At 41.6% G+C, this 72,089-nt stretch overlaps 1 protein-coding gene across 2 annotated transcripts; it reads right to left on the bottom strand.

The window, feature by feature from the left end:
• Nucleotides 1–24,543: 24,543 nt before the first annotated feature.
• Nucleotides 24,544–61,391, bottom strand: SNAP25 (synaptosomal-associated protein, 25kDa). Of its 2 annotated transcripts, none has more exons than XM_006894247.1 (7): nucleotides 61,264–61,391; nucleotides 58,856–58,897; nucleotides 46,406–46,454; nucleotides 36,655–36,772; nucleotides 32,911–33,036; nucleotides 29,650–29,794; nucleotides 24,544–24,612 (listed from the first exon to the last, which is right to left on the bottom strand). In XM_006894247.1, the coding sequence occupies exons 1-7, from the start codon at nucleotides 61,333–61,335 to the stop codon at nucleotides 24,544–24,546; spliced, it is 621 nt and encodes a 206-aa protein (XP_006894309.1). In that variant the 5' UTR covers nucleotides 61,336–61,391. The 2 variants fall into 2 exon arrangements, with proteins under 2 accessions (XP_006894309.1, XP_006894310.1); XM_006894248.1 differs by lacking the exon at nucleotides 36,655–36,772 and adding an exon at nucleotides 36,964–37,081 and having other exon boundaries at nucleotides 61,264–61,335.
• Between the last annotated feature and the right edge of the window lie 10,698 nt (nucleotides 61,392–72,089).

Genomic DNA, 72,089 nt, shown 5'->3' with positions numbered 1-72,089 from the left:
TCAAATATGTCAGAGATGATGTGATGGCACCAGATGTAGGACAAGGTTCAGATCTGTTAGTAGGGTTTCTATGAGTTGTCCTCAATTTGATGGCAGCTAACAAAAACACCCATATAGTTATAAAAGGAGGCCTGCTGGACAGTGGTTACACACGTGGCTACTAACTCACAAGTAGGTTGTTCAAACCCACCAGCCAGTCTCTGACAGAAAGACGTGGTATGACTGGGGCAATCGGAATGGGTGTGTCAGAGGCAATGTGATTGGCACAGGATAGAGCAGGGTTTAGGGCTGTTGTACATAGGGTCGCTATGAGCTGCAAGTGACTCGAGGGCACATAACAACAACAACAAGATTTATGTGATTTGAAACCCTAAGTGATAGTGTATTCTGTTCTACAAGGTCACCACCGTGAACTGGAATCAACTCAAGAGAAGAGATTTTAAACTCACACTTACTTATGTTTTCTACTATTTTTTTTTTATGATTTAAAAGCCACTGCTATGTTGAAATTAAAAAACCTAGGGTTTAGGGGAATTTTTAAGAATGTATTATAACATAATGGACTGTTATCTATTGCATTTTAACAAATTCGAATTAAGTGACTGATGCTAACAAGCATTTCTCACCAGCTTTCTGAGGATCAAGATCTGGGAGAATGTAGCTGGGTGATTCTGACTCAGGGTCTCTGATGAGGTTGCAGCTAAGTCTTGGTCAGGGCTGGTCTTCTGATGGGCCTGGAGGACCTGGTCTTCAGAAGGAGCAGGCATATGCTGGTCGACTCCTCTAAGAGCAGGTGAGTCAAAAGAAAGGCAAGGAAAGTCATACTTCCTTTTGCTATGTGGCCTCAGGAGTCACACATTGTCACTTCTGCCTTATTCTACTAACTAGAAATGAGTCTCTAAGCCTACGCTTACAGAGAAGAGAATTAGATTTCACCTTCCAAAGGGACTGTCAAAGAATTTGAGGACGTATCTTAAACTGCTGGAGTGTTTTTCCTTTAAAAAGTTCCAAGAAAAAGAAGTCACTGCATTGCTACTGTGTGGATAAAAATACCACTTAACATGTGAATTTTCTTCTGGGAGATTGAAAGAAACACAGATGCCTGACCTGATAGTCATTGGAATAGTGAAAAATAATGGTACACATTAATAATGAAAAAAGAATGGGAGTGAAGGGAGACTATTTTCTTTCAGGTGTGAATTATTGTTGCTATTGAGTACCATCGAATAGAAATTGACCCATAGCTGACCCTCTAGTGGGTTTCAGAGACAGTAAACTGCATGGAAGTTGACTGGCCATCTTTCTCCTGTGGAGCAACTGGTGATTTTGAACTGCATACCTTTGCGTAAGAGTGCAATTCTTTGCCACCAAAGCCACAAGAGCTCCCTGCATGTGGACAGTGCAGAGAATATGGGAAAAGCAGGGATCAGATTGGGTTAAATTTGGTACTTTCTGATTCATCTCTACAATGTTCAATTGTTATTTTCCTGTATTCTTCAACAATTGAACATCAAATACTATGACGAAGAAGACAAAACATCTGCCTCCAATGAGCTCTTTGGTAGACACCCTCATTGTTGACACTCCCTTTATTCACATATGTCACTTTGTAGGTCTCTCCCACCATGGGCAGGACAGAACTTTCTACTTCTGCACTCAGATTCATTTAACTTAAATTAAGGCTTTTATTTACTTGTGCAATTGTGATGCCACCTTTCGCACCTCCATCATTGCCCACGGAAGGAGGTGCTGGAGCTAGCTGGTCTCATAAGAAACTCAGCTTTGCTGCCTCTAGCCAGAATTCCAGTTGACCCAGAGCTGCATGAGTGAGCCCATCAGAGACCAGAAGAACCCTTCAGTTGAGCTTAGCTCAGATCTTCTGAACCTGCAAAAGTGTGAGACATTACTATTGATGTGTGCCACTGAATTTGCGTGACTGTTATCGCAGCAGTAGAGATAATACAAGTTTACGGTACCATGAAAGAGACACAGATGAAGGGAGTGGCAAAGATAGCCATTGCAGAAGCTTCAGTAATGAGTTCGGTCATGGTAAAGATTGTGAGGATGACACAGGATAGGGCAAAGTTTTGATCTGTGGTTCATAGGGTTGAATTATAATCAATTCAACAGCTCCTAACAACAACAGTAAGTTCCCCCAGATATTTCTGGAGAGGGAGCAAAGGAAAGAGATATTAGGGAGAATTGGTGACTGATGCAATGAGGAGTTGGTACTTGGTTTTGACCCTAAAACAGAATAAACTGAAGGGGAGTGGTGGTGAATGTTCAATTTGAAATCCTTTCAGGTGGATGTTGGAGTTTAGTGGGTGACAAGGAAGAAAATGTCCAGAATTTTAGAAGAGGATGGATGTTATAGCAGGAAGCATCAGGATTATTTGGGGGGAAAAATAAAGGAAGAAAAAACCCTAGCTAATCTGATGTGGACAGTATTGGGTTTATAAAGAATGAGAAACAGTTCCAATGTGCACCTTTGGGAAATGTCAACACCTAAAAGATAAATAGAGAAAGAGAAATCCAATTGAGAAAGAGCAGTAAGAGAATAAGAGAAGACCTTGGGGAAATTTTTGCCACAAAAATAGGGAAGATGTTTTGAAATTGGAGGTTAATGTATCACATATCCCAGAGAGCCTAGAACTGCTGAGGGTTGCATTTTCTTTCTTTCTTTTTTAATATACCCAAGAGCTATGATGAATTTCACAACGGCTCGAGCAAGGGTTGAATTACAGGTCAAGAAGATAAACAATAAGGATGAGGGAACAGAGATGAACAACGGTTCATTTTGAAATTGAACAATGGCTGACACCACGTTTAGGAAGTACAATCAGTCATATAATTTTTACTTTATCTCTGACTTCATCCATGACTCCAAGCTCACTTCATCTGCCAGTATCTTGCCTCAAATGTGTGCATCAGCTTTTCATTTCCCAGGTTTTCTATAGACACCTGTGATAGTATACACAGTCCTTATGCAGATGAGCTTTACAATTTGGGGGAATTAACACTTCTAAGAGCAACCCTCTGCCCATGAAGGATGAGAACTGTTGGATACGAATCCTCCAGGTGGACAATTCTGGGAGACAACCTGTAAATTCTCAGAGAGTCTAAAATTTAATTTTATGTTGTCTTGCAGTGATAATTTTTCTTTTCTTGATACTTCATTTCTTCTCCCTACAATTATATATATTCCAGATAAACTATTTAATCCCAAATCCATTCTGAGTTGGGAGATAACTAAGTTAAGAGAAAGTATTTTAGACTTTAGATATTGAAGATAGTTGTATAAATACCAAGGGGTACTCAACCACTGCATCCCCACCCCCAACTGTAACGCTGCCTGCTTAGGTGGCATGTTTTGTATCCTATCCCTTTTCAGCCAGTGATAATTGGACCAAGTGATCACGGAACTAGTTCAGCCAATCCGGAGGCTGTTCAGCAAGCTATATTGATGTCTGTTCTGAGAATGAGAGAGGAACCAACTGATTGTATTTTGGGGAACTTGACTAGGAAGTATCTATAGAATGAGGCTGTAGATAAGGAGAGCAGAAGCTGAGAAGTTGGGATGGATTGAGGAGTGGAGAAAATATAGGTTGGTCTCATGCGTGGTCTCATGCGAGCAAAAGCTGTGAGAAAGCAAAGCAGTGAAAGAGCAGGCAGAAAGGAAGGCTAGAAAGAGCAAGGGATGTTCCGGAGTGAATTTTTGGAATTCATTTAGAAGTGAAACTACTTTTGGTAGGATTGTCATTTTCACGATATTGAGTCTTTCTATGCATGAACAGGACACATTTTTCCATTTCTTTAGGTCTTTTACTGTGTCTTGCGGAAATGCTCTGTAGTTTTCTTTGTATAGGTCTTAAATCCTGCCACTCTACTAAATTGGCCAGCTAACTCTAACAGTTTTTTGTTGTTGTTGTTGAGTTTTTGGGGGTTTCTATGTATACTATCAGGTCATCTGCATATAGCAACAGTTTAACCATCTTTTTGATGATCTGGATGCCTTTTATTTCCTTCTCTTGTACTATTGCCCTAGCAAGCACTTCCAATACAAGACTGAGTAGAAGTGGAGACAGTGTCTAGTCCCTGTCTGCAAGGAAAATGGCTTTAGTCTTTCTCCATTGAGAATGATGTTGGCTCTTGGCTTTACATACATAATTTTCATGATGCTGAGGAAATTCCCTTCTATTCCAATTTTTCTGAGTGTCTTAATAAAAAAATTAAATTAAAAAATTTTAAATTTAAAAAAAGAAATTAAATTAGTGTGCGACCTTTAGGTGAAAGGACAAGAAAAATCGTCTGTCTTCCCTGATTCTCTCATTCCACTTCCAGTCACATAACACTTTACCACAAACCCCCTTTGCCTGGGGTCTGGTAAAGGGGAAGAGCAGTGAAAATGACAGATACTTTAGTGACTGTGAAGATGTCTAACTGAGCAGCAGTTCTTTCTGGTCTATAGAAGGACGCTGTAAGTTGAAGGTGACTTGCTATCAACTAACAAACTTTTAGATGGTATCTTCAAGCCACAACACTCTACACAGAGTTGGAATGATTAGAGGAGGCACCGGTGAAGATGAGTGTGCTGACAGCTGTGGTTCATCTCTCCAAACCCCCACTCTATACCTTCCCATTCCCCCTTTCTATTCCCCCTTCCCTGGGTTTCCAAAGACTGGTTTGTAAGGTTTAACACGGAATCTCTTTTCCTGGCCTCTGCTTATGTTTACCAAGTGGAGTCATCAATAAGGCAAGAGATCAGATGGTGGGAGAACAGAGAGACGTGTTATTTCTTTGCAGCTTCTTTTTCTGCCACATCACTACAGGTAGACTCCATTTTCCCACCGAAGACCACACAGTACTCCTGCCTCTGACCAGCCTCTCCAGATGCAGAGAACTGAGTCTCTTTTTTTGTTCATTCCTTTGTAAGTGGCCCTCATTTTGAAATTCTCCATTCCCAGTCTCCTTCCTAACTTGACAGATGCAGCAAAGTAATGCAACAAAGGAGAAAAGGGTTAGTTTTAAAATCGGGGGAGAAGGAATGGAAGTAGTGTATGCCTGATAACTGCAGCCTGCCTCACTGCACCACTCTCGGAGACATCATCCACACTGAGATGGGCTTGTGCAATGTTTAGCCTGCTGCTAACTTCAATTTTGACTTAAAAATCTACGAAGTCGTGCTGAGAGAGAGGGAAGGGAAGGGGGAGCGGAAGTTAACTCGAGGGACAGTCTTTGCAGTGGGTAAGGAAAAAAGAAAAGTTTCTTGTGCTTGGATCTTTTGTGGAGCTGAAGTGAGGTCAGCTTCAGCTGGGGATCATATGCTTCGTTGTCATTTTTATTACATGTTTCAAAATTTGTTGTTAAATTATAGCTTACGTTAGAATAGAAAATTGCACTCATATCACATCGTACATTTCAATGAATTCTCACAGAATGAACGCAATATGTAACCAGCACCCCAATCGAGAAACAGGTCATTACCAGCACCCCAGGCTCTTCTCTTATTTGTTTTAGTAACCACCCTCCCTCCTCCATTCCAAGGATAACTGCTCTTCTGACTTTTATCACTGTAGGTTCACTTATTCTGGTTTTGAATATTGTATACAGGGAATAACACAGTGTGTTCCCTTTTGATACGACATCTTTTATTCAACATCGCACTGCTTAAGATTTAGGCATGGGGCTTCAGTAAATAGTCATTATTGTAAGGATCCTGTGTATGAACGCCATAATTATTTCTTCTTTCTGTTATTGATGCGATTTGAGAACTTTCCAGCTTGGGGCTTTTTGTGTATACTCTTTGTGATGTGTTCAAATCTTCTTACCATTGTACATGGATCTGGTGGCCTAGTGGCAAGAAACTGCACTGCAATCTTAAAGGCGCACAGTTTGAGGTCACCAGCTCCACCATGGGAGAAGAATGGGCAGTCTCCTCCCGTGTGATTAACTGCCTCTGAAAACCCAGGTCAGCTTTGGGTAGGTTCTGACTCTATGGTAAACAACAACATGCTTTTTACACTTTAGGATGTAAAAGCTAATACTCAGAAACACCTACATAATTGCAGGAAGACGAGACCCAGGAGACACAAGAAATATCATCCAAACACCTTAATTCAGAGGGAAGGCTTTTTATTTGATAAGCCAGTGAAGCAAACAGCCAGGACAGCTGCCCCAAATTGCTGAAGCTCCCAGAGCTACTGTGGATATGCTTTTTAAGAGGAAATAAATAAGGGCTTTCTTATTGGTAGGTTTAAACAAGTGGTGAGATCTTACAAGGTGGAAGGTAGTGTCAGCTTTTTAAGGTTCTTAGGAGAAGGGGGGTATTCAGGCATGCCCCCACACTCCATATATACGGAGACTGTCTGCATACAATTTGATAAGAAACTTACAGTTCCTCCTCCCCCTTACAGATAAAAGCATTATTTGCTGGACTTAAAGTCCCTTCTCCTCCTCCCTTAGGAATTCTCCATGGGAGGGGGAGGGAGCGTCCTCCTCAGGTGGGTTGTTATTGTTTCTTATAGGGAAAAACCCCTCAGTAATGACTGGGAAGGCCCACACTCACTACAAAGTCCAGGAGCAGCGGTTTCCCAGTGTATCACAAGCATGTTTTATTTAAATGTGCACTTTGGTAGAAGCATATTGGGTACGTTCTGTGAAAGCTTATTTCAGCTGAGGCTTAATTGGTGTCAACACCTAACAACATCCATTCTGTGGTGGCCCGTTGGGGGTAGTCACAGCAGTTTCAAGGGCCGGGGGCCACTTCTCATTATTTCAGCACTCCCTGTTTTACCTCCTTGGATGGGTCATAAAACTGTGCTTATGGGTGAACATGAATTAGATTATTTACTATTTCCTAGAACATACTATTTCAAGGACATATTGGGATAGCGTCAAAAGGTCAGCAAAATAAAATTGCTTTAGTTTCAACCTTTGAGTACCTCCAGTTACTAAAAATCCAGAAAATGCAGGAGCAAAAGGGTGGGGGGGGGGGCGGGGTAAAATGTGTGTGGCCCAAGGTGTCTCAGGGGACCCTATACCATGCAGGATTTATTCAGGCATGCTGTAGAAAAGGCAAAAGATAGAAAGATAAAGGGGGGAATCAGACAGCCAGCAAGCCAGCTAAACTCAAACTCTCTTCCAGATTACATTTGCAGAAAGACTTTACACAAATTACACTATTGAAGTTCCAGTTATATTAGGGTGATAAACAGAAAGGGGGAGTCCATACCTTTGGTTTCCTGGTTTCTTAGGTAAGAGACCTTTTGTTATGTGTGACAGCCTCATGTCTTCATTTTAGTGATAGATAGTAGAATATTCATATAACACAGAAAGGAGTCCTGTACGATGTGTGTTACAAAAGCGGACAGAGGAAGCCATCCAGTCCAGGTGGATAGAGCGTAGAAATGTAAATGAGGCCAACCACAAGCTGTGTTATGAGGGGGCCACCTTGCTTTCAAGATGTTAATAATCAAGGAGCCGCAAGGTGGGTGAAATTCAAGGACTGAATTGCCTATTGGCCATAGGACTTCAGAACCAGTTCAAGAGTCAACAGCTATCATCGGCCAGCACGCATGGTCGTTTCACCTTTAGACACCTTTGAGTTAACTGTGCTTCCTAGAGTCCCTGTGGATAACAGAGCTGAAACTTGCCCTGTACTGCATCGCCTTCAGGATCTCTGATATACCTGAGCCCTCTATGACCATCATTGTGTCAATCTGTACTATCAGTGTAAGAAAAAAAAAGAATCTAATCTTTAAAAGTTACAAGATAGAGTTAAGGCTGAACGAAACAAGAATCCCTTTCTAAAACCTACTGAGATAAACACCTTTGTCCTTGTACTCTTCTTATGAACCAGCCACAGCCAGTTCCTGGCACACTATTTCACCCTCTGAAACGAAGATGTTATATATTTATTCCAAATTTCCTTAAGCCTTAGTCCCCTCCTTTCAAGCTCCCTCCTTGCAAGCCCCCTCCTTCCAAGCATGGACAGGTCAGATTAGCAAACTAGGTAGAAAGAAGACTGTGAGGTTGAAACCCTTGCCAACAAACAGCCTCAACCTTGGGGTTAAGGCTAAAAACTAGAGCAGACTGTGTGCTGGAGTGATTGTTGGTTGGTCGTGGGTCTGCTCGAGCAACTTCCTGCAGAAATCAAATGCCTTGCTGAGATCGGTTGTTGTGCTGTGTCTTTGCTGAAACAGGACACGTCTCTGACATCAGTAGTCTTCCTCTCTCTTTTCCAAGTTACTTATCATGTGATGTAAAAAAATACAGGTTTTTTGAACTTAAAAATGGAAACAATAAAACACAATGTAAGGAAATGATCTTTAGAAGCACAATGTGGATGAAAAAATTATTTAAAATGGTAGCATATGTCTATAATATTCCTTAATCACTAAGTCTGGTACCTAGGCTGTAGGAGGTTGCACTGCTGACCCAAAGGCCATGCCTCTCTGGCAGTTTAAATCTGCTGGTGGTTCTGTGGGAGACAGAAGGGCAGCCTCCTCTGACGTGAATTCCAGTTTGGAAATCCAGTGGAGCATCAATTGTGACTTGGATCTGATTCAATGGTAATGAAAATGAGGAAGGCAAATTCACAGGTATTTTTACTTTGCAAATAATAGAAATGTGTGAAATTCACGGCTGTTTAATTCCAACTCATGGTGATCCCATCAAACAGAGTATAACTGTTCAATTGGGTTTCTGCGGGTGTAAATATCAACGGGTCAGGCTGCCTCCTTTTCCTCCTCAGAGTGGATTCAAACCTCTGACCTCATGGTTAGCAGCCCAACACTTAACTTACTGTGCCATCAGGACTCCTCAAAGTGTGTCAAATAAGCTGTAAATAACTTGCCTAAATTGGTCTGTGTACCTGCATTCTGTGAATGTTAACGATAATCAGATCTCTATAAATTAACGAAACTTAAGTATGTTGTTAAACAATGCTCATAAATTTTCATTAACTCAGCCTTGAAGTGTGTCATAAACAAGAACATAAATATGCCATGCACTAATTGGCAATAATTTACATCTCTAAATTGGCAAAACATAAATATGCCATGCTATAATGTCCTCAATTGGCAATAAAATATACCAATTACAGTTGCATATGACAGCGCACATGGTATACAAACTCATGGATTTCTGCTTATTTTCAGAGAAGAAAACAGAAGCAAGACATCTTCCTGACTTATGACTGGCAAGCATTCAACCTCACACCTTAGCTGCAGGGAATTTCCTCTAAATTCTCAGGGTGGTTATTTCTCTTCCTGAAGACCACTCATGAATGGTAAAACCTTGAGGTCTGAACATCTGAACTCTTAACATTTATCAAAAGAACAAACAAGTATGTCTCGGATATGCAAAAATACAACCTTGGAAGTAAGGATGGTGAAACTTTGTCTCACATACTGTGGGCATGCTGTCAGGAGGAGTCTGTCTTTGAAGAAGAATGTCACATTTGGAAAGGTCAGCGAAGAGAGGAAGACCCTCAACAAAGTGGATTGCTGCAGTGTGTGTAGCAATGAACTCAAGTATATCCCAGATGATGGAGATGGGCACAGGATAGGGAAGAGTTCAGATCTGTTGCTCTTTGGTTCATTATAAGTCATAGCAGACTGGATAGCAACTAATAATGTGAAATGAAAAATTTGTTATCTTATGTGCAAGAATAAGGTAAATGAGTTTATGCATAACGATCTTGATCACTTATTTTTAAGATAAAATTCTCTAAGATGTTGTTATGTGCTGTCTACTCATCTGAGACTTTCAGTGACCCTGTGTACAACAGTTCTGAAGCCTGCTCTATCCTGAGCCAGTCTCACTGACTCCAACACAGCTCCCTCCACTGCCCCGGTTACTCTGTGAATCCATCTCATCTGGGGTCTTCCTCTCCTGTGCTGTCCCTCCACCCTTCTAAGCATAATGTTCCTCTCTAGGGACTTGTCCCTCCTGGCCATGTGCCCAAAGTATGTGAGATGGAGCTTCAAAAGGCTTGCCTCCAAGGAGAAACTTGGTTTCACTTTAAGACAGACCTATTTGTTTTCTTGCAAGTCCATGGTATGTTCAAGACTCTTCTCCAACACCACAACTCAAAGGCATTGATTCTTCTTCTGCCACCCCTAGTAATTGTCCAGGTTGCTAATACATAGCAAATAATCGCAAAAACTCTGGCCTAGATCAGGTGCACCTTAGTCTTTAGAGAGGGATATCATCCCTGGGAGGGTTGAGGAACAGTTCAGGAGAGGAAGACCCAGGATGAGATGGAGTGAAACAATAATTGGGGTAATTGAAAGTAAGTGTATCAGAGACAGTGTGATTGCCTCAGTATAGAGCACAGTTCCAAGCTATTGTTCATAATGTCGCTGTGAGTTGTAGTTGACTCGACAGCACATAACAACAACTAGTATGAATAGTAGGACAATGAATGAGGAGGATAGAAGAAAAATTGATGCCTTTGAACTGTGGTAGAGGAGTTGATAACTGGTCTAGTCGAGTCTATGAACTACCTAAAGAACAAACAGATATGTCTTAGAAAAGGTGCCGCCAGTGTGCTCCTTGGAAGCAAGGATGGTGAAGCTTCATCTCACATACGTTGGGCAGGTTTCTAGGAAAGGCTATTCCTTGGAGAAAGACATCGTGCGTGCAAAGGTAGAGGGACAGTAGACGAGAGGACCCTCAACAAGGTGGATTGACACAGTGACTGCGGCAATGGGCTGCAGTGTATCAGCGATTGTGAGGTTGGCACAGGATTGGGTAGGGTTCAGTTCTGCTGGTCTGTTATTGATAAGGTCTCTATGAGTCATATTTTAACTTGATAGAAACTAACACAACTACTGTGAAAGTTTTATTTGAACCATAGGCGATGCTACCAAGACGAAGGTGGGAGACTTTTAATCTGAGGCCCTCGGGCCTGTCTTTCATTGTTTTTGTTCAGACATTCCTCTAGGTCTTACAGGTCTTGTGTACAAGTTGCTGTACCGTGGTCATTTGTGGTTGCTGTGAGGCTGAACACTGTGACAGTAATGTGTCAAATATGTTAATGATTGGTTACCAAATGCGGACAGAGAGTCGGTGGAGCTCCCCGATTAAAACAAGCTTGGAAGGAGGAGTGGCATCCACTTCCGTAATAGCTTGCCTCCGGAAACCCTATGAACCTGAAGAGAGGATGAGAGACACCCAAGCGTTGAGGACTCTCCTTCATAGCATCTCTATGAGTCACCTGCGACTCGACGGCACTTAACAGCAACAACTACTACTATCGTTGCTCTTGTTTTGTTGTTATTGTACTCTCAAGTTGAAACTGACTCACACCTGACCTCTAGTGGGTTTTCAGAGGCAGTAAATCACATAGAAGGAGATTGCCCTTGTCTCTTCTGTGGAACATCTGGTTGGTTCCAACTGGGAGCCTTCGGCTTAGCTGTACAATTCTTTACCACTAAGCTCCTAGTCAAGGCATTTGTGTGACTTTCCAGAATTTCCAAGCACCCTGAGCATAAAAGGGGACCAGCTAGAGGATTGCATTAATAAGATCATGTGGCTTATAGCCCAGGGCCAAGGGGTAGAAACTTGAAGATGGAATAGGAGTTTGAGTAGTACTGAGAAAATTTAGAAAAGAGGTCAAGACATTTCGATAAATTAGAAGATTAACTGCAGCAATATAAGAACATGAGAGAAAGGTGATGCAAAATATTTTGGTTTGAATGGAACATACAGAGTTTTTGTGAGCTAGATCAAGGTTTGGATGAGCTGAGAATCATAATAGGAACAGCTATGTGGTATAGAAGGTGGTAGTTGAGGTCACCTTGACAATGACCTAATAGAATAAATATGGGTAGTGAGGAGACAAGGAACACAGGCAGGATAATTTAAGAAATTGGTGGGGTGATTAGCCTGAAAGTCACAGTGGAAAATTCTAGTGTCAGGGCTCCAGATTTTGGTGTTGGGCTTTTGTTGTTGTTTGTTTGTTAGCATTTTCCTAGTGTTACTGGTTGCCTCATGGGCCTGTCTATTATTTGGCTGAAACTTGACCCTTGGAGGTGAGTTTTGTTCCAGATTTGAAGGGTGACTAAGGGCTGTAGTCTTGCAGGTTCTACCAGTCTCTTCAGATCAGTCAACATTATATTTTTAATATTCTTGAGGGTTTTGGTCCACAGTCCCTCCTACTCTAACCAGACTCATTCTCTTGGAAGTCCGTGGGATATTCAATACTTTTCTCCAACAGCACAAAGACATTGATTCTTTTTCTGTCATCCTTAGTCATTGTCCAAACTTACAAATGCTTAACAGTTAATTGAAAAGACCATGATTTGGATCAGGACTATATTAGTCTCTAAGTTGACATTGCTCTTCAGTGCTTATGAGAGGTCCCTGATAGCATCTTTTCCCAATGTGTTATAGTTTTTTTTTAAATTTTTTAATTCTATTCTCTTTTGTGTGTGTACCATCAAATCAGATCTGACTGGTACAGGAGGAGATTGGCCCTCCTTCTCCAGCAAAGCATCTGGTGGATTTGAACCGCGTATCTCTGGGCTTGCAGTACAGCTTCTTGCCACAAGGCTACCAGAGCTCCCTGTGTTATACTTTTTAATTTCTTGACTGCTGACACCAAGGGTGTTGGTTGGGAACCCAAGGAAGTGCTTTGGGTGGGGACATTTCCTATGTGATCACTTCCCCTAGATGCCCTGATATCATCAGATGCTCCTTAAACACATCTTTCAATTCTTTGGTCTCTGTCTAGCATTTCAGTCATGACCAGCAGCTTCAAGAAGGTACAGGCTGCCAATGTTCACCTGAGTCTCTCTCATCACTTCCAGCCCTTGAGCCTCTGATGCTCTAGTCAAGGCATCCTTGTGAACTTGGCATTCACGTAGGCAAGTCAGAAGTATGGTGGAATTAACGTGCTGATAGTCTCTGACCAAAGAGATGTGGGAGCCAATAAGTAAATGCTTTTCGATTTCTTGTCTTGATTGAGAAAGTAGTTCTGATAGCCGTGTCAGGACCCTCTCAGCCATCTTGAATGAACAACCACCCGAATGCCTGTTGCTGTCATCAGATGCTGTCCAGTTAAGTATAACTCACAGCCACCTGTGAACAGATCTGAACCCTGTTCTGTGCCAACCTCATTATCTCTGACACACTTGATCCCATTGTTACAGCCACTGTGTCAATCCATTTTATCGAGGATCTTCCCCTTTTTCATTGTAGCATGATAACCCTCTCCCAGGAGTAATAGCACTGATGAACTCCACAGTGTATTCTGGCCTTGGTTCTCCTTCCTGCGTGGGTTCACTCTTCCACCCTTCACTCCTGCTCCCTGGAACAGATAAACTACTTAGACTTCTGCTTTAGCACAAGATTTGTTACCTGGGGAACCAGCATTGCCTATTTTAGCCCCGTGAGGGGTGGACAAAACACTTTCCAGAGTTTTGTCTTGGCTTAAAAAGATTGCTGTAGAGGAAAATGATGTTGCAATAATTGGTGGCCTGGTGGTAAGGAGCTGCACTGCCATCCCAAAACCATATGGTTCAAATCTACTACCTTCTCTGATTGAGAAAGATGGGCAATCTCCTCCCACGTGATTTACTGCAAACCCAATGGAGGGTCAACTATGAGTCAGTGATATTTAACAACAACAATCTAGACTGAAGAATTGCTAATCATCCTCAGAGCTGGCCAGGTTCTTTGAATGTTAAGGCACACGAATGACGGAGGTCAAATGGCAAAGTTCCAATGGCAGAGTGTTGGTTGAACTGTGGCCATGGTCAAACCAAAAGACCTTGAAAAGAAAGTGGATCTCAGTAGATATGCATGGCAGCTCTAGTCCCTCAGAAAATCTATTTGACCTACTTTGGAGTCTTGCCTTTAATAACAAATGAGAGGATGGGTTTAGGCCTCTGGGGCTTTCTCTCTGTGCAGCCTCTGAATACTTAAAAACCACGCACCATTAGCACTTGCCTCATCGTTCCCAAACTGGCGGTCGTCACAGCTCCTTTGGAGCAGTCAGCCAGTGCCTGTAAAGACAGCAGCCCCCTCCCACACCCCGACTCCTCCAGACACCCAGGACACAGCTTGTGTGTACTTAAGCTGTCTCTGACGCACATAATTTCTTCCTCAGCCCTGAGTAAGAAGTCTTTTTTATTCTTTTCTTTTCGTGTTTTCCAAGTTAGGCGAACACTGTATTTTTGTACAGAAATAATTGTAAAGGAAGATAAAATAAAGTCCTTCACAACAACAGCAGCACCAAAAATCCATCTAAATTCCCCAAGCAGGGCAATAACTAAAAGACAGGAGGGGAAAGGCACAGGAAATTCCCAGATTAAGAGTATTTATTGAGTGCTGGTGAGGATTTGGTTCTATCTTGCATGTTTTAAAATGTTATCCCTGGTGATCTGGGGGGCTAGGGGTTACTGATGGTGCGTGGAACCCGACCGCTTTACAGAGGAGGGATTATTTTCATTATTTCAGGATTAAGGTCAGTCTTACCAACAGGCTGCCTCATCTTGTCAGCAGCCCCCAGCCCTTCGATCTTTCTGCTCCGGGTTCTCAGATCTTCTCTTGGGTCGCTGGTCCCCTGAGCTCTACAATTTTTCCACCAGATTTTGCTAATAAAGGACCCCCACCACCAGATTTTGCTAATAAAGGACCCCCCCACCACCACCCAACCAGTTGCCACCGAGCCGATTGTTGCTTTTGACACCTTCCCAACTGCACAGCACAACTGAACTCCATCCAAGTTTTCCATGGTCGGCCCTCTGGGTGAGTGAAGCTGGACCACTCACCTTTCTGTTGGTAGCTCTGCAGTTCCTATATGTGGCTCATGGTGATGCCTGAACATTCCTAACAGAAAGATTCCTAGCATGTGCCCACTCTAACCGTACTCAGAGGGTCCACTCCGGCCTTTGTTTCCAATAATATTTTAAGGACACAAAGAGAATTGCATCTGCCTTGACATTGCAGTAAACTGATTGTAAAGATAAATTTATTCCCATTGAGACAATCCCCCTCAAAGAGACCTTATAACAGTGAGTAGAACTGTCCCATAGGCTTTCTGGGACTACAATCTTTACAAAATCAGACTGTCATCTCTTTCTTCCAAACAGCAGCTAGTGGGTCCAAACTACTGAACTTTTGGAGCAGCCACGCCCACTTAACCATCGAGCCATGGTCACCTACCTGTCTCCGTGTCTACAGTTTTCACAGTATGACTTTGGCATATTTTATCAACAAGAGACCAAGTCTATCTTCTTTTCTCTTAATTCTGTATTGGTCCGGTGATTTGCTTCGCCCAATAGAACATGACAGAAGTGACAACCTTAGGCCTCAAGTGGCCTTGTGCGCATCTACTCTCTTTCTTGGTCTCCTAACTGACAGGAGATAGACCTCTGGTTGACCGAGAGATCACATGCAGGAAGGTGCTGAGCTCAGTCAACACTGTACAATGCTCAGAATCTGTGCTTCCTGGCTGATCCACAGCTGACCATGGATACACAAGAGCCCCGCTCAAACGAGAATTTGCAGTCAAGCCTGCAAATGCCAGCCTACAGATTTATGAGAGAAATTATTATCCTTTGCTTATAAGTCCCTATGTTTTGGGGACAGTTTACTGTGTAGGAATAGCTTACTCTTACAGAAGTTTATAAGCCTCTATCATATTCCTGGAATCCTTTTGCCTGTTTCCCCTTACTATCAGTAATAACATTGACATAGTAATAATAGAGAGCGCTAGTCTGTTGGATATATATATATATATAAACTGTTGTGTGTATATTTGATTCTTACAGCAACTTGAATGATTCCCATTTTAAACATGAATAGCAGAGAAAGAGGTTGTTGCTGTTGTTGTTGTTGTTATGTGCCATCAAGTCACCTGCGACTCATAGAGACCCTATGCACAACAGCCCTAAACCCTGCTCTATCCTGTGCCTATCTTATTGTCTCTGACACACCCATTACCTTGGTCACTGAATCAATCCATCTCATCGAGGATCTTCTTCTCTTGCGCTGTCTTGCCTCCCTTCCAGGCATGATATCTCTCCAAGGACTGATCCCGCCTTGCAACATGTCCAAAGTATGTCAGACAAAGCGTCAGAATCCTTGTCTTCAAGGAGCAGCCTGCCTTCACCCTCTCCATGACTAATTTGTTTGTTCTCCTATCAGTCAACAATATATTCAATTCTCTTCTCCAGCACCAAAGGTCAAAAGCATAGTTTTGCCTTCTACCATTCCTGGTCATTGTTCAGCTTTCTGATGCATAGTAAGTAATTGCAAAGACTATGATCTGGATCAGGTGCACCTTACTAATGCCCTTTTATTTAGACGCTTTAGTTATGGAACTCTGGTGGACGAGTGGGTAGGGAGTTATGTTGCCAAGCTAAAGGCACATGGTTCAAAGCCACCAGCTTCTCTGTAAGAGAAAGATGAATAATATCTTTCTGTGCAATTTACAGCCTCCAAAAACCCACACGAGGGTCAGCTATGAATCAATTCCAACTCCATAGCAATGAAAATTCGTTGAGTGTGTTAAAGATCAGATCATCAGAGCTTTGCTGGTTGAAATCTCAGTGCTATAACTAGAAAGATGGAGTTACTTGGACAGTTATTTATAGATGTAATGCATGTATGAAACATCTTGGATAGGAAACTGAATTTACTTAAAACCTAAGATGAAGTCCAGTGGATTCACCTTACGTGCTCTCCTCCAGTGACTGAACACTCTATAAGTGGTAAGGGAAGTCTGCTTCTATTCCTCGTGATGTTGATGGTGCTTCTCCTTACGTTAACCATCATCCACCATTGATCTGGGTCACTGCCTCATTGCCATTGAGTCAGTCCTGACTCACTGCTCGGTTTGCAAGGCTGTAAATTGCACAGAAGGAGACTCCCATGGAGTAACTGGTGGATTCAAAGCACTGGAGATACACGGGATTGGGGCTAGCAGCACAACTCTCTTTGAACTGTGTCAGCAGAGCGCCTCGTCATCCAGTAGCACGTAAAATGTACAAGGTGTTTTTCTGAGCGGTCTCCCAGTTGACCTTTCCAAGCATCCTCGTACACACTCACTTTGCCGATAGGAAGACTAGGATTCAGGGAAGTTTTCTCAATCACGGTTGAATTCGTTTTCTATGTCACCTCCATGATACCCCACGTTTATAACATTGTGTGAGGCAAGGCATTGCCTATTACTATACACTTATATACCTGAAAGCCTCATCTGGAGAAGGTGTGACGCTGCACGAGCAGCAAAGATCCAGTTTCACGAATGAAGTACATTTGGGTTTGACTGTAGTTGCCATTGCTTTGAATGTACCTTTTCATTCACCACTTAAAAATGACACTTGAAATGCAGGCAGCAGGAATGAAAAGAATGCCTTGGGAAAAGAGTGAGTCCAAAGTATTCTGGGGAGTATGTGGAAGCCAACTTATTCCCTTCCAGCACTGCTTAGGGGAAGCTATTCAAGAGATGACATGCATTTCATGAGAAGGGATTGTCGATCCTTGAAGCAGATCCAGAGATAAGAGTGTTGCGATTAAAGAGGTGACTCCAGGGAGCACAGGCAGGGATTCAGGTGGGAGAGTAGGAGAGAGGGCAAGCAGCCAATGTGGTATTTACCAGGCTGCTTTTCACATAAGAAACTGGAGTTTGATTCTGTCGGGGAACACTAGGTGGCAATGTGGACGACCTCCCTCTCCCCCACTGGCAAGAGGAACCCTGGCTTGGGGACAAGGAAGCTGTGTACTCAGCCATCCATTCCCATCCATATTTAATTTAGGTCTGCCTCTAGGGGCATGGACACCTCACTTCTAGCTTTCTTTGCTCTGTGGTTGAGAATTGCACATTTCTTCAGCACAAATGACCTTTTGGGAAGTCAGTGTTTGGGAGGATGTGGGCAGGGTACCACCAGCTTCTGCTGGAAGATTGACGAGCTGAATTGTATGCATTCCTTGGGGAAAGAGATTTGTGAACGCAGAGCAGCAAACCTTTCCCTGGACTGAATCACCTGAAGCTACAATATAGGAAGCATCGGAAGAATTCAAGAGTCGTGTCTAGTGGCAGGTGGTGGATATCATTTGGTGGCACTGTGCATGGGGCAGATACATTCCACCAGTTAGACACCCAGGTGTTTTGGTATCTTGGGTAAGAAAAAGCTACCAGGGTTGCTAGAACTTCTTGAGTGGTACGGGGGTTTGCATGTGGCTGTTAACCTGAAGGTTTGGCAGTGCCACAGAGAAAGGCCTGGTGAACAGCTTCTGAAAATATTAACCCTGAGGAAACCCTCTGACACAATTGTACTACATGATATATGGAATCAGCATGAGTCAGAAATCCCTCAGTAATGACAGATTTTACTAGAGGCCAATTGGCAGCATCAGTATGGATGGTGATGAGATTAAGCTAGTTAGCAGTTTTAGTTTACTTGGCTCCACGGTCAACACTCTTGGTAACAGCAGCCAAGAAATCAGGATACGAATTGCACTGGGAAAGTCAGCTGTGAGGGACTTCTCAAGAGTACTGAAGAGCTACAACGTCAGGCTGGAGACTAAGGTGCCCCGATCCAGGCAATAAATCACATGAGAAGACTGCTCATCTTTCTTGAACTCTGTACCTTTGGGTTGGCAGCACCGTTCCTGACTTGTTAATGGTTTAATTTTCCTTTGTTCCATGTTTTCTAAAGCTTCTTACATCCTAAGAGTCTGAACTGAGTTTTCTAAACCTGGATGGAGAACATTGGGTACACAATTAACCAGTTGAGAGGTTAGTTGTTGCTGTCATTGTTATTGTTGTGGTTGTTGCGTGCCATCAAGTTGCCTGTGACTCATAGTGACCCTATGTGCCCTATGTACACTCTGAACCTTGCTCTGTCCTGAGCCAGCCTCATTATCTCCAACACACTGAATCCCATTTCCCCAGTCACTGAGTCAATCCATCTCCTCCGGGGTCTTCCTCTCCTGCCCTGTCCCTCCACCTTCCCAAGCATGTAAGTTATAAAGACTACTTGAAGTATGTTGTTGTTGTTGTTATGTGCCTTCGAGTCGCTTGCGACTCATAGCGACGCTGTGTACAACAAACAGCCCTAAACCCTGCCCTATCCTGTGCCAATCTCATTGCCTCTGACATACCCATCCCGATTACCCCAGTCACTGAATCAATTGATTGATTGACTTGAAGTATACATTCCTAAATATTTCACCTCCTTTCCTGAGGAAATCTGACCTGGCACTTATTCTTGGCTCACTCTTACTTTTACTCTCTGAACTTGCATCCTCTTTGCTTACTTGGCTAAGGAGTTTGCAGATTTCTTCTTGATAGTTCCTGCCAGAAAGACTTTAAACAAGCATTGCATTGCTGTGGAGATGCTCCCAACTTCCTAAATGGAAAGATGCAGGTGATTTGGTCATCTGCTGAAGCAGATGAATCATTCCCTGTCACTATTTCCCAAACAAGTTCATTCTAGATCTAGCATCCTCTTAGCTATCATTCTAAGCTCTCAAACATCTCTTGCTCAGTCTTCTTGATGGTGAAGTCTGTTCTGTTTTAAAATGCCTTCTTCCCCATCCCCTATCATCCAGTTCCCTACCTCCTTCACAGCTTTATCTATAACCTAACCTGATTTCTGAATATTCTCCTACGTGTGCATTGTTGTACAGAGGTAACGCGTGGTTACTGTGATGCTAAACACCGTGACACTGATGTGTCAAATGTGATAATGCTTACTCATGGTGGACAGTGTTTGGTGGAGCTCCCCGACTAAAAGAAGCCTGGAAGCAGGAGTGACATTCACTTCTGAAATGGCTTGCCTCCAGAAACCCTATGAACAGTGCTCAGGTCTTTCGTTCATAGGGTGGCTATGAGTCGTCTATGATGCGACGGCACTTAACAACAACAGCCACCTTCTTCACAGCTTTACTTTATCTATAAGCTAACCTGATTTCTGAATATTTGATTTGCTTATCAAGTACCCCTATGCTTGACTGTTAAGTTCAATGAATGTAGATTTCCCCACTTTTCCCTTATTGCTCAATTCCCCTTATTCAGAACATATTAGAAACTCAATAAATATTTTTGAGTGAATGAATGAACCCTCTGGTGGGTTCACTGAGACCTTCTCCTAAGATCAGAACATTTCAACTCAATGTTTTCTTTAGGAACTAAAGTAGGGATGGACTGAGAGAGGCAGGCAGGATTCTGAAATACACCTTCCAGGCCTCCATGTAGCTTTGAGTCATGTGCATTTGATTTGAATTGCACCTCCTACACTTGACAGTTGAAAGATCTGTTCAACTAGATCTGAGCTTCAATTTCTTCATCTGCAAAATGGGGATAATAATGCTATTTGGGACCTTCACAGTTTCTAAGAGGATTTAATGGGTAAGCATATATAAGGTACTTAACAGTGCCTGACGTTGATTTGCCATTGAGCCAGTTCTGACTCATGATGACCCTATGTGCTAGATGGTCAGAAATATGAATTTGTCTCTTCTTCGTAAGGACAATTAGCTAACAAAGCAGTGACACTAAAACTGGGGAAAACTGGTCAAAGCAGATTCTAGGGGAGTATGTAGAAGGAAGATTATGAGAAGCAGAGGAGAGCCAATCAAGATGAAAAGCTCTGCTGGCTTGGGACCAGCCTCTATTTCTGGTCTTTTGTGAAAGGATCTTTTTTATCAATGCCACATAACAGGGAGATGAAAGATTTAGTCTTTACAATCTTCTGCCATGCTCCATTCACTACTATTCCAACATTCTATCTCTTGGGTTGGCACGTGACTCAGAACAAATTTATCCCAGGAAAATATGTTCTCTATTATCCAAAAGGAGCTGACTACATAAAATCAAGCCTAAGCCAACTAAATTTTCAAAGAAAATGTGCCTCAGAATGAATTATGGGATGAATCTTAAAGTAAAATGATTTCTAGATGACTTATGTATCTAGTGGTGGGTTGTAATCACTCAAACAATGTGGAGACTCGCTTTCTTACTTAACTGAGAACCAATGGAGGAAGGAATAGAATTCTCTAACACGGCCCATATGTTGATCCCTGGTAGCTCTGACAGATGCAATATCTTGTTATACTTTCTCTGCCTTCTGACGTCTCCCCTGCTACCTTAATTTTAAGAAAGAAATGTATTGTTACTGTCATTTTCCTTTAGATAACTTCCCTGAGCACCCAGAGACCCACAGAATCTAATCTGAAAACTTAGCAAGAGCAGTTGAAGAACTGTAAACATTTGCTGAGAAGGATGAGCTTGTTACCACTATTTTTGCTTCTTAATTGTTTTCATGGATGGAATTAATTATATAACAGCCAATCACAATAACTGTATCTGCACTATTATTACAGGGTGTTAGAAATACGTACTGGAGCTGGTGGAGTTGAGGGAGGTGGTGGTGATGGTAGTAGTGAAGGTGGTGGAGGCCATGGTGGTGGTGGTGTGTGGACAGTGCTGTCATGATGGAAGAGACGATGGAAGAGTCAGTGGTAGTGGTGGTAGACTAGGAAGTGCTGGAGATAATGATGGTGATGTGGACTCTGATCGTGGTAGTAATTAGGTGAAGGCAGTTGTAGGTCCAAGAGAAGATAATGGGAGGATGGAATAGGTAGTGAAAAAATGGAGGCAGTGACAGTGGGGACAGTAAGGTGGTCATAAGGAGCTGGTGGTGGTACAGGTGATGGTGCAGGTCTTGGTGGTAGTGGTGGTTGTCATGTACCGTCAAGACACAACCTAACCATAGTTGACCTCCAGTGGGTTTCCAGGGACAGGAAATCATGCAAGAGGAGACTGACCATCTTTCTCTGGTGGAATAGATGGTAGACTCAAACTATGTGCCTTTGGGTTAACAGCACAACTCCTAAATACTAGGCCACCAAGCCTCCCCTTGTTGGTGGTGATAGGAGGAAGCAATTGTGGTAAAAAGATGGTGGTAAGGAATTGAAAATATATGTCCAAATAAAAATATTTCTGGAAGCAAGGGTGGCATCCACTTCCTAAACAACATGCCTCTGGAAACTCCATAAACTTTGATAAATGTTGATAGAAAGGCTTCAGGCCTTTTGTTCATAGGGTTGCTATGAGTCGTGCTTGACTCGAGGGCAATCAACAACATCAACAACAAATAAAAACTTGTATAGGAATATTCATTGTATTATTTCTCACAGCCTAAAAGGAGAAGCAACCCAAATGCTCTTCAACTGATGAAGGGTGCTGTATATCCAAGTGGACATTATTCAGTCATAAAAGTTCAGATGAAAGCTAAAACATGGAATTGTGAAATCATCTTACTAAACGAAAGAAGTCAGTGAAAAAACCCTCACATTTTGCATGATTCTACTTACATGGCATATGAAAAATGTAAGAGAGATTATTGTGATAACAATAGAAATTTAGGTAGGGACTCTACATTTTGTGTTAAATTATATTTATGTTTAAATTCTTGCATGTGTATAATGATGGTGCCAATATTTTGCAAGATGATTATTTTATAAAATTCATACTGAAGTATTTAGGAGTGGAATTTTAAAATGTGAGTGACTTATTTTTAAGAAGTTCAAAGGGAAAGGAGAAAGAAATGTGGCAAAATGTTAGTGGTTGATAAGTCTAGGTGATAAAGGTGGTGTCAGGGAAGGTGGTCGTGAAACAACGGAGGAGGCTGTGGTGGTGAGGGCCATAGTCAGTGGAGGTGGGGTGGAGATTGTAGAAATATCCAGAATATGCAAACCAAATATCCAGAATTGCAAACCCAGATCTCAACTGCCATTGGAATCATGTCCAAAAGAGACAGACATCTTAGGGGTTTTCCACACAGAATTCTCAGCATAAAGAATTACCTTCTTAAAATTAGTACAACAGAGGAGGCTGGTATTACATGGGGAATTACGTCCTCTCAGATATATATTGTAAATCCTTACCTCCGTGCCTGAGGCTATGATCCCATTTGGGAATAAGCTATATTTCTGATGTTAACAGGGTAAGACTAGTGCAGGGTGTGCTTTGAGTCCATTTCTTCTGAGATAAAAAAAGAAATTGAACAAGTGAATAGAGCAGAGAGAGAGAGATGCCAAATTAGTGCCTTTTGCCCTACATAACAGAAGCTAAAAGGGGCAAAGACTGTATCCTAGAGATGCCACCAGAGTTGACATCCTAAATTGGAACTATTGGCCTCATAAATGAAAAGAAAATACATTTTGTTTGTTAAAACCATGCAAGGGGCTCTTTCAGTGGGAATGCAAAAATCAGATGGTGTCCAACGAAGAAATGAAAGCAGACATCTGGGATCTATAATTTTTAATAATTTTAAACTAGCTACAAAATGTCAATCACTTCACAAACTGACAGAGGAGACAGGAGGAATTTAATATTACATGCTATAATGCTATTTATCTCACAGTTTATCTATATTTCATTCATTTATATTATTTTTTAAAGGTTTCTTTATCAGCTACTAAACATCTCAGCAATTTGGTGTGCATAGCTCTAGATTAAGCAACAGAGAATTGTACTGATAACAAACCACAGGGGAAATGGCAATTAGGAAGAGTCTGTCTTATAAAATTTACAATCTCCACACTGTTTCACAACAAGATCGCCTAGTCCAAAATGTAGCCTTCAAAGGCAGCAAACAAATCTTATATTACATCCATTTGACATAGTTTCAGTCAAAGGTATATTTTGCTGGAAATGATTTTGGTGAGTATGTCAAATCCATCTTTTTTTTAAAATGTCTTTTTTTAAAAAAAAAAAGGATGATGGTGGTCGATAAGTATCGTAACAGGAAAAAAAAGTGACACTACTGCAATTTTGCTGGTATAACTTAATCTGGACAGTGTCTCAATACTGAGCATGCTTTGCTTTGCTGTTGGTTTGCTGTTGTTGCTATTATGGTGTGAGTGTGTGTTGTCTCATCCGTAAGCTACTGTCATGGAAAGTTTTTGTTTAAGTAGGAATCTAAAAATCTATTTAGTTCTCATGCATAAATGCATAAATCACATCACTTTTAGTGCAATGCCTGTTAATGTAAGTCCACATTGTCTAATCATGAAATTATATAAAGACAGATGATAGTTATGAGGGACCAAGGACAGCAAATTTAGAATTTCAGAGCCTGACACCCCAAGGACGAACCCGTGGCAGTAGCTCTGTGGAATGTCACAGTTTTACAAGAACAATACTGTGTATTGAAGGAGTCAACAACACATTGAGCATTCCTAAATTGTTGTCATTCAGCAAACGCCACTGAGGGGAGAAAAGGAAAAAGAAAAGCAAAGACGTCTTACGTAGGAAGTAGAGTCACCAAAGGACCACTATATACAACCTTTGGAAAGAAAGAGACCCAGAAAGAACAAAAGACACTGTGGGGGACTGACAGACAACATGACAACATTTGTGATGAGGATGGGCTGATCTCTGTGTGTGTGTATGTGTGTGTGTGTGTGTGTGTGTGTGTGTGTGTGTGTGTGTGCAGACCTACTATGTAATACCATGAGAAAAGCATGATGTTGCTATCTTGCTCGACAGCATCTGAGAGAGAACTCAGGGGGGCACGTCTAACCGCTTCCCAGCATCTTTGTTGCACGCTGGTTGGCCTCATCAATTCTGGTTTTGTTGGAATCAGCCTGGAAGAAGAGGAAAGAAAACAGAACTCTGGTTAATCCTTAAAATTCTATTCATCCTTCTTGGCCCACTTCAATCGCTGTCTTTTAGGAAAACTCAGCTCAAAATATCTCCCATCCAAAACGATTATCCAGTCCTTGGGTGTCCAGAATCACTGATTAGTCCTCAACTGGATGAAACCATAGCTTCTTAGTTCTTATTTCTTCCACCAGAGAGCATCCTTTTGAGGGCATGATTTTATTATCTATCTTTCTGTCCCTGGATTACCACCTAATGACTTCTGTGTTGTTGCTATTGGGTCCTGTCGAGTCAAGTACGACTCACAGAAACCCCATGGACAATAGCTCTGATCCCTGTTCAATCCTGTGCCATCCTCACATTTCCTGACACACTAGAGCCCATTGCTGAAGTCACTGTGTCAATCCATCTGGCTGACAGTGTTCCTCTCCTTCACTGACCCTCTGCCTTTCCAAGCATCATGTCCTTCTCCAAGGACTAGCCTCTCCTAGCAACATGCCCGAAGTATGTGAGGTGAAGCTTTATCATCTTTGATAAAGTGGACAGAGTTGAATTACCACCATCTTATAGCTGAGTTCAAATCATGGCTAACTTTTTAAGCAGCGTGACTTTGGGGAGATTTACATTTTGAGGTTTCCGTTTTCTCATCTATAAACGAGACAATAAAAATAATATTAATGCACATGACACAAAGGCCGACAGCCTCAGCTAGCAGGTGCACCAACTACTCAACTTGTTACAGAGTCAGAACCGAATGACTCAGGGCCTCCAGTGGGTTTTCCAGAGCTGCTGTACACAGGGTCGCCATGGGTCGCAGGTGGCTTGGTGGCACATAACAACAACAACAACAATGTGTTGTACAGGAGACCGTGTATCTTTCTCCTATGGATCAGCTGGTGGATTTGAACTGCCAAAGCTAGGGCCACCTTTGGGTCAGCAGTGCAGCGCCTTATGGACTATGCCCCGGGAGCTCTTTATTAGGGATGCAGCACTGTTAAATCCTTTTTTTTTTTTCAAGTGAGCAATCCAGGCAGAAATTATTTTTGCAATTTCTCTAAAAGCTACAGCATTAGTAAGAGAGGAAGCTGGGGTCAGAATCCAAGCAGCCTGTTCATCGTTGTATTAACGAGCACGTCACCAGGTCTCCTGGGAGGATAGCATGAGCTTATACACATAACGTGCTGAGAGTAATGTTTTGCACAAACCAAGTGCTGTTATATTGAAATGAATAGTTATGGGGTGACAACCTGTATTTACTTGCTTACTGTAACCTACTCAGTCAGCCCTGGACACAAAGGGGCTTTTGTTGTTGTTTGTTTGTGGACCGCATTTGGTTGGTTCTATCTAGTCACCTAACAAGGCACTCTGTATTAAAACAGTGTCCCACGACTGTCATTAAGAGCTTGTGCTGTGCTGAAGCCCCACTACCGGGGAGGGGAATGGAACCCAAGAGGAAAAGCTTTTAGTCCATGGTTTTGCTTCCAGGAGAAAACCCCCATTTCACTCGTGGGGGTGATTCTGGCTGAATGTTCCCATAGACAAAGCTGGGCCATCTCAGTGGGGAAGCCACACTCCCAGGCTTTTCTCCAGCAACAACTGTACCTTAACATTTGCATCTTAATCTCTTGGATTCCCCACAAGAGCCAGTCAAAGTATAAGATCTTTGGGAACAGGCCAGGCTGTAAAAGTAGATCTTTGGGAACAGGCCAGGCTGTGGGATATCAGAGATTTGGGGACCTTCCTCAGGGCACTATCTGAGTTTCTAAACTGTGCTCCTGAAGACTTGGTTCCATGGTTTTGATAACTGACTTTCATTTGACAGGGGCACATGTATCATCATTTTATGCCTTTAGTAATTTTCTGAAAGAGTTGAACTTTTTCCATCTCCAATGATTTTGTATCTGTAAATACTCATAGGCAGAAAACAAGATTCTTAAATAGATTCCAATAACTTCTTGACAAGCCCTAGGAATGCATTAGAGATCTATTTGTTTTGTCAATATATTTACTAACCCAAGTGAAGGGAAAGGGTCATGGCTAATGGGGATGGGTGAATGTTGGTGCTGGGTCACGGGAGAATCCAGAAGAAACAGTGCAGGATTCTCCTTACTCCTGCAGTGTGATTTCCATCAAACCGTAGATGTGTAGGAGGGCTTTGCACCCTGTCTCCTGTTATCCGAGGCGAGACATTAGAAGAGGAGGAAGGACTATCCTATTAATAGTGCAGCTCCTGTAAAACACGTCATTTAGAGGAACACTGGGTTGAAATGTGCCACATCATAAGTTTTGAAATAGAGGCTGTTTCAAGTGTTGCCTGGAATGGATTTATTATTCAAAGGCCACTAGTCCCTCTATCACTTCTTGAACAATTCATCACTCAAGGAGTGATGCAAACAAGAATGACTGCTTCTCACATCTGACCAGCTTTTAATTAAGCTTTATAAAGTTGTGTATGTTTATGCCTTGCCATAAACTGGGCTCAGAAGAAAAGATTTCCCTAAAAATGAAAAATACAAAGACACAATGACAGAATTAAGTTGCCACTTGCCTTTCTGAGAACATTTTTTCCCACCATGCTTAGTGTCCAATTGTTTCCATGAAAGTTTGACCCCTCCATTAGTAAGACTGCTCTGTCTGGAAGTAATTGTCTATGATGCATTAGCTATCTGTATCTCTGAGTAAATTGGGTCCATTGATAGAAAATGAATACTCCCTGTGGGTTTTTGGTGTTTTTTTTTAAGAATCATTTTCCCGTCGGAAGGCAATTCAACAATTCTCAGTTCATTTTTCTGGTCTGTAATTGGTTAGGTCAGATTGTGTTGACTCCAGGGCTTTTTGAAACTCTCAATATTGTTAAAAAATCCACTGACTTACATGGCTTGAAAAGCTTTAGCATATCAAAGGGCTCTTAACAGTGATATGTGTCACGAGATTTGCAAAAGTAAGCAAAGCCCAAGCATTCTGCCAACCATCAATGACATTTGTGCAGCTCAGTATTGATTAGGCAAAAATATCAGGCTGTCAAATACTTTTAATATGGAGCACAGAGAACATAATAGGGCAAAGTGTTCTCTCTAGGGATACTCATTCCTTTTTGAAGTTAGTGGAGGTGGTTTGGGTGCCAAGACACTAGTTAGCCTTGTAGTTCAAGAAATATCAAAAGCACTCTTCTTTGTTCACCAAAGTGGGACGGGCTGTTAAAAAGAGAGCCAGTATCTTAGGCTCAGAACAGGGAGAAAGGGACAGGATTTCATGCTGCTGTACATGGAAGGTCATTAGGAATCATAGGCCACTCAGAGGCGCCACCAACCACTCAGAAGCATAAGACTGACCAAATAATCTTATTATGCTTCTGTATGTATGTATGTATGTATATATGTCTGTATATGTGTGTGTGTATATATATGTGTGTGTGTATATAAATATCTATAAACATATACAATTACTATTAAACTTATAATTTCTCTTTTGGATTTTAAATATTTTAAGAACTATAAAGCAAAAATTCAAGGCCACAGACACTATATTAGATCTGCAAGGTGTGACATGGCCAATTACGGTACACTAAATCTTTTTATTTAAAACTCTCTATTTTATTTAAAACTTTTCTTCCTTTCTGACCTCGAGAACCCCAAACCTAGTCCTTTCTGTTCCAGTCTCTTCCTTAAGCCTCTTGCTAGCCCCTTAAGGGCCAAGTCTGGTGTCTTTGTTGGAATTCCATTTCCTCGGCTACGAATCCCCTATTTTGCGATTTGCTATTGGTTTGGAAATGAGTCTTTTTACACTACATTAAAGCTGTGTAATGCAAGTATAAAAATAAAAACTCTTTATTTTCATGGTTATTTTTATTTATCAGTTGGAAAGGTTATGTTACCCAGTGTTTGGTCAAATATTAGTCTAGCTGCTGTGATTAAATAGTTGAACAAATCTATTCTGACTTCTGATGACTTCATGTGTTTCAGAGTAGAAGTATGCGCCGTAGCATTTTATTTGGCTATAATATATTGGACTGCAGTATCTTTGGTTGGATTTGAACTGCCAACTCTTGGGTTAGCAGGCAAGCATGGTAAGTAGGACATGTGATTAAATGAGATGGGCTTAAGCAGATTATCGTCTCTAAACTCGCGAGCATCATGTAATCACTTGAGATCGTAATTAAGATATTCCTGTAACGTAAGGATCCTTTCTCCCATTGATTGGCTTGTCATACCATCACTACTTGATCCTTCCCAAGTCACTGTGAACTTGATCTTTTCTGAGATTTCCTACTCCTGACCTCTGAACCATAGCACATTTCACCCGTGACTCTCTTGGGGAATCATATTGTGTTTGGTAGGCACTTTGGTGGCTCAGTGCCTCTTAGAGGTATTTCTTGGCAGGAGGAATTACATCTTTCTCATCACCATAGTGCCTATCTTGACATACAGTGGCCCCTAATTAACATTTGCTACATTAATTCTACGATCTTCACTCAATCTTTTCTCCATCTATCATGATGTTGTTTATTGGTCCAGTGGTAAGAATTTTTGGTTTCTTGGTGTTGAGATGTTATCCATTTTGAAGGCTGTATTCTTTAGAAAGTATAGCCAAAGTGCTCCTTGGAAGCAAAGATGATAAAGTTTTGTCACACATACTTTGAGTATGTTTGCTATGAAAGGCTATTCCTTGGAGAGGGGCATCGTGCTTGGAAAGTCTGAGGGTCAGCAAAGGAGAAGAAGCCCCTCAATCAGGTAGATTGACACAGTGACAACTGCAATGGCTCTGGGGTGTCAGAAAGTGTGAAGACGGCACAAGATAGGACAGGATTCAGATCTGTTGTCTATAAGGTCACTATGGGTTGTTCACGACTGAATGACATTCAAGAACAACAATCTTCACGCAGGCTCTGTTGATGGAGCCTGTGCTTCTGTCTTGGGAAATTTCCAGCTACCTGAGTACCTGAACCCAGTGTCACGGTTTCAGGGACTTTTCGCAGTAAAGAGGTGACAGGCAGCAGTGCTATGCTGGCTTTGGGGCCTTACCTTCTCCATGATCCTGTCGATCTGGCGATTCTGTGTATCTATCTCATTGCCCATATCCAGGGCCATGTGACGGAGGTTTCCAATGATGCCGCTCACCTGCTCCAGGTTTTCATCCATTTCATTTTCTCGGGCATCATTTGTTACCCTGTGGATCAAAGAGAAGTTTTTAGAAGCTATCCACTGTCCTGTGAGTGGATACCAATTTAACAACCATCTATTAGATTTCCGAAGATGTAAATAATTTTAGGGGGAGACCACTCATCTTCCTCTGGTGGATGGACTGGGAGACCATCAGTAGCCTGGCACATCAAGAGCTTCAACACCAGGGCTAGGAAAACACTGGAGCACTAACGACCTAAAACTCGGGAAAATTTTGTAGACTTCTAGGCTCCTTCAATGCCTTTCCTTTTAATGTCCATTGAACACAAGAATGCATTTACTTTTGTACATCAAAATAATAATAAACATTGGATTTCAGAATTCACTTTTGAATTTCATTCTTAGAATTTCTATCCAGTAGGTCAATGTTTCTCATTTCCACCATTGTTTCCCCCTTCATAATTATATCGCCAAGTTTTAATGTTTAAGGGTAAAATGATTTTATTTGGGAAAATTCAAAGCCAGAGAATGAAGATAGAACTAGGTAGAAAATATTTTTTCTCTCTAGATTGTTAACCAAACTCTCCAAGACACAACTTCACAATGAAATAAAAAGCTTATTGTACTAAGTTAGAGAATCTCTTTGTTCATCACTTGGGGTCAACAACATCGAGGAGAGTAATGATAATTATAGTCTATGCCTTAATCCTGCTTGCTCCCCAGAATTCCAAAGAAAGCTACAAGTTCAAGAAGATTATAGCCTGCTAATATTTTAATATCATGGGGTTCTGAGTGACTTGTGAATGGGTGTTTCTGAGGAGGAAATGGTGAGGAGAGATTATTGCTCTAGTTTTAAGTGGCAATAAGTGGAGAGAAAGGAGTTTGTTCTCCAAGTGTCTTAATGATCTTGCCATTCTTCCCACCCCTGCTTGAAAGTTTAAAAATGAAAGGCGCACTAATTGATTAAAAATAATAAGAACTTCTCTCTGGCTAAACATTTTTTTTCATGTACCTATGATATACCTATTTATTGTAGTTCTTGTTAAGTGCTGTCAGTCGAGTGTGACTCATAGTGACTCTATGAATAGAGGATCTGAACTTTGTCCTTTCCGGTGCCAACCTCATCGATTGAGCCCGCTGCAGCAGTCACTGTGTCAATTCATCTGGTTCAGACTCTTCTTCTCTGTCACAGAACCTTCACTTTTCCAAAGCGTGATATCTCTTTCTGAGGACTAGCCTCTCCTAACAACATGCCCAAAGTATATGACATGAAGCTTTGTCATCTTTATCTCCAAAGAGCACTCCTGTTGCACCTTCTCTGAGACCTGTTTGTTTTTTTGCCAGTCCATGGGATATTCAGTACTCTTCTCGAACACCACAGCTCAAAGGCACCAATTATTCTGTCATCTTTACTTACTGTCCAGCTCTCAGATGCACAGCAAGTGAATGAAAAGACCATGGCCTGAATCAGGTGCACCTTAGTCCTTAAACTGACATTGTTGATGTGCACCTTAGGACTTTGGAAAGGTCCCTGACTGCAGACTTTTCCAATGAAATATATCTCCTGATCTAAAGCATATTTAGAGGGGTTAAAATCTACTCTCCCTGCCCCCTGTTACTTCCAAGTGCACACTGGTCCCCTAAGGTGATTAAAGTGGCCTAGATCAGAGAAATGTAAAAATTAAGGGAATTTTCCAGATTTCTCATATGAAAAGCTTATTTAAGTGACTGTAGCAGCTACGGTATACTACCAGAGCCTCAATACAGGTTCCATACAGTATTACTATTTTTAAAAATTATGTTTTAAGTGAAAGTTTTCAAAGCAACACAGTTGCTTAGTAGAAGTATCCCAGAAGCTTTACAAATAAACAAATAAACAAAATATCAAACAGCTGCTAATTCCAGTGAGTTTTATTTAATTGGTATAGATTGATCATAGGCACAGGTATTTAAAAAAAGAAACAATCTCCCTGGGTGATTTTAATGAGTAGCCAATGTTGAGAACCCTTAGCACAGTTTCCCTGGGAACAGGCAGAAGCAGGAACAGAATTATCTCTGTGAGACCACACCTCGTGGATGTGGCTTATCTGTTTGTCAGCTCTAGGGCCGAGGTATTGACAGCTGGACAAACATTACATTAGCCATTGGTGCAGCAGCTTGTTTTAAAACCTATCACAGGAGCATTTAGTTGTCATTATTATTGAGAATTAAGTTCTGGATTGGCTGATCTACATAATTTGCTATTTTTATATATATTTATATTTTGTTTTGCTTCTAAATCTCAAAGCAAATGATGAGTAAGAAGACTATAAGGCTTATTACTATTTGCATCTCAATTCATTCTCCCCGCCTCTTTGTTCTGTAGCCCAATAAAGTGCCTAGTATGTCTATACCAACCGGATTCTTTGACCTTTTTCTTTCCAGCTGGGTTTGGCCAAGGAGTGATGAGAAGGCAAGAGAAATGAGAATTTAGGGCATTTATTTAATGTGTTTGGCCCCTGCGCATATACAGTAGTTCCACTGTTCTATTTTATAGCCCTTCACCCAGTGTCCTAACTGTTGCCAGGCTCTGATAGTAGTAGCTCATTCTCCAGACCCTTCAAGAATATGTGAAACCAGTTTCCTACTCTGGCTAGCCATTAAGTACTTCACTACCACTCTTAGTTTTCAGTTAGTGATTACCCTACAGACATCTGTAAACAGTCTCTTCTTTAATAAGCCCTACTTAAACTTGAGGACCGAGATGTCTGCTTCCTGCTTGTTGATTCTGGGCCTAACCATGTGATTTTGCTCTATCCAGTGGAACTTCAGCAAATACGACACAAGCAGAGGTGTGGTGAATCCTTGTGCAGTGAGACCTGTCCCCTTGGAATGTTGCCACCTTGCTGGAAGCAACCTGTTTGGAGAGAGTTCAGTGGAAAGTAGAGGCCCTTGCTGACAGCCCAGCCAACTAGCAGACTTCTGAGCGAGTCCTCTTCAGTTATGGCTCTCCCAGTTCCATGCAGCCCCAGGCATGAGACAGGAGGAACTACACCAATGCCCAGCCAACATATGCAATAAAATGGTGATTTTAAGGGGAGGAAAAAGGTTGGTTTTAAGTCACTCAGTTTGGGGTGGTTCTTACTCAACAATGAAGAGTGGTGCTGGCTGGGTGAGACTCACCTGCGGATGAAGCCGCCACTGATGGCCATCTGCTCTCGTTCATCCACCACGCGGGCCGGCTGGCTGGCCACCACTCCATCCTGATTGTTGCCCCAGGCTTTTTTGTAAGCATCACTTGATTTAAGCCTATGCAAAAAACAGGGTGAGTGACACAGCCCAGGGAGGAGCGGCGAGCTCCTAACTGCTACCTCTCCGAGCGAAGAACTGAACCAAGCGAATGAGTTTTAACTTGGGGCATCAGAGAATACCGATATATTATAAACCAGACCCAAACGGTTGGCCACCACCATGCCTCAGCTACTCTGCACTTCATTCCCAAGCCAGTCAATTGGTAATGGTTCAAGGCTGCGTCCTTTGCCTGCAGGTTGTGCTTATTTTTCATTATCTTGGTGATTTGTTTGGATTTGTGCCATAGATTAAGGTAGCTGGAGGACAGTGAATTGTATGTCAGTGACATGGTTCGATTCTGACACACAAAACAGCACACACACACAAAGACATACTGGCAGACACACGCACAACAAGACTGCCAAGTAGAGTGTGTTCATCACAGCACAACAACGGACTACCATGAGGAGACACATACTTGACACACCACCATGCAAGGATTGCCTGCTTAAACTTTGTTTCCTGATGTTCAGATGCAGGCAATGCTTCCAACTCTGCATGAAGGACAGAAAGGATTGGTGGTTGGCCAAGGGTAATGGTCTTTGAGTTGCCTCTAGAGGAATTTGAATTAGATAATATATCGGTACTTCCAAACAGTCACCATACATCCAGAGGTGATGTAAAACCTTTGTCCACAGAGACAAAAAGTAAAAGAGGTGTCGTGAAATGAATGCAGGAGAATAGAAGAGAGAATAAGCCATCTAGCACCAGAAAGGGGAACCCTTCTACGTTGTCTTCATGCACCAGCTACAGGCATGAGTAGAAAGTGAAGCATTCTCATTTAAAGCCAAACTACTCCAGAAGTTGACCATTCTCGAAAGGCACTAGCAGGACAGTAATAGCCTTCGTGAGGATTTGAAACGCAGGTTAAATGGTGTCTTTGTCGGGCTGAGGAGCAGGGTGGGGAGTGCTGACATCCTCCTACTTCAGACTACCTTGGGGGGGGGTGGTGACAGGGGGAGTGGTTTGGAATCGGTGTGGTCTCCATGCCATGTCACTGAGCTGCCTTGGAGAGAAACTTAAAATCCAGGCATACTTGCTGTGTCCAACAGAAACATGTGCAGTGTAGCTGGATGGGTGTGCTGTAATTTAAAGCAATCAAAGATGTTTCATTCTTTGCATAGTAGAAACCACAAACTTTTTGGTACAAAAGCAAAAAGATTTCCTTTGGTCTCATTTTCTACTAGAGAACAGTAGAATTTGTCTTTTCTTTGTTTTTCCCCCCTTTCCTTCATTAAAGGGCAACAGTCATCTCTTAGGATTGGTTCTAGAAATTACAGCTTGGGGACCAAGCAAACCTAGAGACAATTTGGAAAATTGTACAAATGGAATTCCAGCAACTCCCATGATCCAATGGTGAATGTCCTAGCCCTTAGAGCAAGGAGAATTTACTATGCTAAAGGGCCCCAGACCCATTCGAGTGAGAAAGGACTCAACTTAAAAATGCATTTAATAAGAGTTTAGAGTCTGGCTTGCTTTTCGCCCCAATGCCCCATACCCTCTTTCCTGAGATTCAAGGAAGTCATATGGATATTGTGATGTTTTCTGCTATGTAAAATGTCTCGGGTACCATCTTTGGCAAATTCCAGGAGGGGTGGGAAAGTATGCGTTTCTAAAAGAAGGCAAATCACTGCACCCACACGCGGTACATAGACTCACATAACCGCCGGGCATCTACCATAGTCCTTGGGAACATGCTGGGACAGGGCAAAGCCCTGACAGAGTCCTGGGCACCACCAGCCACTGCGTTGTGACACATGGTTTTTAAAGCGTTATTTACACACGGTAGGGGGCACACTTCAGTCAACCTTTGAAGCTCAGTTAGGGTCTCTTGTGTATTAAGGAATGAATATTTAGTATTGGTGGGAAGGGGGCGGTCCATCATTTCTTTAAACCGAGGGTATCTCTCCCAGGGGCCCCGCCTCCAGTCTTTCTCCAAACAGGGCTGATGACTGAGGGGAAATAGATTTGTTGGAATTCATTACAAAATGAATTCCTTCACCTGAGGGGAAGCTGCCACAGACAAGAATACACAGTCAATCTTGATTAACTGGAATGTTTGAGGAATGGGTCATTTTGGTCAATGAGACGACTTTCCTGATTAACAGTGGGCCATGGAGGTAAGCTGTGCTTTGTGAGTGACTGCTGGGACAGCTTTGTTAGATCCTCCAGGCATTTTCCCTGCTTTAGGATCTCAGGTTCGTGAATGCCATTGAGTCTGTCTTAGAGACAGAAGGTGGTCAATTCTTGTCCCCTTTTGTTGAGAGTCATAGGAAGATAGAGACTGTGTGAGTGAATAGGTACAAATTAGACAGCCCTGGAAGAAAAATGGTTTTAAATCTAGGATATAATTTTTTTAAATTTTTTTTTCTTCTAGAAATAAATTAGAGGGAAAAGTGTAAATACAGTTGAGGGTTCCAGTTAGCTGGATTCCAGTTGATCAAGGTTTGCTGTACAGCATTGTTTTTTTTTTTAAAAAAAAACGTGATTATTTCTTTGCAAATTGAGCCCCTCCCGCTCCTAAACAGGAAGTGGGATATTTTAGAACAGCCTCAAAGTTTAAAGGATGCGCATGGTCATATCATCAGGGGGAAATGACATCAATTTCTATTCTAAAAGCTGGGATCAGGAAAGCTTCAGGGAAAAGGTTTCTTTTAAAAAGGCGGAAGTAGGTGGGGTGAGGGCGCTAGAGTGACAGGTTTCATTTTCCAAATGCATGTTTGGACAATCTGCTCATGCATTGGGCTTTTTTTTGGGAGGTTGGTTTTGTTTTTCACTGTGAGTCAAATGAGACTGCCTTCCCAGAACCCTCGGTTTCAGGTTCCTTCTGTCGCAAGGCCTTTATAACCACATGTCACATTTTTTCTGCTACATTCCAGGAAAAAAGCATTGCAGAACCTTGAGAACAGTTGGATGTTCTGTGATGTTGGGCATGCAAACTCTACACATTTCAACATTTCGGCCAGTGTACAGGCAGGTCTTCCAAGGGGAAGAATTTGAGGGGAACAGACTCATCACCCCTGGGTCAGGTCCAGCTGCGGCATCTGCCGGCTCATGAATGAGTAGAGTTGGCAACTGGCTCGTGGTCGAAAGGAAGAATCTGCGCCTTATATCCTGACATAGAAACGGTAATGCAGGCCAAATGATCTGATCTGTTTACTTTAGAGAAGCCAAATTCCGACGCATTTCTCTCCTTCCAAACACACCTCCAGCCTTTCCTAAATCTGCAATTTGGGCTCCTGGGGGTGGGAGTAATTGAGTTCCCTGGGCGCCTCCGACTCGATCAAGGCTGGACTCTGTCTCAGGTACACTTTCTGGAAAATGTTGAAATGTTTTGTCAATAAAAGTTGCTGGCAGTGAAGCTTTCACTGTAGTATGCCTGATTTTTTAAATGCATTAACAGTAACTCCCACTAGTATCATCTATGCTATGAAATGAATGCACTGGAGACGGTATTGATCTGTTCTGCATGCCACATGCTCATCCTGTCCATGGGCCTGGCAGGAATGAGCGAGTCAAGGCTTGGAGATGGGCCTTGGAGGAGACCGAAGCTGCAGGCAAGCAGGCAGCACCTACTTGTTACAGGGACACACGCAAAGCCCGCAGAATTTCCCTAGGTCCGTCAGATTCTTTTCTGCTTCTTTCATGTCCTTATTGATTTGGTCCATCCCTTCCTCAATGCGTTCCAGTTGTTCTGATTAAACACAAGTATTTTATCCCCACAGAATGAAGCAGATGGAAAAAGGACAAAGAAAAAAAAGACAAAACTTCAGACATTCACTTTGACATTGAAAAAAAGGAAAAAAAAGAAAAAAAAGAAAAAAGAAAGATCAGAAAAAAAAGAAAACTGGACGCCACAGATCAGAGCTGGTACCCAGTACCTACTTGTTACAAGGACATATGAAAAGGCCACAGCATTTCCCTAAATCTTTTAAATTTTTCTCGGCCTCCTTCATGTCTTGGTTGATATGGTTCATGCCTTCTTCGACACGATCGAGTTGTTCTGGTCAGGACAAAGGGATGACAGTGTGGAATGAATTTTTTTGGGTTTCCAACAGAACATGAGAAATGACTGTGTGAAATGGAATTTGAGAGAGAGAGAGATTACAATGCTTTGTCCGGGAGGGTGCATTGCTCCAGACTGCGGCCGTTGTTCTCCATTTGTATGGACGGAAGGAAATGAACAAAAGTGATGCTCAAAACAGTTGGTAATTCGGACATGATGGGATGGGGTAGGTACACCTGCTTGATTTTGAACGTCCAGGAAGAGAGCAGAGAGTATTCACTTACTCAGAAACCAATGAGACTCCAGAGAAAGAAAAACAAGTTGTTAGTTTACGTTTCAGCATTTCAGCTTAACACCCCGAAAGTGACTTATCACCTTCAATTCAGAAGGAGCTTAAACTTTTGGCTGTTAGCATTGTCACCAAGCTAAGGTCACTCAATGAATGCCTTTTCTCCTTTGAGTAAGGCAATAAAACCTCAAATTAGCAGCAACATTAGTCAAGGGTATCAGATCTTTTTTTCCTTCCCTTAGTAGTAGTGGCCATCTAATTAAAGGCAGCCATGACCAGTTCTTATGGAGAATGTTTACGTTGTTGTTGTTTTGTGCCATCTGTTTGCCACTGACCCCCAGCTGCCTCTTCAGTGGGTTTTCAGAGCCAGCAAATCACAGGGGAGGAGACTGCCCATCCTTCCCCCACAGGGCAGCTGGTGGAGCAAATTCACACTAAAGATAAAAAGAAACAAGTCTCAATCCCTGTTTTTGAGAGCATTCTTCCCCTGTGTGCCTTTGGGGTTGCAACACAGCCTCTTACCACTAGGCTGCCTCATGGAAGTGGTACATAAAACATCAGTACAGCAATATTGTACATACTAAAAGAACAAAACAAAAACCAACTCATTGGCCTCCAGGGAGAACGGACTCATAGCTGACCCTCCCCGGGGGTTTTCAGATCAAATAGGAGGCGACTGCCTATCTTTCTCACTCAGAGCAGTAGGTGGAGTCTGCCAACCCTGTAGGGACAAGAGCACCAGGGCTCCAGTTAAAGGCATTTGAGTTCTAACTAGTGGAGCATTTGAATTAATTTCTCTGCCTAAGGCTCAGTTGCCATGAGTGATTGGAAGGTGAAGCTGATGTAACTTCGGGGCGTCTCTGATGGGGGCATGCTCGATGCCATGCCAGGTGCAGAGCAGTGAACATGAAAGCCCGGAGGGAGGCCTGATGGATTGGAACATGATACGATACTGCCGGGAAAGCAGACGTTATAGCACAGCTAAGACAGATCCATAGTCACACAAGAGAACTGTACTGATGGGTTGCCAGGGTTACATACACTAAATTTTTCAAAAGTTGTGTCACTAGATGGAGGTGGCTATAAGTTCGTTCACTGAAGATATGTTAAAATTGCTTTTAAGACAATTAAAGAAAAACACCTGTAGGATATCTTAGCCGTCTAATTACAAAAGCTAATTCCTAGTCCTTTCATTTATATTTTCATGCATGCAGGTTTGGACCTCTGGGAATAAGACATGATTTGAATAAAACTAGTAAATAAATCCCCAGCCTCAAGGAAAAAAAAATAATAATAATCACTTAAAAACAAAACAATTTCACTTCTAATTATATAACGGAAACTGGTATTCTGAAAAACAAGGATGGGTTCACTTACTGCATCCTCCTTTGAAAGACTAAAGAATAGGACTGAGGTATTAGGAACCTGATAGTCTTTAGATGGAGGAGAGTGAAAACAAAAATTTTAAAACAACAGCTTGGCCTCACTGGAGGAAACAGTGTAGTGTTCTTGAACTTGTGCTAATAATACAAGACCAATGGACTCTAGTGTGTCAGGATGTGTAAGGATGGCATAGGCTAGGGCAGGATTCAGATATATTCACAGGGTCGCTATGGGTCCTACTTGACAGCACCTAACAAAAACAACAATAATTCCTTTTAAAGGGTTTGTTTTTTAAAAGGATGATGACTATTTCCATTTCAGAAAGCTGTTTCTATTTTTCTAAGTAAATGCAGTAAATTTGTTTGTCAATAAAGTCTACTTGAGTGAGTGAATTCGTGGAAGGAAAGGAACTCAAAATCATGAAATGAAGAACTACGATAAGCCCATACAGGAATTGCTGGCTCCAGAATCATGGCACCACCATGTTCAAAGGCATGAAGCACTGTTGGTTCTATACTGCCCTCCTGGGAGGTTGTAGATTGGACCTCTGGTCCATACACAGGGTGTTCAAGTTCATGGGCCTGTTTTTATAAAGTATATCTACAGGCCTTTTCCCCCCTTTTCTTTCTAGGTCTGTGTTGGCCTCGAAGTTTCACTGACACTTGCTTAGCATCAGAGCAACACGCAAGCCTCTGGTGACAGATTGCACATAATTCTCACTGGCTGCAGATTCAACTCAATCTAAGTTTGTCCCTCAGCTAACAGGGTTGAAATAGGTGTGAAGGTCCCTGTTCAGTTATCCACCCTCCAGAGTAGAATCAAAAAGTAGGTTGATAAGACTGCAGCCAAGATACAAATTAGATAAAAGTTCAGGAATCTTGTCCACTGTGTCTCCAGGGATTGACAGGTTTTTATATAATGTGATAACTAGTCCACAAGAATTGGACACATAGCTAGAGAATTCACATAAAAGATAAAAATAAACAAATGGGCCCCCATCCCTATTTTTGAGAACAGGGTTCTGTCATGAACTTGACTGGCAAATTGGAGCTAAAATGGAAATTCTGAAGCCATATCAGAACAGTTATTTCAGAAAGCTGTGTTTTACCTAGTGGAGCTCTGGTGGCCTACTGGTAAAGAGCTGTGTTGAGAACTCAAAGGTATGCAATCTGAATCCACCAGCTGCTCATGGGAGAAAGGTAAACAATCTCCTGTGTGATTTTACAGCCTCTGAAAATCTGCCGGAGGGTTAGCTATGAGTGAGTTCCATCTCAATGACACATAACAACGACAACAAACAACAACTTATTAGACCTACCAGTATCAGGTGAATGGCTCTTTTATACACAATTAGAAATCAAAGTTTAATTTTTAAAAATCTTGTTGTCATTTTGTCATGAACATTTTACCAATGTCATTGATTATTTAGAGTGTACTGGATTATGTGGTTGTGTTCCATAGATCGGAAATTCCAGCAGTCAGGGACTTCTGTGAAGACATTCCTACAGAAATGCTGGGGGAGCAACCAACATAGCGCCTCTCGTTTGGGTTGGATGCACCCCTGGGGTGACTGCTGATATACCCCACGGTGACTGCTCCTTACCTGCCTAAGCTTGATTTCTGGATGTTTTGTGTTTATTCCTGAAACCAGGCAGAATAATATCTGGGGTTCAGAAAGTTGAGAAGGGCCTTCCCAGAAGATTACAGATTATACATGTTGGGGCAAAAGGTTGAGTCTTGTCATCACGATTTATGGATGTGCTATTACTTGTGGTAGAACGACCAGTGACAGGATCCCCAGGGATCAAAGCTTAGAATTCTATCACTTTTTTTTTTAAATCTAGGAGTTAGGCAACCTGGGACCTAGAATGCTAAATATGGTTTTTAAAAAGAAAATTGGGGGAGGGGGGATGAGGAGGGAGGAAACTGCAACAATGAAATAATCTTCTTAAAGAGAAAAGTGAACTGGGGAGGTAGGGAAGGAAAATGTGCAACAGTGAATGAATGGAAATGCAAGTTTTCTGTAAAACTTTCGTTAAAGTACCAATAAAAAGAAAAAAAAATCTGTAAGATAGCAAGATATCCACGCTATCGACTTATAGAGTGCACGCCTTCATGATAGAATCTGTGAGATCGAATTCAAGATGTTGCCTATGTGATTTTCTTTTCCTTAGCAATCAGTGATGAATATAGATATTTCTTTAAATCCAATTAAACTGGCAGATGTGGCTAGTGGCTACCATGTTGGATGATGCAGCCTTCATAATCATATATGTATATAAAACTTCAGCAAGTGGGATGTTTACTCACATGCTGCCTTGTAGTGTAAAGAGTCTGTAAAAAATCCACTGGTGTGCGTGATGGGGATTTGTGTTGCCTTTGCTCTGCTAGGCAGGGGTCAAAGACTTCAGTGTTTCGTTTGGAGATGACTCCAGGAGATTTTTTCCGAAAGTCCTATCTTCAGCATCAAAGTAGACACTATAAAGTAGTAGTAAGTCAGCAGAGAGCAGCAAAGGAATAAGGGATACAGAGGTGTAAAAGGTTAAACCATGCCACCCTAGTGTCAAGATTTTTTCATGGGGATTTTTCTTGGAGCAAGATGTCTAAGGGAATAAAAGTCCCAGGGTTCAGCACATTTCCAGGGCTGTGTGTCATGCAGAGAACACCTTGCTGTCTCCTGATACCTGAATAGAAAGCAAGAATCCCATAAGGAATTTCCAAGTGTGACTGGTTAGCCAGCCCCCTGCAGCAGCCTGGCCTGACCCAATACAATAGTGGCTAAAACGGTTCTTTAGAAGAACGAATTACTTTTTGAGACTCCTATGTGGCTATTGGGGAGAAATAGTCAATACTTTCGGTGCTCAAACACAGTGGGAAAAAACGAGCAGGATATAATAACTGAAAAGTAATTTTGAAGTGGTTACTGAGCTAGACAATTACACATGACGTACATTAGAATGAAAATGCATTTACAATGGCCTAGGATGATGGCTTTTGACTTATGCTCACCTGTCATTTTAAAAGGCCCTAATCTCACTCTATAATAGAAATAGAATGCAAATCGGTTAAGAATAGGCCGAGTCCATCTATTTTGGGGAGTTTTACAACTGCATGTCTCTCATCCGCATGAATCTATTTATCATGTAAAAGCTAGGCTTAGGAATATGTTAAACCAAGGAATTCAGCATTTAATGTGGCATTACTGCAGGAGAAATGTTTTAGCTGAGAACATTAACTGTCTAGTGGAAAAATCTGGGGAACTGATGCTGTTTTTCAAGAACAGTAACAGCTTCTAAGCATTATTTGTGCATAAGAAAGAAATGATTTTTTAATTTGTGTTGGATTTAATAAAAAAAAAATATTTTTTCCCCTCAGAAAAATACTATTTGAATGCCAAGCAAAAATGCACTTTTTCTTTGACTCCAAGTTTATATATATTTTTCATGTCTTCATGCTAATATTTATATTTAAAAGAAAGGAAAGACATGATTCTCTGTCTTTCCTGAACTCTTTCCACATGCAAATTATTAAATAAAAGGTTAACATGTGGGACTGCTAATTAGTATATGTGTTCCATAATTATAATATTATATAACTAATAGTGTTAATTACTATTTAATAATGAATCACTATTATGCAATTATTACCTGTGCATATTATCATTTTTGCTCTAGATTTAAGATACCATGCTCTGTACTAATATCTACTACTAAAAAAACCCAAACAATACCCCCCCAAAAAAGTAATAACTTGCTACATTTTGAGTTTTGAAATTGTTAAATAGACCAAGTCATCAAGTCTCTTAATTACACAAATTCACTTTGGAGTTCTGAAGACTGCTCCACAAATTGTAATTCCTTTAAAATACAAATAATGTATACGAACTTTGTAAGTAAACCAGTGTAAAAGAATTAAAAAAAAATTAAAAAAATACAACTCCCCTAGACTTGATTTTTTGACATTATTTCTTTTGGCAATTTCTATTTCAAAATTTGAGGAAAAGGGTTGGGACTGAGGTCCAATTGTGTGCGTATGTGCGTGTTTAAATTCTGACTATACTGAAATACATTTCATATTTATTATTGACCTATTGTTATGTGTACAATTGATTAATTATAACTTAGCATTATTTATCTTGATTATACTGTATTATTATTACCACCATCTAATTCCAAATTGTCTCATTATCCTTAACAGAAATTTAGTGCCCACGAAGTAATAATCGTCCACCTCCCCTTTCCACACTCCTGGAAACCATCTAGGTCTCTATCTAATTGCCTATTCTGGGTATTTCGTATAAATTAGGTCATTATATTAGTTTTCATTTGGTATCTAACCTATTTCATTCAGTATAAAGCTTTCAAGGCTCCGAGATGCTGTATCATGGATCTGAACTTTGTTTTTCTTTGTAGGTAAATAACATCCCTTAATTAACAGTAGTTGAGTCTCTGGATGAGGCGAAGGTTAAAATGCTCAGCTGCTATCTGCAAGGTGAAAGGTTTGCGCCCACTTCACATACACCTTAGAAGAAAGTAATGGTGATTTAATTCCAAAACACCAGCCTTCATAACTCCGGCAGTGCACAGTGCCAGTCTGACACACATGGGGTCTTTTGACTCTGAATCAAGTTGATCCCAACCAATAATCGGTTGTTGGCTTACTCACAGTAAATTACGAAAAGGTAGAAATAACTCAAGTGTCTATCATAATATAGATGGTATCACATAAAGACACTAGCAAATTAGAGTGGCATTTACTTCCTAAATAACATGCCTCCAGAAACTCTATGAGCTTTGATAAATGTCGATATTTGTAGAAGGGCATCAGGCCTTTTGTTCATAGCATCGCTAAGAATTGTGCTCAACTCAAAGGCAATCAACAACAACAACAACATATCTACACAACTGGTTGTTGTTGTTTTTTTTAAAAAAAACATTTCTTGATTTATTTATTCCTAAGGGAGTTTCACAGCCAATCCAAAGGTAAGGCTTGTTGTTGTTCGGTGCTGTCGGGTCGAGTATGACTCATAGTGACCTGTGATGGACAACAGATCTGAAGGCTGTCCTATCCTGTACCATTCTCATCATCTCTGAGACACTTGAGCCCACTGCTGTGGTCACCACATCAATCCATCTCATTGACGGTCTCCCTCTCTTCTGCTGATTCTCTACCTTTCCATGCATGATGTCCCTCTCCAAGGAATAGCCTCTCCTAACAACATCCCCAGAGTATGAGGGATGAAGCTTTGTCATCTTTGGCAAACCCAAAGGCGGGCAGTTAATTCACCAGCTGCTCTGAGAAAGATGGGTGATTTACTGCCTCTGAAAACTCACTGGAGGGTCAGTTATAAGTTGATTTTGACTTGACAGCAATGAGTCAATTTTACTGAAAATTATTTAATACTGAAAATAAGCATAAAAATAAAAGGCTGTAAAGGACAACAATGGAAATGAGAGCTCAGATCTCCTTTAGTTGCTGAGAGGTGTGTGGGTAGCTAAGGCTTCCATGCTGTATCCTTAGATCGTCTGAGTTGTTAACATTGAGGTCATGCCCCCCCCAGGATGTTCTAGCCAATGGTGGAGCACAGTGGGGTCACAGAGCTCAGGTATTTATGCCCAACATACACCTCCTCGAATGAGTAGACTGTTCTGGAGCTTTCCATTGGCCTGACTCAGACTTCCTCAGACTGTACTGCAGTCTAAGCCTCATCCTACTCAATCTCCTTTCACAGTGTTTGGCCTACATTGTGATTTGAAGGCTTTTCCTCCCTTCTTGAGCTATTATTACAAATGTTCTTCCCATGAAATTTCTTACACTGCTAATTCCTTCTTGGCATTTGCTTCTTAGAAGACTCAAACTGTTATACCCTTTTCAGTCCCTCCCTGCCCCTGCCTCAATTCTCTTGAAGTCAGTGAATTTATTATTCATTTACCGTAATGGTTTCAGAATAGAAGTACTCCTCGACTTACTACTGAGTTCTGGTCTCATGACATCATTGTAAAAGTGATCTTAAGGAGAATACATTTTTTAAAAAAATATCATTATTATTATTATTAATATTATTATTATTATCTCTTCTTGTCAGTATCTTTAGAAATATCTTTGTCTTTGAGGATTGCCTGGAGAATAATAACATCAACAAATTATGTGCTACAACACTGTATGTAGTACACAAGACAGGAAAAAGACCCCAAACCAACAAATTTTAAGTGTAATTCTTCCTCTTATGGTCCTACCATAATTAATTTAGTTGGCCTCCTGACTGACAGACATTTAGAATATTTCCAGTTTTATACTATTACAGATAAAGACATGCTCATAGTTCTTTGTGCAATTGTAAATGTGTATCAGTTGTATAAAACTGTAGGGGCAGAACATTCTGGTCAAAAATGCATGTACTTCAAAATAAAAAAAAATATCACGTCATTCTTTAAAACATTTGCACCAGTCATTAATAACACTCGGCTGTAGAATGTCAGTCCTCGTTTCTCCACACACTAATAAGTTTTTACAAATTTTGCCAGCCGGCTACAGAAAAAGAGGGATCTCAATATTGTTTTAACTTTTTTAGATTCTGAGTGAGGCAGAAGCATAATTTCATGTATTTGTTCAGAAAAGGATTGTTTTTACTCTATGGCCATTTCCCTTTGTGAGATGCTGCTCTTTTCCTTGATGATTTGTAGGGACTCTCAATTTCAGGGGGTAAGTGCCCTCTGTGTGTTATCCATATGATAATATTCCTTCCAGACTAAGGTTTATGTTTAGACTCTGTGACACCTCAGGCTGTGAATATATTTTCTGCTTCTATTTTGTACATAATAATCTCTCAAAGTTCTGAAGGATTTTCTAGCACTTGTATAAAAAATATAAAAGAGAAATATTTTATCAAAAGTCTACTTACAAGAGATCAGAACAGAAACAAGGGAAAAATTTGTGGCTAGAATTTAGAAAACGCTGCCATATGGCTAGATATATTGAGACAAAATAGAAAACTGTTGTGTCCTTCTAAGATATGGATTCAGGATACAGAGATGTCAAAGTGAGCATTAACATTGCTTCTAATGTTATAAAATACCACTACTAATAATCTATTTTAATGAAATAATAATAGAAACATAATTTTTAAAAAATATTTCAACCAGTTCAGTTTTCCATTTTGCATGTGATCTCTTCTGGTCATATCCTGTTAAAAATGGCTTCCAGTTATTTAAAAGATATTCATAATAAATTGGAAAGGTAGATAATGCTAAAAGTTGCTAGATAATGAATTAAGACAGTCAAAAGAAATGGACAACATGATATACTGCTAGAAATTATCTGAATGAAAGTAAATTTATGGAAAAGGTTAGTGGCAAAGAGAATAAGAGAACTCTGACATTGCTTAAGACACTGTATTACAAAAGAATTACCAAAAAGTAGCTGTTGACTTAACACTAACAAATGAAGAGTAATGACTTTCTTTCCACTTTCAATTCTTTGTCATACATTTTTTTTAATCAATCTTTTCAACAGGAAGAGGGGAAAAGCAAGATAAAAATTTGAGAACACATACTAACACTCATGTTAAAACCTGCATTTGCAAAAACAATTTTTTCAGGTGCACTTAATTCAGACATGGAATAGTTCTTACTGAAGAAATCTGAACTTACCTCCTTGTTCATCCAACATAACCAAAGTCCTGATACCAGCATCTTTACTCTACATCCCAATAACGGTAGCAAAGGTGAAAAGGAGTTAGAGAGAGAAAAGAGAGAAAGAGACATCAGTAAACAGGACAATTAGCCCTAGAAATGGAAAATAAAGGCAGACCCAAGGGAAGAAACATGGTCAGAGCACTGAGGAGCTGGGAAGGGACTCAGAAGATCATGAATTGACTCAACTGGTGACTCTTCCAGAGGAAAGAAGTACAAATTCCCAACCCTGTCTCCATGGAGGGAAGTTGGGACCAGAGTTTACATGGAACTTGAAAACACATACTTACTGTGGTCTTTAAAATTAAAATTTGTTATAATTAGGGAGAGCTCTGGTGCCTTAGTGGCAAGAAGGTGTACTGCAATCCCAGAGGTGCACGGTTCAAATCCACCAGATGCTCTGCTGGAGAAGGAGGAACAATCTTCCTGTACCAGTCAGATCTGATTTGACGGTACACACACACACACACACACACACACACACACACACACAATAAAAAAATTTGTTATAATTAAAATTTGGAAAATAAAAATGCCTATTGTTGTAGTTGTGAACCGTAGAGTCAGAACTGACTCACAGCTGACCCTCCAGCAGGTTTTCAGAGGCAGTAAATCACATGGGAGGAGACTGTCCATCCTTCTCCCTCGGAGCAGCTGGTGGATTCAAACTGTGTTCCTTTGTGACTGCAACACAGCTTCTTACCACTAGGCCACCAGAGCTCCCTAAAAATGACCATAGTGTTCCTAATGCAGCTGCTTCACCATCTCCTGGAATAAATCTTCTCTGGTGTGATATATCAGACTCTCCACCCCTGAGATGGAAGGGATGCTCTGCTGGGGAGATATTTAAGACTCTGAGATGGGGAGATAAGACTTTGAGATTATAAGAAATGAATGTGGCTCTCACAGAGGTTGAGAAACACCACTTAAAGGGACATGGGCACGTTTTCTGAGGAAAAAACTCTAAGACAAAGGAAATGGATTGACTGATGAGAAATGCTATTGTTGTTCTGTGCATCTGAGTCAGAAATGACACATAGTTGACCCTCCAGTGGGATTTCAGAGGCAATACATAAAGTGCACGGGAGGAGCCTGCCCATCTTTCTCCCTTCAAGCAATCATATGCCTTTGAGTTGGCAATGTAACTCTTACCACTAGGCCATCACAGCTCCTCAGATGAGAAATAGGGGCTCTCTACTCTGAAATTTAAGTTACCATGTAATGGTAGTAGAAAACAAAATCATTCCTCCATAAGCTTTGCTCCTGATGTGTCAGGCAAGAGAAATCCTTTTTAAAAACTCACTTTTTATAAAATTCTTTATTGCCAAAGAAGTAGAAAGTCTTGTGAGGAGGGAAGAGGAGATGATGGATGTGGGGAAGGTGTTTCTGTTCCTTCAGCACTGCTCATATCTAGGAATCAACACCACAATCAAAACTCTTGGTACCAGCAGCCATGAAATAGAAAGATGAATTGCATTGGGGAAATCTGCTGTCAGGGACCTCTCTAGAGAACTGAAGAGCAATGATACCAGTCTGGAGACTAGGGCGTGCCTGATCCAGGCCATTGTCTTCACAATTACTTGCTATGCACCAGAAAGCTGGACAATGATTAGAGACGACAGAAGGAAAATTGATGCCTTTGATTTGTGATGCTGGAGAAGAGTATTGAATATACTATGGACTGCTAGGAGAACAAACAGGCTCCTCCTGAAGAGAGTGAAACCAGGCTGCTCCTTGGAGGTAAGGATTCTGAAGCTCTGTCTGATATACTTTGGGCATGTTGCAAGGAGTTATCAGTCCTTGGAGGGCGACACCATGCTTGGAAGGGTGGTGGGACAATGCAAGAGAGGAAAACCTTAGATAAGGGGAATTGACTTGATGATTGGGGTAATGGGGGTGAGTGTATTGGAGACAGTAAGGTTGGCTCAGGATAGACCTGTTGTCCATAGGGTCACTATGAGTCCCAAGCATGTAACAACAACAAGAAGGTTAAGATGATAGTTAATGCTAAGTAAAGATCTTCCCTTTTATAAGCACATATCAATAAGCATAAAATGGAATTGGTTAGTCTGGATTAGCCATTTTTTTCAAGGAAAATTCATGGCACAGTCCAGAACAAATTCTAAAATAAGGTATCTTCCATAGCCCCATTTATTTCCCACTTGGAACTTTATGCTTTGAACCAGGAAAGAGAGCAAAAGATATTCTTTTAAGCAATAGTTTGAAACTAAATTCCAATCATGTTTGTAATTACTGAAAGAGAACACTGACAATGAGTTCTGTAACCTTTTATAAAGGGACTTCTTCAGAAAATGTTGCGGTATTGCAAAACTCGTCTGTGGCTTACAGGGTGAGGACCAGAGACAGCTTCTGTAGTTACTACTCAGTGTGGACTCTGGAGGCAGGTGACCCGAGCTGTAATTGTGCTGGTTTCATTTCCTGGCTGTGGCATCTCAGAGGATTGCTCTGAGCCTCGGTTCTCTCATTTGCAATATAGAAATAATAATAGCATATACTTGATGGGCTGGTACGTGGATTAAGTAAACCTGGATAATGTACTAGGGTGCTGGTTCCTGGCCTAGAGCAAGCATTTCATGTTGATAAAGTCAATAGATCTAGCAAGGCACTGATAGCAGGATACTGAGACAGAAAGATAAAATTTAAGAAAAGCATTACCAATGATAGAAAGTTCTAGATCACTACTTCTGAATCTTTCATGTGCATATGAATATCTCGAGACTCCTGAGTGTCTGCATTTCTAACAAATTCTCAGATGCTGCTGCTTCTGCTGATATTGAACCTCATATAAACTAGGAAGATTCTAGACTAGAAAGGCAATTTAATTTTTTTTTCTTAAGCAGGACTTATGACTAGGGATGATAGAAAGAGATCTGATGCTTTCGAGCTGTAGTGCTCCAAAGTGTAGTATTGACGATACCGTGGACTCCCAGGAGAACAAACAGGTTCATCCTGAAGAGAGTGAAATCAGGCTGCTCCTTGGAGGCAAGGATTCTGAAGCTTCGTCTGACCTACTTTGGACATGTTGCAAGGCTAGACCAGTCCTTGGAGAGGGACATAGTGCTTGGGAAGGTGGAGGGACAGCACAGGAGAGGAAGACCCTCGATGAGATGGATTGATTTAGTGACTGGGGAAATGGGGGGTAAGCGTGCCAGAGATTATAAGGTTGGCAAAAGACAGAGCATGGTTGTTATGAGTCACAAGCGACTCGACGGCACAGAACAAAACAAGGCCTTAACTGTACTTTCTACTTTCTAAGATGGAGGAGGACTGGGCAGAGTTCATAGGGTTCATAGTTCATAGGGTCACCATGAGCGAACCAAGGACACCTGACAACAACAACAGCAGCAGATCAAAATCAAACCCAAATCCACTGCCTTGGAGTCAACGCTGACTCATGGAGACCCTCCATTACGCTTCTCAGAGTACAAATCTTAATGTGAGCAGACTGATATTTTTCTGAAAGAATGGCTGTGGGTTTGAACTGATGACCTTCTGTTTAGCAGCTCAATATGCTACCAGGGCATTAGACTGGGTGAAGGGGAAATGGGTTATTAGCACAGTAACACTAAGGTAAAGAAAGACAGAGAGATAGATGCACATGAGTTACAGGCCACAAAAAGAAATATTATTACATCTACAATCTGGCACTATCGGTAACAACAGACAGTAATCAATGAGTGGACACATTGGCTGACAGGCAAGATGAACAGTAGTGCACAGGTAAATGAGACTAAATCTCAGACCATATAGGTTTTGCAAATTATGTTTCTATGCTGCAAACAGATCCATGTACATAGAAGAGCAGACAAGAGGCAAAGTCGTGAAAAGGCCTTAGTTTTTGTGAGAGGGTATAAACAAAGGCCTTGAAGGAAGAACTGGCCTGAGAGCTGTACGCATTGTCTTGGAGGACATCAGTGTCTACGGACATACTACAATTTGCAAAGACAATGTTCTACATTCTACTTTGTTGAGTAACAGCTTAGGTCTTAAAAATCCATGAATGGCAATGTAAGGTGTAACTATTGGTTCGGAGTAAAGACATGAAAGTTTTAGTACAAAGAAGTACAGAAAACCGAGGCTCAGTTTCCATGATCCTGTGTCTAGAATGACACAGTGCCCGGCTCCCACTGCTGACCGCTGGGAGAGGAAGCCCATAGAAAATGCCTAGAGAATGGGGACGTGGGTATCAAACTCAAAGTCATAAAAGAAGGTGAGGCTTATGGGCTTGGGAGAGACTGGTGGAGCCTCCAAGACTATGGTTTTAAAATCACCTGGTCATCCTCAAAGCTCAGCTTTCTGTCAAACAGCAGAAAAGCCTAGAAGGTGATCCGTAACAGGAAGACAGGCACTTTCCTTATACAATGAAAACCAATGGTCAAAGGCAGCACTGCCCAGGAGAAGGCTCTGAAGGTGGGAGGGAATAGGAAGGAAAGACGATGGAACAAGGAAACTCCATGAAGAGGGAAAAGGCTGTGACAACGGGGGACTGTAGCCAACATCTCAAAATGTGTACGAATTCTGAAAACCGAATTCGTAAACTTTCACTCACATTACAATAAAAAGTAAAAAAAAAAATAAAATGCAAAATAGAAAAAAAATATAGATGTAAGATTTCATCTGAGTGGAATTCCAACCAGTTTAGAGAGAGCACTTTGTTGGTTTCCTTACATCCTTTGTGATACCCTCAAAGAAAAAAGTATTTAGAAGTTACTTAATGGTAAGGAGTTGCACTGCCAAGCCAAAGGTTCATGGTTCGAATCCACCAGCAGCAACAGGGAAAAAGGTGGACAACTTCTTCCCATGTGATTTACTGTCTCAGACACCTGCTGGCTGTTTGGACTTGATGGTATATAACAACAGTGTAAGAAGAGTTAGGCATCAGATCTAAGATTAAGATTCACTCTTATGAATCAGATAGATTTTTTCCACTTCATCTGTGTATCCCAACGAAGATAATTAACTACTCTGTACTCAATTCCACCCATGGTAAAAGTAACAGAGAAAGATGGCTACAGGGATTAAGTTGTTGTTTTTGTTATGTGCCATCAAGTTGCTTGCGACTCATAGCGACCCTATCTATGTACAACAGACCTAAACCCTGTTCTATTCCTTGCCAACCTTATTGTCTCCAACAGTCCCATCCCCATTACCCCAGTCACTGAATCAATCCATCTCATCAAGGGTCTTCCTCTCCTGCGCTGTCCCTCCATCCTCCCAAGCATGATGTCCTTCTCCAAGGAGTGATCCCACCTCACAGCATGTCCAAAGCATGTCAGACGAAGCTTCAGAATCCTTGCCTCCAAGGAGCAGCCTGGCTTCACCCTTTCAAGGATGAACTTGTTTGTTCTCCTAGCAGTCGATGGTATATACTCTCCTCCAAAACCACAGCTCGAAGGCGTCAATTCTCTGTCTATCATTCCTAGTCACTGTCCAGCTCTCTGATGCATAGCAAGTAATGGCAAAAAATGCTTGTCTGTCAGATAATGTCCTAAATCTGAGCAATCTAATTAAGATAGACTAGGAAGATGGATTGGCCATCCATTTCCGAAATAGCAGGCCTTTGAAAACCCTATGTACAAAAGGGATTAAATGAGACACTACGTAAATGATGAGGAAGATGACGATAACTATTCAGAGTGAGTGGTGTGCCTGGTGCACGGAAGGTCCGAGAAAAATATTAGTGCTTACACTTGGCTCCGTTTTTCTGCTAACACCTTGCATAAAAATAACTAGATTGTTCTCTGGGGGGACTAGAAACTCACAGAATAAGGGCAGCGATGAGCATGATATTCCACGGGAGGCAGAATACTACTTTCTATGATTACATGAAGAGTGTGGCATTTGAACCACCAAGAATGAGAGGAGGCGGCTCTATTTTCATCTCAGCACAATCTGGGGTTTGCATTTGAGATTTCTGGGAAAGCAGTCTACCTAAAAACGCAGGAGCTGGAGGCATCAAAGAGATTTTCTTTTCTTTCTTTCCCCTACATTTTTTTTTGGTACATAATGAAGACAATGTTTAGAAAATATTTTTGATCTTTCTTTTCCCAGTCTAACATGTTTTCCCCAAAGTCCAACACATTTAAGCAAAAATAGACCACCCCCAGGCACTCTCTTAACTGCCTAAATTCCAAAAGACCCCAAATCTGCATATCTGAGAAGAATTGCCCCACTTAATTTTTCCCCCCTTTTCAGGGGAAAGTCTAACACTAATAGCACTAATGTAGTTTTAGAATGTTTGTTGTTATGTGCCGTCAAGTCACCTGTGACTCATAGTCACCCTATGCACAACAGTTCCTAACCCTGCCCTATCCTGAGCCAATCTCACGGACTTAGACACACCTAGACAGCTTAGTCTACTCTAACGGTCAGTTTCTTCACAAATGCTCATCACTCATTGCCATCAAGTTGGAAGTGACCATAACTGAGCCTCCATTGGACTTCAGAAGCTGTAAATCTCATTGGAGGAGAGTGCTCATTTCCTCCTTTGGTGGATTCGAACTACCAGAGATGCCTGGTCACTGGGTTAATAGTGCAACTCCCAGAGGATTGTGCCACTCGAGCTGGCATGAAAAAGAAAAAAATAAATACTAAATTAGCCATGAAATGTGAGGGAGCCTTCAAGAACTGCTTTCTAGAAGTTGTGTGGGGCTCTTTGGAATCAGTGTCCCCTAAAGTAGAGAGTAGCTTTTCCTGGACCCCGCCTATCACTCTGCAGACCTCATTTACCTCCTAAAGCATGAATGATGCTAATTGGCCTTTCCTGGAGTCTTCGTCCCTTCCTAGGGGACATTTTCAAGATTCTTCTGTGATAATCTATTGTTACCCCGCTTTATGCTCCTGTCCTCCAGAGGAGCATCTGGTGGATTCGAACTACATGCCTTTGAGATTGCCGTGCAGTTTCTTACCACTAGGTCACTTTGGGTCCTTCTCTTTATGCTCCTAAAGTGGCTTATGGCCTTGCATTTGAAAAGCGACTCAGGTATCTGCTTCTTCATGAAGTCGCTCTTCATGGCCCCACCTACCCTCAGACCCAGGTATTCTGTTAAGTGTGCTTAAAATGCTTTCATTCAAAGAGACAGTGCCCAGGGAGGAGGGAAGGGATCTAATGTGGCAAAATTATTTTGAACCTTATGTCCTGTCTCTGTGGTATCCAGATTCTCTCTTTCCCCCCTAATTCTTTTCTCCCTTTCCCTCTGTGAGGGTATGTGTGTGTGTGTGTGTGTGCGCGCGCGCGCGTGTGTGTGTGTGTGTGTGTGTGTGTGTGTGTGTGTTAAGCTTCCTATCTTAGTTATCTTGTGCTGCTGAGATAGGGTAGGGTGTCTCTAGGAACACCAGTGATCACAGCCAGTTTAAACCAGACGTTGTCATAATATATGATACCTTGTATTCTAGAAATCTCTGTATTGAGAGCTGTCATGCACACTTGATTCATATTAATGAGAGGCTTGGTCAGTCTTGCCATCCTGCCAGATTTTAATTGAGCAGATTTAGAGGCAGAAACTGAGAATCTCACTGCCATCCAGAAAGGAGAAGCGAAGAGTGTAGCTATGCATTTGGAGCAGAAGTGCCTGTTTGAGATAATCTGGGACCAACGCCAGTGGCAGCAACAGCAGAAATGATAAGAGCCTCATGCGAGACAGGGCTGACCTAGAACTGCCTCCGCATCCTTCACCAAAGCTAAGGCTTACTGCAGAGCTGTGCAGATGACATAATCAGAAGAACTGAGAGTTGTGGACTTTGGTTCAAAGCCTCAAGAGGAAAGAGCAGAGGTCCTGTGGGCACACGTGAGAAGCCTGACAGTTCCTAACATCTACTGTAACCTGCTTCCCCGCCTTGTTGTTGCTATTGTTGAGTCTGAAGTGACCCACAGCTGACCCTCCAGCAGGTTTTCAGAGGCAGTAAATCACATGACAGAATGCTCATCCTCCCGCAGAACATCTGGTAGATTCAAACCGTAGGCCTTTGGGATTGCAGTGAAGCTTCTTACCACTTTGCCACTATAATCATGGAGAAGAATAAGAGGCTAGGGGCCCTGGGAAGCATAGCTCAGATAGTTACTTTTGTTGCTGCAACTGAAGGGGCATAAAGGAACTAGTCATGTTGAAATGTGTGGGCTCCTGAATCTGACTGGTGCTAAAGGATGGGACCAAAATGAAGAGAACAGGACCAAACAAGGAGAAGATGTTGGCTGATGGGAGTTAATGTAAACGGCTGCAACCTGAGAGTTCACTCTGGACTAGACTTTGCTTATGGATACAGGTACTCAAGTTCCAACGGACACAGGAGATTGTTCACAGACAAGACCACACTGGCTCCTCAGAGAAATAGTCTGTTAGGGATGGACATCTCAGAAACTGGTTAAAACAGGGGAAGAGATAAAGGCATGAAGTAGCCTGCTTACACACTTTCCTCCTTATTAGTAAGATGATTGCCAAGAGGAAGTTAATCCTTCAAGTGTGAAGGTCAATGACTAGGAAAGCCAGGGGGTGGTCTACAGTGAAATGGAATTTTTGGGTGGGAACATGATAACCACTCTGCCCAGAATTACTTTCTTTTTAAACAAACTCCTTGCTTTTGTGACACGTGGGTTTTTCACTCTGTCACTCTTCTTGGTGGGGCTGTCAGTTTGGGGTGGTGGTCCTCCAACACTACCCTAAAATGTGTAATATTTAACACAGGCAATGATTTCAACAAGCAGAGATTTATTTTCTCAGCTTAGGAGGTTAGAAGCTCACATTTCTTCCAACCATCCCTCTCCAGGGGGGCTCTTCCTCCATCCTGCTGGCTCTGACTCTTCTGAGCTTCCATCCTGGACACATGATTTGGGCTCTCTCTTTCCCCAACTCTGCTTTCCAGTTCTCACTTAATCTCTCATAGCTCAAAGGAAATTGACTCAAAAGTCACCCTACACTAATTCTGCCTTCTTAACAACAAAGAGGACCTTATTCTGTATGAGATTATAAACACAGTTGTAGATATTTGGATTTACCAAACATTATTTTGGAGAGAACACAATTCAGTCCATAGCATACCATTCTTTGGCCTTCAAATTCCATGCTCTTGCCACATGCAAAACACCACACGGTCTCAAAAGTCTTTACCCAACTCCAAGTCAAAACTCTCATCTTCTGAAACCGTCTAAATTAAGTAAGTCTGAGATGTTAGTCATAGTCCATTCTGGGGAAAAACTCCTTTTTATCTGAGAACCTGTGAAATGTAGTGTATAGATTATATGCCTCCAAAAATACAATAGTAGAATCAGTACAAGGCATACAAATGGTATTACAGATGGGAGAAACGGAAAAGAAGGTGTTAAGCAAGTCCCAAAGCCAGCAGAATGATTCACATTAGCCCTCAAGTCTATTCTCCCCCACCCCCCGAGGCTATGTGGTCAGTGGTTCTGTCCTCCAGACTTGGGAATTGGCCAAGCTCTGGATTCAGGGTGGAGACCTCTCTGCCTAGGCTTCAGCCCTGCCTCCCATGGCCTCTGGATGGCAGCTCTGTTCTCTCAGCTGTTGGCAGTCTCATTTTCAAGGTCCAACTGGGCCACCCCATTTCACTGGCAGGACATGTTCTACCCCATGGGCATGATAGGTCTGGGTAGTGACCCATCCCACGGGCATATTTTAACAGTAGTACCAGAAATGAAAGTGAAATGTTTTGCCTTAGACTTCATAAGTTTAGTAACCTTTCCCGTCTTTGAGACAAAATTTTAATAAAAAGTCAGTTGAATTCAAATTACATAGCGCTGATGTACTTTGGGATCCTGAGCAAGATCTTGATATTGCAGTGTTCAGACTTTCAGAATAACTCTTTCCCTGATAAATAGTTAATGCTGATTCTCTTTTAAAGATAATTTCCTTTTTGATTGAAAAGCAGGGCATCATCTAAATAGCCCCTGCCCTAGACATAAGGGATCTTTGACCATAAATACGAAATAACCCAGGAGGGAGTAAGAGCAAATCAATCTACTCTAATAATGCCGTTCTCATCATTTCCTGCAGATGAAAAGTCCAACAGCCTCCTCTCATTTATTAGAGGTGGGAGATAGCTTCCAGCTGTTTCAGCCTTTGTTCTAAGATATGGATTCATGCTTGACTGAAAAATGCTTTAGAAGAAATGAATGTATGATTTGAGATTCCTTCTTCAATCAATAGGGCTTTTGAGATTTCTTCCAGAATAAATGTGAGCAGACACACATTTTTAAATACAGGCTGACACTGCCAGCAGTGGAAGACACTGCCAAGGGAGGGTCCAAAGCCCAACGTCTGGATGGCTGAGGGTCTCTCCAAGGTGCTGCATTCAGATGCGTTTGCACATCATAGACATCCTCATCACCTTTCCACATCATAGACATCATCCCAACAGTGCACATGAGTGAGGGTTCTGGTTCTTTCATACTTTACTTTCCATGTGCATGCAAGGAAGAAGAGGAAAACTGGGTTTGGAAGCTGTGGTTAAAGGTCGTAAAGAACTGGCAAAGTGGTTGGGCCAGGTGACTTTGGGCTTCAAGTTAAAATCAGAGCTCAGGTGAGAACGTTCCCAAGGTTCATGCCTTCCATTCATCCACATGGCAAGGTGTTGTTAGGTGTGGTCAAGTTAACCACAACTCACAGTTGTGAACAATGGACCGGAACCCTGCACTATCCTGTGCCACTGTCATCATCTCTGATACTCCTGAGCCCACTGTTACAGTCACTGTGTCAATCCACCTTTTCAGCTTGCCCCCCTCCACCCTTCCCAGCACGAGGTCTCTTTCCCCAAAGACGGATACGTTTACTCTGAAGGTCTCTCCAAGGGCACCTCGATTTAGAGGTTCTGCTTCCTTCTTGGTCATCAACTACTTCTGCACCTTAGCAGTGTTCCCAGGACACAGCGAAGAAAATATTTCCCTTCAGTGAGAGGCTGAAGGCTGCTGCCCCCTGCTGCCCCACACCAGCCTTGCCTCCCAGTCAGAGCCACTGTACACTGAGGTACAGTCTCCAATTGCCCCTGTCATGACCATAGGGTTTCATGAAGTCCACCACCTCCTTCCCTGACTGTCCAGGGAGCTCCACGTGGCCCGGTAACCACTCACACTGAGTCCTTTTCATTGCCTGGTGAGAAGCTGAAGCTGCAGAAAAAGGGAAGACATTGGTCCCCATGGGGCAGCAGGCAGCCACTTCTCTTTGTCTTGATAAAACTTATTTTCTCCCCCTTTTGTGGCACCACAAAAGCAATTTATAGCAGCACCAAGTTGGTAGGCTCATTCAGTCATCTGTTAGCGACTGCCTAAGATCTCGGAAAAAGATCACTACCCTGAAATTTGCACACAAACCACCAATTTCAAAGCATAATGAAAATAGTATTTCACTTTTTTTTTAAAAAAAAACAAAACCAAAAAACAACAACCAACAAAACCCTTCTATCACGCTTGTTCTATTAGGAGAAGACAAATATAGTCCATCCCAGTCTTTTTCCACTTCATCTCCCAGTGGGCAAATTCAATTAATCCATTTATTCTCTCTGGTTGACTGCTGTTCCACCGAATTGGAATGAGGGAGGCTTCCTGCAAACGCCCTTTTGAGTCCATTATTGTTATCTGTCCTATTTTACTCATTTAAAAACAGTTTGGGATTCATTAACCATGCCTCGCAAATGCCTGTTCCCACCTGATTCAGGAAGATTAAAGGCAGCTATCGTCACACGACTGCATTTGTGATTTCACTTTCTTACAGAGTTTTCTTATTATTTCATGAGTTTTGGTGCCTGATGATGACTAATTTCGATAGATTTCCAACCTGGGCTCTACCTCTACTACTATCACTGTGTTCTCTTGCTTACAAGGTTTTCAGAGGCTGGCTATTTCAGAAGTGGATGGCCAATCCTTCTTCCTAGTCTGTCTCGGTCTGGGAGGTCTACTAAAATCTTCCCACCACGGGTAACCCCTATGCCATTTGGTACACTGGTGGCACAGCCTTTATTCTTACATGGATACATAGTTTTCAAGGCCTTACTTAGGTGTGGGTAAAGTCAGAATAGAATGCCACAATTAGAAGTGATGTAAGAGGTATGAAAATCGTTACAAAGAAGTTTCATGTGTATCATTTCTTGGCACATTCAAAATCTTTTAGCTTTGCCTCGCAATTCAGTCTTTATTTGCTTGGAAATCCTATCTTTCTCTGCTTCTCAACTTAAAAGTTGATCTGGAGCAGTAAGAGAAAGTGAAGACAGAGAGAGCAATCTAAAAACAGCATTCCCACCCCACTGGGTGAATTCTTGGCAGGCAAAATGAACACTAGGATCTGAGGAAATATGGTGAGGGGAGGGACATTGGCGTCTAGGAAAAGAAGACATCAGCATAAAGAGCTAATTTCTTTATCTTTGAATATGGTAATTTCTTACCTCTTCAACCAGTTGTAGCATACGACGGGTGCTTTCCAGTGACTGAAAGAAAACAAAAATACCATAAATGTTGTAAGTACAGGAGTGAGAGGCTTACAAAGTCAAAGAAATGCTTTCTTCCCTTGAGAAACACAAAAGATTGCTGTCAAATATCCTTTTAACGTTTGAAACTAAGACAAAGAAAGTATTTTTCATTTTAAATCTCTTTTTTATCAGGCTTTCGATGAAATAAGATTTCCTAAAGCAATTAGATTACAATTTATCTCTATAAGATCAAAGTTTTATAAAGTGGATTTTGTCAGCAAAGACAAAGTAATTATGAAAAGATAATTCTGCATGTGTAGGATGCATGAAGAAAAAAAATCGTATAGCCTAGGGGACTCATTTGATATGAACATTGAATTTTTAAACATAACTTTTCAATGAATTGGAATGAATACATCAACTTTCTTAATAAACTCCTAGGTACACAATAGACAATTCTTATTAGTAAAAATTAAACTGTCCCTTTAGGCTGAGAAAAATCAATCCTCTTTGGCATAATTAGCCTACAGGAAGCAGCTAAAATTATCTTTATCCACTGATAAAAGAAGATGAGATAGAAAGGCTGAACACAATGCTAATCCTGGGGCACAATTGTGACAGTAGTTTGCATTTTCTGTGAAACTCTATAATCCCAAACCCAATGTGATTTCAAAAAGCAGTGCTTTTAAGTGACAAACTTATTTGGTTAAGAATCTGCAAGAAACTGAAGAATACTGACTCTCTTATAAGAGCTGTCAGCAGGTTGGTTTTTGAAAGAGATAGTTGTAGGCAATGGTGTTACCAAATGTATAATAATTGACTCCCTAGAACAAGAAAGAAATGTTTATGTATATTATTTTACAGCAATAATGGATTATTATTGCCACAATTTACAGATAATAATAAAATATATGATCCTGTTTATTGTAAAGTCCATCTAGCCAGCTGGTTCTCACAGAATAGGCATGTTGATGTTTGCCTAATGTTTGATGAGCAAGGGTAGCTGCCCGGATGCTGGGTGATATTGTCGTTTATCTTAAAGACGAAGGTCAAAGTGCAACAATGAAGAATTATACTGCTGCTTCACTTATTCAATGATGTAAATGTCTGTTAAACGGAGTAGTAATTTTCAAAGTACTGGAAGAATACTTCCTCAAATGTTCTGAGCAGTTCATAATATAATCAGACACTTACATTTAATAGGCCTTATAATTTTCTCCACCATGTTCTTAATTATTTTTTTATATATATACCATTTTCTTAATTTTAACAATCAACAATTTAAGGCCTGACTTGCAGCATCAGCAAACTTTCCATGGCTTATTTCTGACTACCAAAATGCCATTGAACGAGAAGCTGGAAAGATGCACGGATACATGCCACATCCTCCCTGCAAACACTAGACATTAAATAGTCTCCAAAAGCAAAGACCACAGTCAAACAATTACAAAATGGTATTTTGAGCATTCCTCTTCTTTGTTATTAACACAGTTTTCTAGTTGCCAGTTGACATAATTTAATTTTTAGGAGTGCTGACATTTAACAACCAATTTATAAAGGCTTATGAAAAATGAACAGCTGGCTCTCAGAGCTGGAGTCAGCCCCAGTGTGCCACCCAAAGGCAGTGCTTTCCGCAGTGGTCCTTGGGCGTCTTATGAGTTCTAGAACTTGGGAGTTTTCAATGGATGGCAAGCTATAAATTGATGCCTGGTGGAAAGTAATGAGATTGAGTCTTAAATAAGGGTGCAGAACAGGACAGTAAGCACAGGCTGAAAGGGAACGTTTGAGGGCTGACTGGATGAGGGTCAGGAGTGTGACTGGCTACATAGGTGGGGTATTCCTCCATTGATGAATGTGGTGGACGTGGGATAAGCATAGGACAGTAAAGTTTGTTTCTAAAGAAGAAAATTATCAAACACTCTGTACTAATTATAGCTAATTGATGTGTGGTTATTAACTAAACTCTTTTTCAGACTTGACTCTGTCACCTATTTTCCCTGTAATATATCTGGCAAATAAAAGATCTACTGCTATTATTGTTTTAGGACCTCATGAAAATTGCTTATAAATAAACTTATACATAAAAAAATAAATTGGGAGTTTTGATGAAGAATTAACATGTAAGTGTGTGGATGGATAGATGGATGGATGGATAGATAGATAGATAGATAGATAGATAGATAGATAGATAGATAGATATGCAGATTTCTAAATCAACTACTTCACATCCCAAGGTATTGGGTGTATAGTATATTTAAATGACATTCTGCTTATTTATGTTTTTATTTTTAAGACCGTAGAAGTCCTCTGTTCACCTTAACTTGAATAAGACAAACCACCCCAGCTCCGCGCCCCGCACCTTCCTGCCCTGGCTTCCTTCTTACCTCATCGGCCAGCTGGTCGGCCCTTCTCTGCATCTCTTCCAGCTCATTGCGCATGTCCGCGTCTTCGGCCATCGTAGCGGTGAGGGGTGGCTGGGAGCCTGCGTTGGGGCGTCAGTGATGGGCTTGGCCACAGGTCCTGGGATCAAAGAAGACATGAGGGGTTATGTGTGTGCAAGTATAAAAGGTGCGTGCACACAGAGAGAAAGGTTCACACGGCCTGTCTCCATCTCCGCGGTCAGTCATCGCAGAGTGGCCAGCACACTTCTACCTTTCCTCTGTAGGATGTCATCAACTCACATTTCCCAACTTTCCCAAGGAGATCCCTTTTTAAAAAATTAGTTTATTTAGGGAGCTCTGGTGTCTTAGTGGCAAGAAGCTGCACTGCAATAGCAGAGGTATGTGGTTCAAATCCACCAGATCCTCTTGGAGAAGGCGAGGCAATCTCCTCCTGTACCAGTCAGACTTAATTTGACGGTACACAAAATAATAATAAAATAAGATAAAATAAAAATTGAAAAATATTAGTTTATTTACAAAATTCTAATACAAATTCGAACAAATTCTTTCCATTTCCCTCACCATCCCCACCCAACAAATTGTACAATCCAATGATTAATCTGCTCTTCCTCCTGTACATCCACATCCCTCTGCTTTAACCTCTCCCACACCTGAATCCTTACACTCCTACAATAACGGTTTTATACAATATTTATCCTAGTAGGACTGAGTTAGTTCACTCAGGAAAATGCTCTCCAGTCCCTCCCAAGTTAGGTAATAACTTTTTATCTGCTCCTGCATGCTCCATAGTAATTCTATTGTGTGAAAGTACCATAATTTCCCAATCCATTCGTTTGTGGTTGGACATCTGGGTTGTTTCCATGTTCCTGTGATGGTGAATAATGCTGCTTTGAACATTGGTGTACAAATCTCTATTTGTGCCTCAGTTCTCATATTCTCAGAATATATTCCAAGTAGTGGAATAGCTGGGTCATATGGAATTTCTATGTTCAGCTTTTTGAGGAAGCACCAAACTGCCTTCCAGAATGGTTGCAACATTTTACAATCCCACCAACAATGTACAAAGTTCCTTTTTTGCCGCATCTTCGCCAACATCTGTTACTTGCTGCCCTGTTAAACTTTGCCACTCTTACTAGAGTGAAATGGTACCTCATTTTGGTTTTGATTTGCATCTGCAAGGAGATACCTTTTAAGACAGGTCTCTTCTAAGACACAAATCAACCAACAGCTGAAAATGATGGGATGGAAGGGTTGTGGGTCTGCATATTTTTAGTTTCACATTATCTTAAGAGGTTTTTAAAATTCTGGTTTTTTAGCAGCATAATTGAGGTATCATTGAGATACAATAGACAGAACATACTTGAAGGATACCATTTGAGAAAGATAGAGAGCTCTGGTGGCTTAATGGTAACGAATTGCGCTGCCAACTCAAAGCTATGCCGTTTGAATCCAGTAGCTACTCAGAGGGCGATATTTAGATGGGCAATCTCCTCCTGGGTGGAGGGTCAGTTATACATCAGTTCCGTCTTGGTGATACACACGACAGCAACATTAGAGAAATTATACAATTTAAATACACTTATGAATCCAAGATCTTAGTGAAAGCAGTGGCCATATCCATCACCTTCACGTTTCACACCCCTGTAATCCTACCTGCCCATCAATCAATCATAACTATGCATTTTGCTTTCCAACATTAGTTACAATACCCACAATGTCTGATCATCCACATTTTCTGCAATGTTGTTATGTGCCACCCAGCTGGCATAAGTCATAGTGGCCCTATGGCACCATATCTCCGAACTCTGTCCTACCCTGACCGAGTCTCACTGATTCCAACACAACTACCCCCAGTGCCCTAGTTACTGTGTCACTCCATCTCATCTGGGGTCTTCCTCTCCTGCACTGTCCCTCCAACCTTCCAAGCATGATGTCCTTCTCTAGGAACTGGTCCCCTCCTGGCCATGTGCCCAAATATGTGAGATGGAGCTTCAAAATCCTAGCCTTCGAGGAGCAATCTGGCTTCACTTTCTCCAAAACATATCTCTCTGTAGGTTGGGTTTTTTTGTTTGTTTGTTTTTGTTTTTCAGCAATCCATAGGATATTCAGTACATTCAGTATTCTACATTACCTTTAAAAAGTCACAAAAAAGCCCTGTCATACAAAGGCTAACTGCAGGTCCACCTCCGTAGGGTTATTTTTTTGACTGTAACTTTCATTGAAACAGATTGCCAGGTTTTGTTTCCAGGGAGCCCCGGGGTAGGATCAAACTTCCAAACCTTCAGGCTAGTAGCAGAGAATACAATTTGTGCCATCAGTTCTTCCATCATTAATACTCAACAACGCAACTCATCGCCCTCAGAACCAATTCGCTGCTGCCCTCTCCTGGGCTTCCAAGGATGCACAGTGCAAAGGCAGGGACAGCCCACCTTTCGTCAGTGGCATCACTGATGCATCTGAACCACCAGGGAAGCATGGCCTTTGGGTTAGTGGTGCAACTCCCTGTGGACTATACTGCCGGATTCTCCATTTCAGAAATTAGGAATGCAGGTGACAAAAACTGGAATAAACTGCACAAAGCCTCGACATTAGAAATGAACAGAAATAAAATACAACCTTTCCCTGAGTCATTGTAGATCTACCCTCTGGAATAAAATGGTGAACCCATGGGAAGTTAGTAGTCTGTGGATCAAAGCCTGGTGGGTAAAGGAAAGACTTTATAAAATCAGAATGATCCATGTGGACTCTCGACTTTGGCAAGGAAGTCATAACTCTGAGTAAATTCTTCATTTCCTCCAAGACTGTACTATCAACAGGGCAAATGATACCAATCTCATTGCTTATTGAGGGGAATTGAATGTATTCTAATTAAATCAAATTCTGACCAACATTGTAAAGACGTGGAGGTTTAATATTCAGACAGCCTTCCTCATTCAGGACAGGCCTGTGACCTCAGCTAACTGTGGAGCAAACGGCAGTATTTGTTAATTAGCTTCTCTTTGTTGAGGGCTGGGCCCGAGAGGCAGGCTGCAACGGTGCCCAGCAACCGTGGGACGTAGGAGCTGAAACCAGGGAAACCAGCAGCTGCCCCAGCCTCCAGTCTCTTAGCTGCAGCTCTCACAGGATCATACCGGAGACAAACAAGAGCGCTTCTTGCCCAGATCTTTAGATTTTGCTGCCTCGTCTCCTTGGGGGTAATTTCTGCCTCCAGGCAATTGCCTTTTCCTGTTAATCGTCGAGTTTAGTAAGAAGCAGGGTTCTGCTTGTGTTCAGACCTGCAGAAGCAATGCTATTTCTCACTCCTCCAGGTCAGTGCAGTGATGGATGTTTGTGCACACCCTCTCTTTTTTGGGCTCGCCCGCTCTCTCGCTCTTCCCTGCTTCCCTCTCTCTCTCTCTTTCTCTCTCCTTTCTTTCTCTTTCTCTCTCTCTCTCTCTCTCACACATGCACACACACTCAAACACACAGGCTTCATGTGTTTCCATGACAGTCTCCTGTCAACATTGTTCTTAGCATCTTGAGAACATCTGGAAGAGCTCTCTGCCTCAGTGCTGATGGACAGTTGGCACAGTGGCAGAGGAGCCGTGTGATGATGCCTTTGGTTTCATCATTTTCAGCACCCCCTTGGGAGCTCTGCACATTCAGGTTTCTGTGGCGATACTCAGAAAAGTCGGCGGACAGCTTTCATTTAGGAGGAGAAATCAGAAATCTTTATGCATCTCACAAATGCAAAGATACCATTTAAAAACTAAAAAAGCCATCCCCATTGTCCTAATAAAAACAGAGGATTGCAGGTACTAATGTCCCACCAGGTCCTCTGTTGGCAAGGAGTTGCACTGCCAACCCACAAGACAACAGTTCAAACCCACCAGCTGCTCCACAGAAGAAAGATGGGTAATCTTTTCCAGTGTAATTAACTGCCTCTAAAAACTCACTGGAGGATCAGATATGGGTCAGTCCCAAATAAACAATACACAACAACAAAATAAGCACAATGATTGAACAACCATCCCTCTCATAATTCTAGACCTTAGGCTGTTAACCTAAAAGCTGGCAGTTCGACCTTGCCAGGGGCTTATGGAAGAAAAAGACCTGGTGCATTGCTTCCATAAACACTACAACCAAGGAAGCCCTAGTGGTGAACAGAAATCTTCACCACTAGGCCAGTAGGCGATATAATGATAGATGGAGAAGAGATAGACACGGTCAATGATTTTGTCTAACTTGGATCCACAATCAACAACCTTGCTACCAGCAGTCAGGTAATCAAAAGATGTATTGCATTGGGAACGTCCATAGTTAAGGACCTTTCCAAAGTGCTGAAGAGCAAGGATGTCAGTTTTAAGACTAAGGTGCACCTGATCCCAGCCACGGTCTTTTCAATCACTTCCTATGCATCTAAGAGTAGGACAATGAGTAATGATGATAGAGCAAGTACTAATGCTTTGGAGTTGTGATGCTGGAGAATGGTACTAAATTAACCCTTGAAGTGCTGAGAGAACAAACAAGCATGTCTTGGAGAGAGTGCAGCCAGGGCACTCCATAGAGTGAAGGATGGTACAACCTGGTCTCATATACATAGGGCATGTCATTAGGAAAGGCCAATCCTTGGAAAAGAACATCACGCAAAAGGGTCAGCAAAGGAGGGGAAGACACTTAATGAGATGGACTGACACAATGAACTTAACCATGAGCTCAAGTGTGGCAGAGATGATGAGGATGGCACAGGATAGGGAAGGTTTCAGATCTGTCATTCACAGGGAGCTCTAGGTCATAAAGGACTTGAAGGCCCCTATCAACCACAACAATAGGGAGCTCTGACGGTGTGGAGCACAGTACATGGTGCTGCTAATCCAGGGATGCTTCCTATCTGGCAGTTTGACTCACCAGAGGTTGCATGAGAGAAAGAAGGGTAATCTCCTCCTGTTACCTCTTACAGCCCCAGAAACGCAGTAAGTCAGAACAGACTTGACAGCAGTGAGGTTGAATTTTGCTATGGGGTTGCCATGAGCTGACATCAACTCTTTAGACACACAACACACAACCACTATCATTGCAAATCCATGTTTGTTGGCACAAAGAGGCATAATGATGATGATTGGCAGCTACGAGGATGTTAACAATGAAATCATGTATTTTACCGAGGCAGCTGTAACATTTCACTTACATCAGCACATTAATCGCTATTCTGTCTGCCTGCAGAGCTGGCGGTGTGTGTAAGAAGCGAGGAAATCAGGAAGCAGAGCAGCTCAGATTTACTCCTGAGGCTCTAACATAAGCAGTCTCATGACATATTATTAACAAGCCCATTGGGCAACGGGGACCTTTCAGCCTGTGCCAAGCAAAGGGTCCGAAGGAAGTGCTCAATTCCTACTTACTGGACTGCCAATTGAATGAACAGTCGTCTTGGGATTGCACCCCCTGACAGCATGTCATGCTCCCAACCTAAGGTGCTGTCTTGGGCACTGCTTCTCAAACTTTAGTGGGCACCAGAACCATGTGGTAGGCTTGTTACAATAGATGGCTGGGCCCCCCAGAGATTCTGGTGGACTTGGTCTGAGGTTGGGCCCCAAACTGTGCAAGCCTGCAGACCCTACATTGAACAGCCCTGACCTCTAGAACACTCTCTTCAGGGATGTTAATGTGTCATCCTGGTCATGCAGTGGTGTTAGCTGCCCATGTTGTTAGGTGCTATCAAGTTGAATATGACTCACAGTGACCCTGTGCGCATGTCTGAAGCCTGTCCCATCCCATGGCAGCCAGGGCCATCTCTGACACACCTGAGCCCACTGCAGCTGTCACTGTGTCATTTCACATGGTCAAGGATCTTCCTCTCATCCACTGCCTCCCACCCCAGGTTCCCAAGCATGATGGCTCCAAGGAATAGCCTTTACTGGCAACATGCCCAAAGTATTTGTGATGAAGCTTTGTGATCCTTTCTTCTAAGGAACAATCTGGCTTCATCTTCTCCAAGACATGTCTGTTTTGGCAGTCATAGTATATTCAGTACTCTTTTCAGCACCACAGTTCAAAGGCATCGATTCTTCTTCATTATCCTTATTCACTGTCCAGCTCTCAGCAGCAGAGCAAGTAATTGGGAGAAAGATAGATAGATAGATAGATAGATAGATAGATAGATAGATAGATAGATAGATAGACAGATACATAGATACATAGATACATAGATAGTTCTTGTGTACCATTGAGTCAGAACTGACCACAGCTGACTCTCCAGTGGGTTTTGAGTGACAGTAAATCACATGGGAGGAAACTGTCCATCCTTCTGCCATGGAGCAGCTGGTAGATTTGAACCACGTACCTTTGAGATTGCAGTGTTGCTTCCTACCACTAGACCACCAGATAGATACATATTTTGCTTTAAATTGATTCATGAGTACTCTTTGTTCGTGTCCCAAAGATTTTTTTATGTTATGTTTTCATTCTCATTTGCTTCTAGGAATATTTTCATTTCATCCCCCTCTCCCTGTTTTCTATTAGTGGGTTTTTAAAACTCTTTTTTTTTAATTGTATGCCATCAAATCAGATCTGACTGGCACAGGAAGAGATTGACCCTCCTTCTCCAGCAAAGCATCTGGGGGATTCAAACTGCATGCCTTCGTGATCGCAGCACAGCTTCTTGCCACTAAATCACCAGAGCTTTTTTATCCATTAGTTTTTAATTAACAAAACTCCTAGTTAGCAATGCAAAACTGACTTGTAACTGACCCTCCAGTGGGTTTTTCTAGGCTATAAATCACCAGATAGGAGGGGACTACTCAACTTTATCCTTCAGAGCTACTGGTAGATTAGGTTAAGAGATGCTGTGTTTTTGGATTAGCGGTGCAACTCCCTACAGACTACACATCACCCAGCATGCCACCATTTCCAAGTGCTTGATTTATTTCCTGTTGTTTTTTCTTTCATTATTGAATTATAACTTTGTAGTGTTATCATCTGAGAAGACACTTTGCATTATTTCAGCATTTTTAATGCATTGAGACTTCATTTATGATCTAACATATGGTTGATGATGGAGAACAATCCATATGCATTGGAAAAGAATGTCTATTGTATTTTTGTTGGGTGGGGTGTTCTGTATGTATCTAAGGGTTCAAGGGGGCTTGGTGGTGTTTCGCTGAGATCTTCTGTATCTTAATTTGGTTTCTTTCTGGTTATTCTGTCCTTGATCAAAAGTGATAAAGTATTGACGTTTCCATCTATTGTGGAGTTGCCTATTTTCCTTTTTAAATTTTGTTAATGTTTGCTCTATATTTTTTGGGGGGGGCTTTCATTGAGTGTAGATATTTATGACGGCTCTGTTCTCTTGTTGGACTGACTCATTAATCATTATATGTTATGCTGGGTTTTGCCTTGCAGTCTACTCTATGAGAAGCTAACATTGCCACTTCTGATCTCTTTTGTTTGCTATTAAGTTTGATCTGTTTTTTCCACCCTTTTTTATTTATTTTTGTCTTTGAGTTTGAGATGAGTTTCCCGTAGGTAACATGTTGAGGGATGCTGTTTTCTTATCCACTCTGTCTCGCTCTTTCGCTCGGCTGGTGCATTCAAACCACTCACTTTAGTGTAACTAGTGATAGATATGAATTTACTGCCGCCATTCTGTGGTGTTCTTTAATCATGATACTGATGATTTCTTTGTTTGCTATATTGATCTGAGCTGAGCCCATTTTGCTATCGTGTTTGCATTTTTGTTATTATTACTGACTCTGTGACCAGACCGTCCACATGGCTACCCTTTTCCTTTGGTTAAAAGCTTTATGAACTTTCTTGATAGCTACTCTACAATTCATTTTTAGTTCCCTCAATTCAAAGTAATCCATTCTAGCATAATATCATCCTGACTTCATGTCCATGTAAACATTCTGAGACTATACCATTTATTTCCTTTGTTTTAGCCTGTACTTTTCATTTATAAATTGACACCTCTGGTTCTCTTGTTTTCAATCTTGTAAAGTTTATTTTTAGGAATTCTCTTGGGATTTTTGTTCTTTTGGCATTGCTTTGCGCCTAATTCTTAGGTTGTTGTCTGGTATTGTTGATTCTCTCACTAAAGGACTCATTTTCATATTATTTTAAGTTTTATCTAGTTTTTATGAATTTTTAAAAATTTCTACTCATCAGGGCATGTCCTATTTTCTCCCCCATATCTGAGGGATAGGTTTCTTATGAATATAATTTTTGCCTGGTCATTTTGTTCTTTTCAAGCTATACACGTGTTATCCTAGTGCCCTTTTGACTGCATGGTTCTGCTTATTGGCCGGCTGGCCGGCCAGTACAGGTAACATTTCATTTTCTTTTTTTTTTTTTTTTTTTACATTTCATTTTCCTCCCAAGCTGTTCTCTCAGATTCTTTCTTCATTTATTGTTTTAGATAGTTTGATTATGATATGTCCCTGTGAATTTCTTCTGGAGTATACCCTGCTTAGGGTGTGTTGAGCTTCTTTGATATGTGTTTTTTCCTCTGTCATGAAGTTTTCTACAAGCAAATCCTGGGGAGTTCTCAGTGTAATTTTGGAGTTTTGTTTTTGTTTGTTTTCTCCTGGTCTTGAATTCTTATCACATATAAATTTTTCCTCTTGATAGTGTCACATGCAAATTTTAGGCTTTCTTCACTTTTCTTCAGACAAAAGATTTTTCCTTTACTTTTCTAAAGAGTAAGGATTTGTCCCAGGTTTGAAGAAGCATTTTCTGATCATGTGAAATTGCTGCATTTATCTCAACATTCTAAGTCACATAACAGTTAATGGTCAAAGTATTATTAATTATAATAAAGACTTACTGAGAACTTGTCATGTGATAGGAATCAAATTAGGAATTTTATCTTTTTATTACATATAATTCCCCATAATTCTGAGTGTGGTCCCCAAACCAGCTGCTTCATCCTCGCCTGGGAGTCACTGGAGATGCAGACTTATTAAATGAGATTATCTAGTGAACAACATCAGTGAGAATTAAAAGTTTAAGAAGTGGTGCTCCAAACCACATTCTCTCCATACTAAATGTGGTACAGGGAATTACTTAATATAGTCCTTTTGGGCCATGAATGATTTTATAATTCCCCCCATAATGTCTGGATGGAATTATGCAAATAAGTTGCTTGTGATTTGCCATGGGCTTTTGATAGCTTGCTAATAATGTAAATAAGATGCATAGAACCTCTGCAGGTGTGTATGGGACCATGCAAATGAGGTAGATATGTTGTTGTTGTTGATTACTGTTGAATTGGAACCAACTCATAGTTGACCCTCCAGTGGGTTTTCAGAGGCCGTTAATCACATGGAAGGAGATTGCCCATCGGCCTGTTTCATCATTGCACTAGGCTTAAAACAAAAAGAAGCTGATTAGATATTACTGTCATGACAGGAGTCCAGAACAAAGGTAACAAAGTGGAGTGGATTTGGGGGGAGGGTTTGAATAACAGTGAAATAATTTTTTCTTCTACTTTTCAAAAAGAAAAATGAATTGGGGAGGAGGGGTGGGCAGGGAGAAAAGTGCAACAATGAATGAATGGAAATCCAAAGTCTCTGTAAACTTTCATTAAAATTTTTTTATAAAAAGAGAGAGGCACTTTCAGAACAGAGGGAAGACCTGATTGACCTCACAAAGGAAGGTCAGGAACAGAGAACCGAGAACAGTGTCCCTAGACACTCTTTTTTAGTCTCCTAAAAGCCTCTTGCATCCAGAAGACAGAGATATAAAACTAGACAAGGGGTAAAGTAGCAGGAAGTGATGTCAGGCGTGGCAGAGAAATGACAGCCGTAGAACCTGGAGGTTGTTTCAAGATGATGATGGACTTCCAGGCTATGGAGCTAGATGAGAGCCTGTGGACAGGAGCACTCCACTTCCTGGTGGAATGAGGTGTCTCTGAGAATTTAATGGTGGGACAAAAGAACTTTGAAATACTTTGCGACAAGGCAGAAGTCAGGCTAAGAGGACTGTACTCTCGCTGAGCACAAGGCCTGAGTCCTGCCTGTGGGCATGGCTGTAGAAGCAGCTGTCTGAAGCAAAGAACTGTATCCAGAGTTCTACTTGTTACTTCCCTGTTAAGCCCATGACTGTGAATATTGTCTAGGAGTTCTGTGTGGCCTTTGCAAGGAAGTTGCAAAGCCAGCAGGGAAGTACTGGAAGGATTGATTGATAGAAAGGTTGGAAGTATGTTTAAGCGTCACTTCAAAGAAATGAGTTTGGGATGAGGCAAGTTCTCTTCTTTCTTCTACTGCTCATGGGTGTCATCATGGGTTGAGGGCTGATTTCAGGGGTTGGAGAAGAGTACTGAATATCCCATGGACTGACAAATGAATGAATACATATATGTTGGAAAAGGTGCAGCCAGGGTGCTCCTTGGAAGCAAGCTTCATCGTTCATACTTTGGACATGTTACTAAGGAGAAGCTATTCCTTGGAGAAGGACATCATGCTTAGAAAGGTGGAAGGTCAGCAAAAGAGAGGAAGCCCCTCTCTGAGATGGACTGACAGTGACTGCAACAATAGATTCAAGTGTATCAGAAATGATGAGAATGGCACAGGCTAGCACAGGATGCAGATCTGTTAGTCATAGTGTCACTACGGGGTGTACTCAACTCGGTGGTACCTAACAGCAACAATACCTGGATATAACAAAGAAGATCTTCCTCTGCTTTCGTCACAGGAGGGGAGTCTAGCTGTCTTGATGGGCCACTTTCCTTACCCACCCCAGGATTAACAGCAGCCCTGCTGGCAGGTAGCTTCAGCTTGGGTTTTTTGTTTTTCACAGTCTAGAGCTTAGAACAAGGAACTCTGTTGATGCAA

This window comes from Elephantulus edwardii, unplaced genomic scaffold, assembly GCF_000299155.1.
Source record: "Elephantulus edwardii isolate Elephantulus edwardi_28Jun2011 unplaced genomic scaffold, EleEdw1.0 scaffold00138, whole genome shotgun sequence".
NCBI lineage: Eukaryota > Metazoa > Chordata > Mammalia > Macroscelidea > Macroscelididae > Elephantulus > Elephantulus edwardii.
This window is presented reverse-complemented; position numbering and strand designations above follow the sequence as displayed.

Excerpts from the sequence above, each read along its gene's own strand:
- SNAP25 (XM_006894247.1), bottom strand. The coding sequence starts at position 61,335 with ATGGCCGAAGACGCGGACATGCGCAATGAGCTGGAAGAGATGCAGAGA. Across the intron at positions 46,455-58,855 it reads TGCTACAACTGGTTGAAGAG|AGTAAAGATGCTGGTATCAG; the intron begins GTAAGAAATTAC and ends ATTGGGATGTAG. Across the intron at positions 24,613-29,649 it reads TCGACAGGATCATGGAGAAG|GCTGATTCCAACAAAACCAG; the intron begins GTAAGGCCCCAA and ends CTCTTCTTCCAG.